Source organism: Babylonia areolata, chromosome 33 (genome assembly GCF_041734735.1).
Source record: "Babylonia areolata isolate BAREFJ2019XMU chromosome 33, ASM4173473v1, whole genome shotgun sequence".
In the NCBI taxonomy this organism is placed as follows: domain Eukaryota; kingdom Metazoa; phylum Mollusca; class Gastropoda; order Neogastropoda; family Buccinidae; genus Babylonia; species Babylonia areolata.
The window spans coordinates 12,537,818-12,609,906 of NC_134908.1; the positions used below are offsets into that span (position 1 = coordinate 12,537,818).

The 72,089-nt window shown below is 41.6% G+C and overlaps 2 protein-coding genes, 1 long non-coding RNA gene and 1 other non-coding gene across 4 annotated transcripts in view; all 4 read right to left on the minus strand.

Moving 5' to 3' along the window:
- The window catches only part of LOC143276946 (opine dehydrogenase-like), a 39,670-nt gene extending 33,704 nt beyond the window's left edge, over window positions 1–5,966 (minus strand). Inside the window, exon 1 of the mRNA XM_076581624.1 lies at window positions 5,811–5,966. The gene's annotated coding sequence lies outside the window, so the exon portion shown is untranslated. The remainder of the gene's footprint in view (window positions 1–5,810) is intronic.
- A 12,138-nt stretch (window positions 5,967–18,104) lies between these two features.
- Window positions 18,105–35,569, minus strand: LOC143276802 (large ribosomal subunit protein eL19-like). Its single transcript, XM_076581451.1, has 5 exons — window positions 35,448–35,569; window positions 31,989–32,095; window positions 27,436–27,679; window positions 26,769–26,879; window positions 18,105–18,284 (listed from the first exon to the last, which is right to left on the minus strand). The coding sequence occupies exons 1-5, from the start codon at window positions 35,450–35,452 to the stop codon at window positions 18,158–18,160; spliced, it is 594 nt and encodes a 197-aa protein (XP_076437566.1). The 5' UTR covers window positions 35,453–35,569; the 3' UTR covers window positions 18,105–18,157.
- Window positions 19,756–21,424, minus strand: LOC143276803 (uncharacterized). The gene is made up of 2 exons (XR_013053638.1): window positions 20,501–21,424; window positions 19,756–19,988 (listed from the first exon to the last, which is right to left on the minus strand). It is a non-coding gene; the product is annotated as an uncharacterized LOC143276803 (long non-coding RNA).
- Window positions 26,584–26,650, minus strand: LOC143277276 (small nucleolar RNA U54). The gene has a single exon (XR_013053720.1). It is a non-coding gene; the product is annotated as a small nucleolar RNA U54 (small nucleolar RNA).
- Window positions 35,570–72,089: the final 36,520 nt, after the last annotated feature.

A 72,089-nucleotide genomic window follows, 5' to 3' on the forward strand; every position in this document is an offset into this window, starting at 1 on the left:
TATATATATATATATATATATATATAAACCAACATTTTCATTTTTTTCTAAATTTATTTTTACATCAAGAAATGGGAGAGAGAATTAGATAAATACAAAGCAGAAGAGAGAGTGAGTACACGCTTGTTGCACACAGAGAGAGAGAGAGAGAGAGAGAGAGAGTTTGCTCACTATGAAGCACTACTCCAAACGATATCAACATCAACAGAAATATTTACCTGCAAAACAGTTTGGAAAGAGACGGGGGACTGGGGAGTGAGGACGGAGGGCCTATAGGCGTATTTTTCTTTTCACGTTTGTTGGCAACAGCTTACAGGTTTTTACTTACCTCCCAGGATTGCCGAGTGACAAGCTAGGATGTTTCCGCTTTCTTTCTCTTAATCTACACACACTGGCACACGCAACTTGAACTGGATGTGTGTACATATTACATCTGTGCGAGCTATTTTCAGTGCTCAGTTTATCTGTTGCCAAATGCAAACACGCCTTGGCATCGCAGTCTTTTTCGCATAAAACAGAGAAGTAATCTTTCCATAATTTTGTGTAATTTCGGTAGCTCACAGTTAAAAAAAAGTTGTCCATATCTGCCGTGTCAGAAATGGACTGGAGAACTTAATAGCGTATGGATTCCTGTTGTATGGTTTCACCAACTTTGTCGATAGTTTCAAAACAAAACACCCCATCCCTCCCAAAAGGTATATAAACTGGTTGACTGCCATTACAAATTTAGGAAGTAGAGAGGAAATTATTTAAACCTCTACCGCCCCCACCCTCACTCTCTCTTGCTTCGTTGTGTTGTGGCATTCAATATTCCGGTGCCAACTCGTTTCTAAGGTGCCGAGATAAGTGTGCACGTATACATCACATGATTATCTATGCAACATGCTGTCAGTCGGCTTTATTGGTTGCCATCAACACGCATATTTATTAATTAATCTGCTCATATCTGGGATCGCCATAATAGCAGACATAATCCCAAGTTAGGAGTGCCAGACAAGTGTGTAATGGTACAGGTCACTTACAATGGTTACTCAGTTTTTAAGTGCAGCTGCATAATCGCACCTAGGCACGTGTGCAGTCGAAAGCTGCTTATAAAGGTCACATTAACTGTGATAGGTGTATTTGAAATCGTGGCTCTGCAATGTAAGAGAGTGCGATTACAACACAGGTTTCATCCCCAGTAAACAAATCTTCTTGTAAAACACATGCGTGTTTCACAACAAACTGGCCTTTTTGATTTCCAGAGAGAGACAAGACAAGACAAGACAAATTCTTTATTATCGAGGATAATAGATAAGCACTGGTGCGCTTTTTTTCATCCAGTCCCCGCCCTGAAACAGGGTCTACACTACACAAAACTACATTATATATGTCATTGCATGCACTACACAATGCTGCGTAAGGTCATAGAATGCGAATACTATATTACGTAATGGCATAAGCATGGTAAAAATAACACACACACACACACACACACACGCGCGCGCGCGCGCACACACACACACACACAGGTACAAGCATGGTATCAATAATCGACATAAAAAAATAAAATAAAACAAACAAAAAACACAGAACACCCACACACACACACACTCTCTCTCTCTCTCTCTCGCACATGTACACTTACACACACACACGCTACAAAGACTGCCTCAAAGCGAGCGAGAGAGAGAGAATGAATTAAATTAATTGAGTTTATTCAGTTTAAAGCCAAAGCCACACTGATCTGAAGGGGTGTGAACAGATTAACAAATCAGCCGCTGATAAATAAAAACGATTATGTCATCAAACAAAACCTGAATGAAAGCAACCTGAAATAGAAATGATGCTCGTCCTTCGGATTCGAAAATGACTATGGCTTCAAATATCAAATGGAAGATCGGTGACTGTGGGTCCGGAGGTGACTGGTGAGGCCAGTACGGGCCCTGAAGGCTCGCCCACATGCGTGACACAAGTGAGTTGCTGTCGTGGCAGTGGATGCTGCTCGGGACTTGCGCACAGCACGCTTTCGTTGTGCCTCTGTGATACGCCTGCCTTCAGCTGCACGGGCTACTGTGTTGATCTTGCTGCGCCAAGCTGGATGGTCCAGAACAAGCCTCTCCCACGTGTTGATGTCGATGCCCAGGTCTTTGAAGAACGTTTTGAGGCAGCCTTTGTAGCGTTTCTTCTGCCCTCCAACTGAGCGCTTGCCCTGACACAGTCCTCGGAACAAAAGCTGCTTAGGCAGTCGCCTGTCTGGCATTCTGACCGCATGTCCAGCCCACCTGGCTTGGGCTTTCTGCAGGAGGGTGTAGACGCTGCTGAGGCCAGCTCGTTCTAGGACTTCCGTGTCGGGGACTTTGTCCTGCCACCTAATGTGGGGGAGTCTGCAACTACAGAGCAGAAACAAGCGCTCTCCTCCATACAGCAAAAACCCTTGCTGAATCAGCCAGACCACCACCCAAGATAAGTCTTCTTCACTGATTGAAAAACTGTGCTAGAAGCCCTGCAAAACAAAGTGACCAACAGGATTACTGGGAATGAAAAAGCTCTGTCAAAAGTGGGAAGCAAAATGGAGCAGTTCAGCCACCCAGTGACGTACAGAGAGGCAATAACCATCATCCAAAGCCAGCACCGAAGGAAGAGAAGGCCGAACGCTGACAAAGGGACATATGCGATCCACCAACTCCAGCGACACCAGCAAACTTCGTACAGGCCACTGCAGGCTTTTGAGTCATCTGAGCCGAATGAAAATATATCACAAAGATGAATGTACCAGTGGCACATGTACACAAACCCCAGAATATGTTTTCCAACACAGCCCCACTTATGAGGATCTACGACGCCAGTCCTAGCCCAAGGGAGTAGAGCTACAGGCACAGATTTGAGGTGACCGGACTGACCTGGAGAAAACCGTGGGCTTCGTCAGGACGATGAAGCTTCAAGTCTGACACATCCGAACAATATCGAACGCTGAAAAAGAAGAATGCAAAAAGTTGGGGGGTTTTATCAACGTTCTCAGTCACTTGTGATGACACATTTTCTTGCAGGTAAGGCTTCATCAAATCACACGGAAAGGATACAAAGTAGATTTTCATTGTCGATATGATAACAATCACCTCACACATTTGGCATTGCTTGCTGGCTTGGGCCAAGTTGAAATCTGTGTTTTAGACACCCATTATTTAACTAATTATCTCTTTCACTGGATCAGAAAACCACAAGTATAGTAATTTGAGGCAAGAGGCCCCCCTTATGCGAGAAGTCCGATTTCTCTTCTCGTTGAAGCCACAACACTTCGTAACCTAAACATGTGTATTAACTGGTGTTTTGCATGTCTGAACCCGTTAAAATTGAACATGGAGTCCCACAGGGATCTGTTTTAGGCCCAGTGCTCTTCACACTGTACACTGCTCCTCTCGCTGAAATTATGAACCACCATAATGTCAGTCATCATTCTTATGCTGATGACACTCAACTCCAGAAGAGTGATACCCCCGAAAAACTGTCGTCGCTCTTGCAAGAAACATCCAACTGGTTCCTGGACATTCAAAATTGGATGACTCTAAATAAGTTACAAGTGAACGCAGACAAAATTGAAGCAATGATCAGAGGAACGAAACAAAAACTCTTCCATCACAACTGACACAATCAAACTTGGCAGTACATCCATCCCTCTTTCCAGTTCAGTCAGGAACCTCGGCGTTGTCCTTGACAACACACTGTCCATGCAAAAATTTATCAGACATGTCAATCCTGCTACTGTCAACTGCGGTGCATCAGTTCCATCCGGAAATATCTGTCCACTGACGCAACATCTAGACTTGTCGTTTCTCTCATTCTCTCTCGCCTTGACTACTGTAACTCTCTATTGTCTGGTTTGCCTGCTTCATCCATTCAGTCCCTTCAGCGCATACAAAACTCTGCTGCCCGACTCGTCCTCAGAAAGAAAAGATTTGAGCACATCACTCCTCTTTTGCAACATCTCCACTGGCTCCCTGTCTCACACAGAATAAAGTACAAGATCAGCACTATGTTATAAATGTATTCACAAATCAGCCCCTTCCTATCTCTGTGGCTGCCTTCGCCTCTACACTCCATCTCACTCACTACGATCAGCTTCGGATCCACTCTATTTACGCATACCCAGATTCAAACTCTCGACTGTTGGCCGCCGTTCTTTCTCTGTTTCTGGACCTTGCAATTGGAATGAACTTCCTCTTTCACTTCACTGAGTCTCCACACTCAGCTCTTTCAAGTCTGGCCTTAAAACCCACCTCTTCCCAAAATAGCCCCCCTTCCCTGGCTCTTCCTTGTCTTCAGTTTCTCCAGTTTTAGAGTTATGCATGCATGTGAATAACTGGTACGAAAGCGCTTTGATTTGTCTATGCACAAGATTCAGCGCTATATAAATACCATTATTATTACTATTATATAGATACAATCGGGGAATAGGTTCAAGCGCATCTGCATGTGTTGACCTAGAAGATCTGGTAAAAAATCTCCATCGAAACCCACCAGGCGCTGGTGTCGTGATCGAACCCAAGACCATCAGATTAAAAGTGCATTTTACAGTTCGGCTGTTGCGCCCGTCGCGTAACACAGTAGCTTGGGCAACAGACGACAGCTATTACCCCTTATTTGGCAAGGTTTTGGAGAGAAAATCTGTGTGTGTGTGTGTGTGTTTGTACGCGTGTGTGTGTGTGTGTGTGTGTGTGTGTGTGCGTGTCTGTGTCGTCCTGCCTTGAAAGACCTCAGGCAAACTGAATTAATCCAACAAAAACATTAGAGACGTCCTCGAATTTCAGTTTGCTCATGTCATCAAGACCCCAGAATAAGGGGCCTTGGCCTATACATGCATAAATCATCTTGAATCTCTATCTCCCTCTCTTCAGCACGCGCGCACTGACACACACACACACACACACACACACACACACTATAAAAGCTGTTTCACTGCAGATCAGTCACTCGAGGACGAAGGTGGCAGGATTTGATGGTTAAGATGTATACTGTCTGCCAATACAGTGTCTACGAGGGTCTCCCGCTCTTCCCTTTCTCCAACGTTTGACTGGAAAATCAAACTGAGCCTTTCGTAATTCGGGTGAAACGATAAACCGTGGTCCCGTCTGCGGCACACATGTGGCGCACTGAAAAAGAACCCCGGGCATGACAACAATAGTCCTCTAGCAAAATTTTGTAGAATAAATCCAGTCTGACAGGTACGTGAATGCATCCACTCAAGGCCTGATTAGCGTGTTGGGTTATGCTGCTGTCAGGCATCTGTCTGGCAGATGGGATGTAGCGTATTTTTTATATGGATTTGTATTCATGAACGCATTGACGCCTCCTAGAGAAACTAAGCTCAGTCACACGAATCACACAGCCACGCCATTGACACAAGTTGGAGCCGGTCGACCTTCACCTTTCTGTTCCCTTCGTTTGCCCTTAGCGGACTGTGTGTGGCGTAGCCTTTGCCGTTTTCAAATCCGAGGGAAAGTTACATTGTGTGTGTCGGTGTCTGCAAAATGGAGAAAGGTGCTGCGATCTTTGAATATGGTGAGAGCTGGTCCCTGAGTGGACTGTCAAAGTAACAACACTGGAACGGTTTGAATAAGAACGGGGGGCTGGGGGGTGGGGGGTTCAGCTTCATAAGTAGCAGCAGTCGATGTTCTACGACGACACACTCTAACAGAACACGAACCCCACAAGACTGATGTACACTATCTCCCAACTCGTTTGTACACACCACAGCAACACTCTCCCTGGATATTTTCTACACGCTCTATTATTTACTCTCCCCCAGACAGGTAACTCGAAATCTCACTCACCGTTGAGCTAAGTTGCTTGCTTCTCGCACGAAGTTCCACCAGTCTAGCTGCAAACTCAAGCTTTGCTGCCAAAGTGGCAACCAAATAAGACCGGTAAACCTCGTTGAGCGGAGATCCTGACGAGAGAGTGCGTGCGTGCAACAACCAACCACACCGAACACAGCACATGGGGGGGGGGGGGGGGGGGGGGGCGCGGGGGGGGGGGGGGGGGGGGCATTGTGCTGAATAAGCGACAGCAGAGGAGGAGCCAACTTGAAAGAGTACTTTACTTTTCAGCCCAGTGCTTCGGTTTACGAACTGTGATCAGAGTGCAAGGCTCTCTTATTGATATCTTAAAAAAATAAAATAAAATCAGTCATCTTGATTGTTTAAAATAACACACTGTCGGTCCAACTCGTGTGGATGACTGAACTTTGCACTGAACTCTCTCTCTCACTCTCCATGTGTGCGTGCTGGGTTTCAGATAACTGTGTGCACGAGCACAATAGTTTTCCATAAACCTGTTTGTAAAAGTTTATCTCAGTGGTACACTGGGCTGCGCGCGTGTGTGTGTGTGTGTGAACCAGATGGGTCAAGAGCTACTGATTCTATTTTTAGATCAGTACAGTGGTCAAGAGCGGGGAAGGGGAAAATATGGGAAGATTTCATTTTGAGGAGGGGTGACAGGTCAGAAATGCGGCAAGAGCAATCTGCGGCAACACAAATCACAAGGCTTTGTACGGCTGACGTCTTGGCAAGGTCCGAACAATCTGTTTGTCCTTGGGTCCAAACATATGCCACAGTATCTGTTTCAGTTTCAGAATCAAGGATGTGTCGATATGTGCGGAATGATCCACATATAAACATATATACGCTGGTATATATATGAAAGCATACCCTAGGTTTTAGTAAAACATTATTATAAAGGATTAAACAAAAACAAGCAAATATATTAAAAATATTAAAGGGAAACATACTTCGAAGGCAAATCATTGAAATAAAGCAAGATAAAAAATTTAAAAAAAGGGGTGGGCCATGATCACACACACACACACACGTGTTTGACAGGGTATTAACTGGGATCTTTACTGTGGAACCATATAATGGGTAGATAACACTGATTTTTTTGGGTGTTCTTGATTCTGTGGTAGATGTATATTTATATTTACACAAAACACACACACACACATATATGTATGTATGTATGTATGTATATATATATATATATATATATATATATATAATTTTTCATTATGATTTCCCAAAAGTTTGATCAATTTGCCATCCAAATATACCTGTCTGCCAAAAATGAATTCCGATATGAATATACCATGGTATGGTTTAAAAAGGCACCGTTTTTGTCAGTATTGTCGCGAAAGAGTGTGTCAGCAACAAAAAATGGTATGTTGTTATTAGTGAAGTGTCCTATTTGTCTAAGATTAGGTTTGTAGAGCTTCATATTATGTCACTCAGCCTTCTACTCAGTATCAAGAATGACCTGCTAAAATGTACACGAGCGTAACTCAGAGGTCAGTGTTCTACTGATCACTGACCCAAACTCAACATTTTCAACTGAGTATCGCGTCGCCGCAATTTGCAACAACGTTTTACTTAGCCGGTAAACAGAACATCATCATTAATGGTTTTTGCGTCCATACACCCCGCTTACATCATCAGGGGGATTTTTCACAATATCCGCTTTATAGTTTCGTCAGTCAGTTTTTCTGTCCACAATTACCTCTGTCACATAACGTCAGTTGCGGTTTGAGAATCCAGACAATCATCAGTGTTCAAAAAAGAAAGAAAAGAAAAAAGGGACCCCATCAACCCCCTTCTCTGGTAGTTGCGAAAGGCGTGGCGACACAAATAGCAGACAGTTTAGAGTTCACTGCAAAAGAAACCCCAATCATTTCTTTCCGCGGATCACATAAACTATTACTGAGTTGTTCATGTGCACTTCCAAACTGTGTCGTCTTTCATTTCTTGCCACAAGAACCTCTTTCTTGTACTTTTCATATATCAATAGTATACTTTTGTAGTTGTTTTTTTTCTTCTCCATTTTCGGGGGCTGATTTCCATTCGCGTCCCCGAAGAGTTCCTTTGCACGTCACGCAGTGGTGAGCCTTTGAGAAACTGTCCCAGATGAAGTATCCCCAGAGCTTCCAACATTGAGGTGTTCTCTGAAGGTATGGTCGTTGTTTCCCGGCCATAAAGGCTTCAGTGGAACCCCTGGTGTAGATGCCCAACTGAACGATGATGTCTCTAAAGCCTGTTCCTCTCATGTTTTCCCAGAGAACCAAGAGAACAAGTGAAGAGAAACGCACCAAGACATACTGCATTCTTCTGGGGCTGTTCATTTTACCAAATGGCCATCAGTGCTTTCTCTGTAACTGCAGAGACAAACGTGACAGAGGCATATTCCTGACCCAGTTGCCTTGTTGCATTCAGTGACACCTGCAGAACGTGCTGCACGGTTTGACTGTCTGTGACGGGATGAAGAACAGGTTGGGCACAGCACGGTCAGCTTACGACTGCTGCTGTACATTGGCCAGATTAATAATAATAATAATACATAGTTTTTCTATGGCGCGATATCCAGCACCAATGCTGCTCAAAGCGCCTTACATCAAAGTTGACTATAAACATGCCTTAAAAAAAACCATATCAACCGCTATCTGACAATGGAAAACATCCAGTGTGTTCATATGAAAGCAAAAGCACACTAAAGATCATAAAATCTATGAAGTAAATAAGGCTTAGATTAAAACAAAATGCTTTTTATTGAACACACATCGGCCACACCCCCCTCCCTCACACACACATATATATAAATGTCCCTCCCTTACAGACACACACACACTGACATTAAATATCAACTGAACTAAAAACAAAATTGCATAAGCATTAAATGTTTCTTATTTTCTAACATAGAATTCTGTTCGGACACACTAACATGCCTACACACTTACACACGCGTACCAGAGCACTGGTCCTCTGCAGACGATCGCCTCCAGGGCTGACAAGGAACTGGAAAAGATAATGAATCTCTTGTTTCGAACAGAGAACCATTTTTACCGCCAGAACCAGTGCGGTCAGTTCTGCAGTGTACACTGAGCTGTCAGATAGAATGTGTTCCGTTGAGGGCTGGTCAGGAAAGGTGGGACAGAACGCAGATGCAGCGACCCCGTCCTCCGACTTGGAACCGTCAGTGAAGATTTTTTGGAAAATGGGAAATTTGTGGTTACGAAAAGTAAGTTTTGTAGGCCAGAGAACTGGTGGAGTCTTTACGGTACGAGGCCACATCAAATCGGACCTCAGGCGTTTTAAAGGTCCACGGTGAGCTGTCGGGGAACTTGGAGAAATCTGAGATGCCGCCAACATCCAGATCGGCATTTTCTATGTGTAGCTGAATGTGGAGTCCAAGGGGAGGGATGCAGTTTGGGTTGTCTTCAAATTTCTTGTTGTTGAAGACACTATCGTAAGAAGGGTTTTTGGGTTCAGAAAACAGTTTCAAGTAGTAGTTCAGGGTCAGCGTCAATCTGCGGTTGGAGAGAGGCGGTTCCCCCGCCTATGCGTACAAGCTGTGCATAGGGGTGGTGCGGAACGCACCTATTCTGAGACAAAGCCCTTGGTGGCGTATCGGGTCCAGCAGTTTCAGGTAAGGCGGTCTGACCGAGCCGTACACTACACACCCGTAATCCAGTTTGGACCGGACCAGGGCTCTGTAGAGGTGCAAGAGAGTTCTCTTATCAGCGCCCCAGTCCGTGTGTGCCACGACTCGGATGATATTCAGAGCTTTTTAGCAGGATATTTCCAGCTGTTTCATGTGGCTAAGGAAGTTCAGCTTCTGATCGAAAACGACCCCCAGAAATTTGGCTTCCTTGACCGCCGGGATGGTGGATTTTCCCAGACGGATTTCATGGTCCAGATAGAATTGACGAGTTTCAGTTTCAGTTTCAGTAGCTCAAGGAAGCGTCACTGCGTTCGGATAAATCCATATACGCTACACCACATCTGCCAAGCAGATGCCTGACCAGCAGCGTAACCTGACGCGCTTAGTCAGGCCTTGAGAAAAAAACACGAAAAAACACACCAAAACACTAAATAAAATAAAATAAAAAGCAATAAGTAGATAAATAAATAAATAATAGATAAATACATAAAAAAATAACTACTACCAATATTTATAAGGTGCAAAAACTTAATGAAGTCAACTATAAGCGTACAAAACCAAAAATAAATAGATAAATAAATAAATAAAATGAAACAGAATAAAATAAATAAATAAAATAGAAAAGACAACAATGATGATAAATAAGCAAATAAATGTAAAACATGCAGACACACATTCACACATATACACACGTATGCATAACAGTTGCATAACAGATATCCACTAAACATGCAGTTTAACAGATATGAAAGCACAATCAAATACACATAAACGTACATGAGCCCCAACACACACACAATTACCCTGCACCCGCTCTACCCCCCCCCCCCCCCCCCCCGCCCCCCCTTCACACACTCATTTCTATGCTACATAACGCACACACACACACACACACACACACACACACACAGACACACTTACTTGTACAAGCACACACACATACGCCCAACACACACACACACACACATATATATATATATATATATATATATATACACGAGGGTCATTCAATAAATAAGGTGAATTTTTTGGTATAAGGACTTATAATACAGATAGAAGCTTACTTCTTCTTTTTTTCAACGTAGTCTCCCAGCACTGTCACACACTTTTCCCATCTGTGCACAAGCTTCCGTATTCCCTCAGCGTAAAAATCTTTGGACTGATGTCTCAGCCAGTCGCTCACAACACTTTTGACTTCATCGTCACTTTCAAACTTCGTGCCTCTCGTGAACGCTTTCAAGGGACCAAACAGGTGAAAGTCTGAAGGGGCAAGGTCTGGACTGTAAGGGGAATGAGGGAGCAGTTCCCAGCCCAGCTCGTTGATGGTCTGCACCGTTCGGGCTGCTGTGTGAGGCCTTGCATCTTTGGCACCCACCGGCAGCTGACCTTCAAGTAGCCAAGGTCATCATGGACAATTTTGTGTGCTGTCCCAACAGATAAGCTCAAAGTCCTTGCAATGTCATCCACTGTCACCCTTCTGTCAGACTGAATGAGGTCATTGACTGATTCGATCACCTCAGGAGACCTCACTTCTGTAGGCCTTCCAGGCCTGTCTTCATCCTCAACACTGCTCCGTCCTTCTTTAAACAATTTAGCCCACTTGTAGACATTTTTTCGTGGCACCATACACAGTTGACATTCTCCTATGAATTTCAACTGGTTTGCACCCTTCAGCAACCAAAAACTTGATAACTGACCGCTGTTCAATCCTGGAGCATGCTTCTTGGTCGGCCATCTTTGTTAATCGCCAAAACTCTGAAAGTTTTTTTTAATCTGCAAAACAAATTAAATCCATGTGAAAAAGAAGTGAAACAAAAAAAGAAAAAAAGAAGAAAAGAAACTGTAAGCTTCTATCTGTATTAGAAGTCCTTATACCGAAAAATTCACCTTATTTATTGAATGACCCTCATATATATATATATATATATATATATATATATATATATATATATATATATATATATATATATATGCACATCCGCACGTTCCAATATTCCGTTGCTCTCACAGTGTAGGCATGCATACACACATACCTCATCCTCTACCCCCCGCCCCTCCTCTCCACCCCCCCCCCCCCCTACACACACACACACACACACGTGCACAGAACTCTCCAGACGCTTGTGTACACTTACACCCTCGCGCACGCACACACGCACACAGACCCACATGCACAGAGGCTGCCTCTGATTGGCCGCAAGAGGGGTGGGAAAAGATCTCTGATGCCAAGAACGTGGCGTCTAGTGTGTTGCTCAGTCTACTGTATTTGGAAAAGCCCACAGAGACTCCGTTCCGTTTTCAAGAAATCTGCGACAAAAAAAGAAAAAAGAAGAAGAATTGACGAAAGTTGTGAAAATGAATACACTGAGTTTTAGAGGACGAAAAGGTGAACCGTTCTCCTCTGCCCAACACTGAATTTTGTCAACGCAAGCTGAAGCCGTCGCTGGATGCTGGCGTACGTGCTGCCAGTTGCGTACAGGGCGAAATCGTCCACAAACAGCGAGCTGTCCGATCCCTTCTGAACCGACTGGACGATGTCGTTTATCTTGATGCTGAAGAGAGCCGGCACCAGAATGCTCCCTCAGTTGCGGAACACCCAGCTCCTGCTCGTGAAAGTCGGACAAGGTGGTGCTGACCCTCACCTGGCATTGTCTGTCTTGCAAGAAATTGTGGATGAACTGGGGCAGGTGTCCTCGGAAGCCAAGCTTGTGCAGGTCTGAGAGGATTCCAAATGTCCACGTGGTATCGTAGGCTTCCTCTGAATCAAAAGATTTGGCCACCACATGCTGTTTATTTACAAAAACGTTCCAGACGAACCAGATGGTCAACGGTAGACTGATGCTTGTGGAAACCGTTCAGTTCTACTGTGGAGGCTAGCAAAGTAGCAACTGCTTTCTTCTCTGTGATCAGAGCATCTAAGAGCTTGAGATGGTGAAAATTTGGGCAGAATGTTTTTGCCTTTCATTTTTTTTTTTAAACCCTCCATACTTTCTTCTTGGGTGTGCTGGAGGTTAAGGAAGAGCAAAAATCTCGCCATGATTTTCGCTGGCTCTTTTTAAAAATATATCTGGCTTTCGCCCTCAGCTGTTGATGGGTTCGAACGCTATCGGTCTTCAGTCTTTGAAAGACGCGCCGTTGCACTGTCTTCCAAGACTTTGGGGCATCCCGACAACCAGGGCGTTCTTGGCACCTGAGGCTTGGAGGTAGACGATGGGACTGCTGCTTTGGCGCATTCTAAAATGATCCATGTCAGAGTGTCAGCAGGATCTTTGCTTTGCAAGACTGTTTCTTCCTGCAGCTCCAATCTTATCTTCGTAGTAAAAATTCCCCAGTTGGCTTTGTCGTAGTTCAGGCGGTCAGGCAGAGAGTCACATTCTACATCTGTGAAACGGAGAACGACAGGAAAGTGGTCACTCCCGTGCAGATCGTCGTGCACTTTCCACTCGTAGTCCAGGACCAACGATGGATCGCAGACCGACAATTGTCTCTAAACACGAGAGCTTCCCAGAAGACAGATGAAGATAAGAGGATAACTTGTTAAGACAACATAGGTCCATATCGGAAAGAAAGTTTTCCAAAATAAGTCCTAAGGCTGATGTCACCTCACTACCCCAGAGCGGGAGTGGCTTTTGAAGTCGCCCAACAGTAAGAACGGTCGTGGGAGCTGGTCGACAAGGTTCATGAGGTCCTGCCTCAGAACATGGACAGGAGGAAGATACAGAGGACAGACAGTGATGGTTTTCTTTAGTGTGACTCTGACTGCCACAGCCTGTAAAGGTGTGTTTAAAGAAACTGTACTAAAAAGGGGACTTATGTACAAACAGAGCGACACCTCCCGTCAATCCCTCTTACTTAGGTTGAGCGGGTTTAAAAATGGAGTTAAAACCGGAGAGTGATAAAATCTTGCCATCTCTTTGCAGAGTTTCTTGCAGCACCAGCACTGAAGGTTTCAAAGAACTTGTTCTTTTTTTTGTCGTTCCAGAAACTGGAGTTCCTGAAGGTTGGCATAAAAACCACGGATGTTCCAATGAACGATCGCCATTAAAAATGTTGAAAATGTAGCAGCAACCTAATCCATTGCTACCTCCTGCTCCTCTGCTTGTGGTGGTTCAAGTTCGGACAAGACTGCAGATCTGTTTTTCGTGTTAACTAAAGTCCTGTCCGATTCCGGCCGAGCCGGAATATCAACCATCTCGGTTTTCCCTGACCCCGCTGAGATCGTAACCTTCCCCTCCTTGGGTTTTGGAGGTGGAAGAGGGAGTGGGGGTTGTGTTCAATTCTGGGCACTCCCACCAGCCCGAGGGGCAGGCAGACGAGAGGCGGGACGATGGGGGGTCGGGGTGGGAGGGGGCGACGGGAGGCGAACACCATGCCTCCGCCCGAGGCTCCCCCCCCCACCCCCCCCGTCCAGCAGCTCCTGAGGACCGCCGTACAGGATGGGAAGGAGTGAACACAGCGCCTCCATCCGAAGCCAACGGTTTCACCAAAGTCGGTAAGTCGTCTGTCTGCGTCCCTGTGGACACCGTCTTGATCACGACGTCCACCATCCTGGGTCTGACGACAGAAGCGTATGACAGTCCTGCCTTCGGCAAGCGGGGGAACACCAGCTTGACCCCTTCCAGGTTTCGGGAGGGGCATACGACCAACAGTATAGCTCTAACCCATTCACCCCCGACCATGCCCAGCTCCCGGGGACAGAGAACTGAGCACTGCGGGGGTTATCTCAGTTAGCCTCTAAACTGCCAGTCTTGACCCAGCCCCACGTATGGGTAGCCGATTGACACACACGGGCCAATGTGTGCTGCCTGTCTTAGGAGAGGTCCGAGCCAAAGGGACGTGTTGAGAGCAGCGTGCTCTTTCAGTCCCCAGGATCTCATTCCCCTCCATCACAGGTCGCGCCTCACGACAAACACGGCGAGCCTGAAGAAGGCCGCAGAGAAAAAAGAATGTGGAAAAGAAGACTTGATGGTGATCTGGAGACAGAAAAGAGGCGGTAAAAAGAAGAAGAGTGAATAGCGAAAGGGACAGTGGGTCACTTTTAGTTTGGGCCTCACTCACGACCTGTTCGGCATTGGAAGCCCTATCAGGGGCATCAGTACAAACACCACCACGTATTCAGCCTGAACAGCTGCAATGGCTATGTAGGCTGTCAATTAAGACCTGGAACTAGAACAGTAAACTCTGATAGAAACACTGATACCCGCGCCGACATAGCTGGCTCGATCAATGGCCACTAAGCCTCCCGACCACGACAAGGTAGTGACCCCCCAGGAGGAAACCATGTAAATTAGACCGATTGAATGCAATACTACATGGCATAACACGAATTTATTCCAATATAGTGCCCAATTATGCCAGCAGTTACCTCACGCTGATAAAGAAAATCTTTTATCCAGTAATCAGGTTGCTGGGTTTTTTTTTAGCACTTTCAGTACACTGGAAGTATTTGATCACGAGACAAGCTATTACGGCACAAATCCAATTTTAATGTCATTCATGGAATAGCTCATTCTGATTTCTTTCTGTAGACATAAAGAAATTAACTGTGTGATAAAATATGTGGATATAGTGCCGTTTCAAGCACATATACCATAGCGTTATCTATCGGGCCCAAAGGAGGAAATAATTTATGGCCTATATTTACCCTCCTCCAGCATTTACACCGTAATTCAAACTTGGCAGACAGGTAAATTATGATTTCTGACATAAAAACGCACGAGAAAACCACTATGAAAAATCCCCCCTCCCCCGCCGGGGTAAGGGTTACCATTTGCCACCCACAGACTATGACGTATGTGAACTGCAGTCAGCCTGACTGCCACACAGTGTGTTCAGGTGGAAAGTCATGCGTGCGAGTGCGAGTTGATGTTCGTTTGTTCACAGTTGTATTGTTGATAGCAATTGTAGCATTAGTTCTGGTTAAAATGTTGAAAATTAACTTTCAAAATAAATAACAAGGATTTTTATCCACTCTACCTCTGAATGGAAGGTTTTGTTTTTGTTGGTTGCCTAGTCTTAAAGCTTTTGTTTTTTCAACATTCAGTCTCAGTCCAGAGAACTATTCAAACGTATCCAACATTTCTACTGACCTGATCATGTCTCTGCAATCTTTCAGGAACAGTTTTGTGTCATCTGCCAAATGCTTTATTTTCAAATAAACTGCCTCCTTGTCAGTTAGATGCAGTGCTTCTATTCCTACAATTGAGCTGTTTCTGAGTTTGACTGTAAGGAGCTCTACAGCTAATGCGAACGCTAGCGGAGAAAAAGGACAGCCCTGACTGATGCCACATACCTCAAATGGTTCTGAAATCCACTTTTACCTAACTTCTTCTTCGTTTGTGGGCTGCAACTCCAATGTTCACTCGTATGTACACAAGTGGGCTTCTGTGTGTATGACCGTTTTTCCTACCCCACCATGTAGGCAGTCATACTCTGTTTTCGGGGAGGGGCATGTTGGGTGTGTTCTTGTTTCCATAACCCACCGAACGCTGACATGGATTACAGGATCTTTAACGTGCGTATATGATCTTCTACTTGTGTATACACATTGAGGGGGTTCAGGCACAAGCAGGTCTGCACACATGTTGACCCGGGAGATCGGAAAAATCTCCACCCTTTACCCACCATGCACCATCACCGGGATTCGAACCCGGGACCCTAAGATTTTAAAGTCCAATGCCCTGTCTGATGCCACATAATACCTCAAATGGTTCTGAAATCCACTCAGCTACTGCGCCCATCACTTTACCTGATGTATTGGTCAGTGTAATCTCCTGATAATTATTTGGATCCACTGAGCCCAACACTCAGCTTATAAAATTATCACAGACACAAGTTGACAGTTGGGCCAACAGCAAAGTGAGAACTGTATTATCAATGATTTCCCCATTGCAATGGGAGATCATTTACAGCTTCGTCTTTTGTGAAGAACTATGACTTTCAAACCAGGAGGCGAAACTGCACAGGCTCTTTGTGCTGCAGCTTTGGGGGCCAGTTGGCCTTTGGGAACCATCCCAACACCAACTGTCCCAAAACCCTCTTGGCAGGACACTCTCCACTCGGGCAAGACACTCTCCACTCCCCCATACAGTAACCTCCTCTGCTGTTCTGATGGTCAAAGTCGAAAACGACTGTCATACATTTGGATCCACTGGGTTGCCGTTTTGTACAAAGGGATACTGATATCAGTTTTCCAATTGTCTGGATACACACATGTATATATTACATTATATAACTTTTGCATGACAGGTAACAAAACCGGAAGACTGCTTTTTATCATTTCATTTGTAATTGCGTCCCTTCTAGCGATTTTTTGGTGTTTTTGACTAAGACATGTCTTTCATATTTCTTCTTCAGTAATTTCCTTATTGATGCTTACTATATTATCATCATCAAACATTTCAGTTTTTTAAAGTTCATCTCGAACTTTTATCTTCTGCTTGTCATTTTCTTCCGTGTCTTTTCGATAAAATTTTCTAAACAAGAAATCCAGTTTGAAACATTTAATTGATGTATACATTCGTTCCGTCCCTCGATTAATGTTGCTCAGGGAAAGGTGCACACATATGGGCGTGCGGTCACCTATCGGCCGATCTTCCTCTCTACATAGAGGGAGGGCATCCCTACCCGAATCAGTCGCCACTGGACACAAGAGGGCCAGGGCATGCTGAGTGAGTGATACGTTGTCATGGACAGAAAACATATAGGAGTGGATCAAGTGTGCAGTGGAGGATGCAAGTCTGTGCTGGTTCCCCAGAGAGGACATACACTCGGTCACTGAAATTGTGGACACAGGGAAAGAAACAGAGGAGGGCGACTCATGCACTGCAGACTGGCATGGCTGAGAAAATGCGGAGCATGGTGAGGCCGGATGCAAATTGATCGAGTCAAAGGAAATGGCACTACTGACCTGAGTGAGGGGAAAGAAACCCAGAGATGCCACCAGAGGTGGTGTAGGAGGTGGAGGTGGTCTGGAGTCAACCAGAGGGAGCAGAGGGGGTGGAGGAGGTGGAGGGTTAGCATTGCTGAGAGAGCCCGAGGTAGATAGCCCTGGAGTGACCACCGATCGATTGCAATTTTAGCTTGATCACCAAAACGAGCCAAGTAAGTTTGTGACATGTTAGAATTCATCATCAAACACAAGGCAAGAGTGTCAAAGAACCAACAGAGATGCAGAAAATGCAAAATAGCTGTATGAAGAGAACAGGAGCAGGAGTTAAGATGGCTGCCGGAAAAAAGAGGGTGCTTGCCTGGGATACATAGGGGAGGTAACCTACTCCTGGGAGGTTATCAACCATAGCCACTTCTGTTTTCTCTGCATGGGCAGATAGTAGTTTGCACAGGGCAGGAATCAGACCACCTGCTGGAGTCGCTAGTGGGTCTTGGTAAATTATGTGTAGTTAAACTTGCTATTTAGCAAAGTGAACAGCTAAGTGAGGAAATACAACGAAGAGGGGGATGACAGTAAATGATGAAAATCTTTCTCAACATATTCAATACCCAAGTCCCATATTTCTACTCCTATTTGTTTTTGCAATGTTTTGTACTTTCTGAGTGTAAAGCATAGTCCCAATAAAACATCCACTCTCTCAGACGTGCTTTCAATCACTCACTCATTTTTAATCACACACACACACTAGAAGTACATCATATATAAACCGACAGTTTATTACACCAACAGAATAGCTGACACAGCTTATTTCTTTGAAGACTCTTCCTCCTTGGCAAATGACTTGAGCATTTCCTGCTTCTTCTGTGCAATCCTCTCCTCTCGCCTCCTGCGAGCCTCCTTGACCTTGGTACGACGAGCCTCTGCCTGATCACTGTAACACCCAGTTAGTATACTTAGTATTTTCTTATATCTGGTTTGTGTAATGAAGTCGAGACTAATGCAACTGATTCTGTGTCATTAACCCTTTCCATTCTCAGCCTGAGCACTACAAAGAAAGGGACTCTTGATAAACTTCCAGGTGAGTTACTGACAAATACTTAACATTTTCAAGCACTTTTTAGCAAGTTTTATTGTGTATATAGCAATAAAGTTATTTTTTTCTAAAAGGACCCTTGATAAACTTCAAAGTGATTTACTGACAAAACTTATTATTTTCAAGCACTTTTAAACAAGTTTTTTTTAATTATGATTTTATCTACAAAAACCACCTCATACCACTTAGTTTCAGTCTCAGTCTCTCAAGGAGGCGTCACTGCGTTCGCACAAATCCATATACACTACACCACATCTGCTTGGCAGATACCTGACCAGCAGCATAACTCAGTAACTTAGTAAGGCCTTGGGTGCATGCATAAATGTTTGTGTACCTATCTGAGTGGATTTCTTCTACATAATTTTGCCAGAGGACAATACTCTGGTTGCCATGGATTCTTTTTCAGTGCGCCAAGTGCATGCTATACACAGGACTTCGGTTTATCATCATATCCAAACAACTAGATGCTCAATTCGATTTTCCAGTCAAACCTGGGAGAAAGGGGAAGAGCAGGATTCAAACCCAGACCCTCACTGACTCTGTATCGGCAGAGTCTTAACCATTCTACCACCTTCCTCTTCATATCACTCACAAGTATTAAGGGGGGACTTGGCGTGCATTTTTCTAGTATTTTTGTATCTCGACTTCTACTAAAGCTATTGCCATGAAATTTTGCACATAGACAGCAAAGTGGATTTGGAGCTAGAATACAAAGTTTCAAATGTTCATGTTACATAGAAATAATTTTATGATTTTTTTTCATGTTTTTGTGCTGTCGAAAACACGTACGTCTGCTCCTCCTCTACAGTTTGCAAAGTTAGGTAGTATTGAAGCTAAAATCATAATCAATACAAAGGACATGAATAGAAGAGTGCAATAGACATAAATTAGTATGTATAAATGTACATAAATGTAAATACCATCGCCAAGACTTTGGAGAAAACTGACAAATGTAAATAATTATTTTTAACCTAATATAACACTAAAACTGTCCAAGATCCATACTTTCTAATGGTTTCATTGCACTCAGAAGCCATTTTTCCATCTATATGCAAAATTTCAAGGCAATAGCTGTTGTAGAACTTGTACAGTAAAGGAGGACAGTACATACGTATGGAATAAAAAGTCGTTTTGAGAAATTTGACTCCAAAGATAGAATTTAATGTGGACAAATGAAAGGAACAATTTTCAATAGTATTACTATCATTTTCCAATAATTGTCAAGTATGATAGCTTGTCAAGACATTCTGTACAGTTTTTTCTATGTGGCACTGGAAATCAAACACTCAGAACTGCCCAGGCCCATACATCTCCCCTTCTCTTTCTTGTCTTTCCTGGCGTTCCATGCGTCGCACCATCTCTATTTTCTTTCTCTTCTCTTTCTCCTTTTCTGATGATTTTCTGCTGGATTTCACCACCCTGGCAGTGTCCTCTTTCAAAACAAAGTCACCCAGAGTGCTTCCTCCCACAAGTTCCAGTTCCAGCATCACATCCAGCAGGGCCGAGGACCCTTTGTTGACCTCCCTCAGTCACCCTCAGGCTCTGAAACACATGATAAATTACACTTTTTTTTGCACAGCTTCATACATTTGTAACATATACACACATCTGTACAAGCAGTCTTACACACACACACACACACACTAAACAAACACATAACCTGAAACACACACATGGAATATACACATCTCATACACATACACAATGAACAAACCCATAACCTGAAACATATTCAAACACACAGAATAATCACACACACAAACACACTATGAATAAACACATAACCTGAAACACACACTAATACACTGAACACACTCACAGCCACACACACACACACACACACACTGAATAAACACAACCTGGAACACACACACATTGATTGAATAAACACATAACCTCTCACACACACCCCATGACACACACACAGCCCCACACCCACCCCCTCACACCACATCTAATTCAATCTCTCTCCTCTCACACTTCACAAGGACCAGGAAGAAGTATGAATGATAAAGAAAACGAAAAATAAACAAAGAAATCAACGATCGACTTACCGGTTCTTTACATTCTGGACACAATGCACCACTGGAAGCGATGAGAGACTGAAGGCAGCTCAGGTTCATGATGATGTTGAGATCGTCACTTCTCACTTCTTCTACAGCTTTCTCTTCCAGTCTTTGTTTTTTGCTGGGTCCAGACTCATCTTCTTCTTCACTAGAATCAGACACTGCCTTCTTTTTTGAGAAAAGGTCCTTTTTTTTTCTTTGAAGTAGAGGACGGGTATTCCATAGCAGACGACGTTGATGGAGTCGGCTCACAGGTTGTCGATTCGACCTCAGTTTGCTGTGATTGGCGGCTGGCTTTTCCACATTTCCCTTTTCTCTTCTTTGTACCAAACTTATGGAGTACTCTAAACTTCGTTCCAAACTTTCTTGGCATTGTAAAAAAGCAAAACTGTGCCTAAAACTGACAAAATGAATGTCCTAGTTCGCTCACTTCGAAACCGACGCTATGAACCAAGATGGCCGATGACTGGAGTTTCGGCCAATCAGAATCATGGATTTACCCTCGTGACAGCTTAGGCCCAATCAACGGGTTATACACTGTTGTTGGGTGAGCCATTTCGTGCTTCGCGGAGCTCTCGCACTGAGGTTGTTTGCATATGAAATTAGGTTGACCGGAAAGAGCGTATGTTTAGCTTTCAAACGAGCGGTCACACACCTCAATTGGTAAAATGAAAGTGGTGGTTGCTAGGGTCTGAAGATAGCGATTTTTGTGATTCGACTTCGATTTCCGATAAATATTTGAGGCCACCTACATTAAAAAAAGTACAATTACACACACTTTTATGCAAAATTATAGCAAAAGACACCCAAAAAGTGTTTGTAGATATATTATTCTTTCAAAATTTACAATAACCCCAAAACACATTTTCTAGTGATTTTTCATCAAAAATGCACGCCAAGTCCCCCCTTAAACAAAATGTTCTTGAATTCAAAGCCCATCACTTTCATTTACTCTGTTTAAGTGGGGTTATTTGTTGATTTTTTTTATTTTTGTTTTTTTGGTGTGTGTTTTTTTTTCTTTTTTTTTCAACCATACAATTAAGTGTTCTGTTTGCAAAGGCTCTGGATAGCGTACATCATATGATGGAGTCGCCCGTCGGTCCGTCAGATGAGTAGGCAGGAACACTTATCTGTCGGTGTGTGTCCTCATATGGGAGAAGAGGCTGATTCTGGATGCACAGCACTTCCCACAGGTGTTGCAAGGGAAAACGTCTCCAGAAGTTGAGCCCTGCTTCCTTCGCTCACGCTTCTCTGCGTTCTTTTGTTTTCAAACGTCTTATGCCACTAGAGCACAGCATCCTCCAGCGAGAGCAGTCAAGGGCATCAGTTTCCCAGGAAGCGATGTCTATGTCACAGGCTTTGAAGTTTGTCTTCAAGGTGTCCTTGAAGTGCTTGCAGGGTCTTCCAAGTTCACGGTGGCCTTCCTTCAGCTGACCATACGAAAGCATCTTTGGGATCCTGCTGTCTGTCATGTGGAAGTGTCCTGTCCAGCGTAGCTGGCACTGGATCAGCAAGCTTTCGATGTTGGGCAGGCCGCTCCTCTCTAGGACCTGAAGTTTGGAGACCCTGTCTTGCCACTTTATGCCGAGGATCTTTCGTAGGCATCTCTGGTGAAACTGCTCAAGTTGCTGAATGTGACGGTGATACATCGTCCATGTTTCACAGCAGTACAAGGTGGTCAGCACAACAGCTCTGTAGGTTTTCATCTTGGTGTTGAGCCTGATGCCTTTGTTGTTCTACAGCCTGTTGTTGAGTCTGCCAAAGGCGGAGCTGGCCTTGGCGATGCGCAGCGTCACTTCTATCAAGGGCTCCGTTGCTGCATAGGGTGTTGCCCAGGTAGCAAAACTTGTCCACTGACTTGATCTCTATGTCATCGATCTCTGTGTCATCGATCTTGATTGCAGGTGGGGGGAGGGAGGCACTGGCGTTCTGTGAGCTAGCTGGTTGGTACATGGACTCAGTCTTGCTGAGGCTGATGGTGAGTCCAAAGTGCCTGCAGGAGGTTGAGAACCTGTCCATAATGAACTGCATGTCCTCATGGGTGTGTGCAGCAAGCGCGCAGTCATCAGTGAAGAGGAACTCTCTCAACAGTGCCTCAAACACCCTGGACCTGGCATGGAGTCACCATAAGTTGAAAAGTTTGCCATCTGTGTGAAACTAAACGTAGATGCCCCAGTCACAGTCTTGGAAGGCATCAATCAGCATGGCAGAGAAGAGAATGGAGAACAGTGTGGGTGCCAGGACGCAGCCCTGCTTCACTCCATTTACCACAGGGAACGGATCTGACATGTCAGTATTTTCCTGTACTCTTGCCTGCATGCCATCGTGGAATGATGCAATCAGCTGGATTAGGCTCTCTGGGCAGCCAAACTTTAGGAGGATCTTCCACAGACCACGGTGGTTCACTGTGTCGAAGGCCTTAGTCAGGTCTACAAGGACCAAGTGGAGCTCCTTGTTCTGCTCACGGCACTTCTCTTGCATCTGGCGTACGGCAAACACCATGTCACATGTTCCCCTGCCTGAGTGGAAGCCACACTGTGCTTCAGGGATGACTGTGTTGGAGACGTGATCTACCAGTCTGTTCAGTATGATGCGGGCGAGGATCTTGCCGGCGATGCAGAGGAGAGAGATTCCATGGTGGTTATCGCAGGATGTTTTGTCTCTCTTTGTAAATGTGGACAACTGAAGCATCCTTGAAATCCTGGGGGACCTCCCCTCTCTTGCAGATAGACTTGAACAGGGCTGTCAGCTTGTCTGTCAGCACCTCACCTCCATACTTGTAGATGTCAGCCTGGATTCCATCTGCTCTTGGTGCTTTTCCTGACGTCAGCTTCAGGGCCTTCTGGGTCTTGGCCTTGGTGGGAGGGGCAGCTAGCGATTCACTGACTGGTAGCTGTGGGAGGGTTGCAATTACCTCGTCGGATATGGACGAGTCCCTGTTGAGGAGGGTGTTGACGTGCTCTGCCCAGCAGGCAAGGATGTCTTTCTTGTCTGTCAGGAGGGTGGTCTGGTCCAAGGACGGACAGGGGTTGATCCTGTGACTCTCATCCCATACACAGCTCGGAGGCCATCATGGAGGGTCTTCTCATGTCATGAGCATCAGCAGCAGACTGAAGCTCTTCAGACTTTCTCTCCCACCACGCAGCCTCTTCTGTATGATCTGCTTGGTTTGCAAGAACTGGTTCTCCTTCCTCTGGCAGTCTTTATCGGAAATGTGATCCTGATGCCATATATGCAGTGTTCAGGAGCTTGGAGATTCCGGAGTCATTCTCATCAAACCAGTCTTTGTGGCTCCTCTGTACAAAGCCGAGAGTGTCAGCTGCTGCTGTATACACAGCGTCTCTAAAGGTGCTCCATACCTCTTCAACATCAGTCGATGCAGGAATTTCTTGGAGAGCTACTTGGATTTGCTGCTGCAGCACATCCTTGATGATAGGGAGGCGGTGGATGTTCAGCTTCCTAGAGGGGGTTTCTGCCTGGCTGGTTGGAGCTTGCATGCAAGCCTATGTTCATCTTGCTGTGTACCAGGCAATGGTCCGACCAACAGACTGCTCCTCTCATGCAGTGTGTAATGGAAACATCACCTCTGTCCCTCTGCTGGACAATCACATAGTCCAGCATGTGCCATTGCTTGGAGCGGGGGTGCATCCATGAGTTCTTGTACTTGTCCGCTTGTTGGAAGAGGGTGTTGGTGATGGTCAGTCCATGCTGCGCACAGATTGAGAGCAAAAGCAGTCCGTTGGGAGTTGCACTTGCCAGTGCCATGCTGTCCTAGGACTTTTGGCCATGAGAAGTTCACGCCAAAGCGGGCACTGAAATCCCCAAGGATGACAAGCCTGTCCTTTCTGTCTACTGCTGAAAAGGTGCAGCTGAGCTCCTCGTAGAAAGCTTCTTTGATGTCATCAGGGTTGGTCATCGTCGGGGTATAGCAGCTGATGACTGTAGAGAAGCGGGGCATAGCAGCTGATGACTGTGGAGAAGCGATCCTTGGACAGCTTCAGATGCAGGGTCATCAGCCTATCGTTTATCCCACATGGAAGGCTGTCAAGCTGTTGTGCAAATTTGGTTCGTATGGCAAAGCCCACGCCTGAGGTTCTTGGGGTGCCATCTGGTTTCCTAATGCAGTAGGTGTAGCCCCCTCCAACTTCCTCCATCTGGGTTTCACCGGCAAACCTGGTTTCGCTCAGGGCTGCTATGTCCACCTGCTAGCGATCAAGCATTCTAGCAATGAGCGCTCTGGTCTGTCATTTCTGTCCAGAAGGATGCGAACATTCCAGGCACCCAGAGTCAGGGCATGACTCCTGGTTCTTTTCTTCTGTTGTTTTCGACCGCTAGTTTTGGATGTCCAAGTAGGTGTGGTTTCCTGCTAGGTACAAGGCGAGGCAGGCTTTGTTTTGGGATCCTTTTATCTCCCCTTCCCAATGTGGGGAGAGCAGTGCTGTCCTAAAAAGGGCTGCTCTGACACTGTGGGAGGATACGGGCGCCGCATCTGCCCCAGTCTATGGTGGACAACCATCACCCCACAGCCGCCTGCATGCAGAGTCATGACTAGGAACTGCCAGCGGCATCCTCTGCCTGTCCCCATTACCACTTCTCCATTGCCACAGGTCGGCTAGCTCGTCGTTCCGACATTAGCCTGGTTGCCTGACCAGCACAGGTGACTTTTTTTTTTAGTGAGGAGTTGTGCAGTCCCTTCCCCACTCTCTCACCTACCGACGCTCACAGTTCCACAGGTGCAGATACTGCCATGTGTAGGATGGCCTCGGCAGGTGCAGGTTTTTTCTTCAGAGCTCCATCTCCTAGGAGGACTTCCAGTCAAGGATAAGAGCTCCCCCTGCCCTTTGGTCATCCTCTCCCGCCTTCACAGCCATTGGGAAAGGAAGTGGGTGTGACCAAATGGGGGTCAGAGAATTCTTGTCACCGATTACTGCCTTGGTTTGGACAACCCACAGTTTTCATGAAACTCAGGGTTGAAGGTGCATATGACAGGAAAAATTTGTTTTATTTTTTTCAGTTTTGTTACTGACCAGATGACAAACTTGATCACACAGAAAGCAAATTGGCACGTACAGCAGATTATTTTTGTCTCCCGAAGTACAGCATAGATTGAGTAAGTGCCACCAAAGAGCTTCTCCCTCAGTAGAGGAAACTTCTTTGGTGTTACAAAGCTTGACTGCGCAGTTTCTGAGGATATGATTGACCCTTTATGTTGGCAGAACCCACATTGGTCATTGCTGCGTCAGTTATTCACTTACATAGCCCAACACTCGGCTTATATCACAGATTGACAAAAATTTACATCTGGGCCAACAGCAAAGTGAGAGCTGTATTATCAATGGTTTCTCCAGTCAAAGGGAAATCAGTTACAGCTTAGACTTTTGTGAAGGATTATGACTCTCAAACTAGGAGGCAAAATTGCACTGGCTCCTAGTGCTGCAGCCTTGTGGGCTGGTTGACCTTTGGGAACCATCCCAATGCCGACTGTCCTAAAACCCTCATGGCCGAGAGAGTGGAGATGTAACTTGGGCAAGAAACTCTTCACTATAATCAAATTCTAGCCCAGATAGTCGGAACAGCAGTTGCCTCTTCTGCTGTTCTGATGGTCATAGTCGGACACGACTGACTATCATCAAAAATGTGTGATCTGTTGTTGTTGTTTTTTTAAAACTGACAACAAGCATGCCATTCCAAGCTGTATTCTGTTGGTTTTCATTTTAGATGTCATTCTATGACGGTGGAAATAGACCTTTCTCCGTTTCTGTTGCACAAAACATCATTATCTTCACTTTGAAATGCCTATCTACAAACAAAAAAAACAAAAACAAAAGAAAGGAAACAGCAAAGATTCAGATTCCTCATTCATTTTCCTTTACGAAATACATTCACTTTCAAATGGCTCCATTAACAACTTATTTCAGTTACTTGAAGTTAAATAATCATGTGTATATACATTTTAAAATGAAGCATTGCCATCAAAGATTCATGGTTAAAACTAAAACTGCTCTGGTTTAATTATTAAAAGTGCTTTTGTTTTGATGTTTGTATTTTCTACCATAAAGGTTTTAAAGTTACACAGACTCTGAATAGCGTATAACAAACAAACATGGTGTTTCTTGAGCAATTTTGTCTTCATTGCCTTGTGCAACTTTTACATACTATTGTAATGTGCATTCTAGAAGACCCCCTTATCTATAAATTATTTCCAAAATACAGAAAAAGGGAAATTTTACCCTGTGGCAAGCTGAATGAGACATACCTGAGCAGCTTGGTCCTAGCCTTCTCTGCCTTCCTCTTGTGGATGAATTCCATCAAGATACGCTTGTTCTTGAAGCCGTTACCCTTGCTCTTCAGGTATAGCTCATGGTACCTGACATACAACATGCAATCACAATACGTAAGTAAATTACACAACAAGAAAGTATTACTAACACAAAAAATATAACATGACAAGAAAGTATAACCGAAACAAATACTCCAAACAAAATTTGAATTAAAAAAGCTTTTCTTTAATAACAAGAAATAATAAGAAACTGGTGATACTTAATGCATTCATTTTCAAACTGTATCAAAAATGGGGAGTTTGTATTGTGCTCCCAGTTTGTCAACTGATAAAAAATAAGCCTACTGGTTTGTTCTGTTTGGCCAAGATTTTTCCTGTGAGTAAAAGGTTTCATCTTGGAACAAAACAAAAAGTTAGGAAAACAGGAAGCAATCACATAAAATTCTGCCAATCCAGACAAACACTACTTATGTAAAAAGACCTCTCAATAAACAAAAAACAAAATTAGGTGAGAGGTCTGTAAATACATTACATACAGCTGAATCACCATTTTACCAAACACCACTTCTTTTACCCCTGAACAGATCCCAGCTCTTCCCTTAACATCAGAGAGAAAATGAAAAAAAAAGAGAGACAAACTTACAGGTGCTTGTCAATCTTTTTGGCTTCCCTGTACTTGCGCAACAGATTCCTCAGCACACGCATACGGCGGATCCACAGGATTTTCACGGGCATACGGGCATTGGCTGTACCCTTGCGTTTGCCATGGCCCATGTGACGTCCCTTGCGGCGAGCCTCAGCGTTCTTCCGTACACGTGCACGGGAGTGCACCTTGACAGGCTTTCGGATAATGAGACCATCCTTGATAAGTTTACGGATGTTCTGACCTGAAAATCCCCAAGATTTCTTTCTTAAAGTGCCCATCCCCCATTTGCGGACACATTATACAATTTTCTTAAAATTTACATTAAATACTAACAACAATGAATTTTACACCAATCACCTGCTGGAGAAAATCATGTCTCTCCAAGAATGCACCCATGAAATCCTTAAACACTTAAAACTCGCTATTACCATAGAACTTCGAAGGGTACTTCAAACTCGGGTCAACCTTCAGGACTTTTTATTAAAGCAATTAAGGTCTGGACCATACGACAAGGCCTGTCTGTACTCTGCTTATTCTGTTACGTAACACCCCAGTATCTACCATGCCAAAAATCTAAAGACATGCAGATTTATCAACTGAAATGTTGCTAACATTCATAATCTTTATGACTCAAACTCCACATCAGTGACATATAATCAACAAATCTACATGTATACTATACACGTTATGTATTTTACTGAAAAAATGGTTCCTCATGACGAAACTGATTCCTGAAGGGTCTCCAAATTAAAATATTCAGTTATGATCTAGCACTGCTTGTAGGGATTGTTGGTCTCTTTTTTCTTCTGCCTGATCCCCACTTAATGGTGGGGTGAGAAAAGAGGTGTGCACAGGCAGAAGACCTTGAAGGGCTGAAAGGGTTAATTACAATAAATAACTGATCTCTGCCTTTGGTGACTTTAACGCGAGAGAGTTGGTTGTGACAGCACCTCCTGGGAAGGTGTGATTGGGAAGCTTGGGGTTGGTAACTGTAACAGCAATGGTCTACTACTTCTCCAGACATGTGCCGAGCACGACCTTCTTATCACAAACACCGTCTTCTGCCTCCCTACCTGTAACAGGACATCATGGATGCATCCTCGCTCTGGGCATTGGCATCTCATCAACTTTGTCATCGTCAGGAAGAGGGACAGGCAGGACGTACGAGTCACGAGGGCCATGTGCAGCGCCGAGTGCCGGACAGACCACCGCCTTATCGTCTCCAAACTCAATCTCCGCATCCAGCCCAAGAGACGGCCTCAGGGCATGAAAGCACCCAAATGCCTGAATGTCAACAAGCTGGAGCTAGGCAACATCAAGCAGAGCTTTGCTGACACACTGGAGGAACGCCTTGAGTCCACCTTGCTGGACAACCAGAATGTGGAGGCAGCATGGGGCACACTGCATGAGAGTGTACAACACTGCCATGGAGTGCCTGGGGCCTTCTGCCAGGAAGCACAAAGACTGGTTTGATTAGAACTGCAATGAGATCAAGCAGCTGCTAGAAGACAAATGCCAAGCCTACAGATCCCACATTGAAGATCCCAAGTCACAGTCAAAGAAAGACATACTGAAGAGCGCACATAGCACCATCCAGCTGAAGCTGCAGCAGATGCAGGATTCCTGGTTGAGCAACAAAGCTGATGAGATCCAGGGCTTTGCAGACAGAAACGACATGAATTTCTGTAACGGCCTGAAAGAAGTCTACGGTCCCACCACCTCCAGATCTGCTCCATTCCTCAGTGCTGATGATTCTACCCTAATCACTGACAAGGACGGGATCCTTGAGAGATGGGCTGAACACTTTGACAGCGTACTGAACCACACTTCCACCATCAATGATGAAGCCATCGACCAACTTCCCCAGGTGCCAGTCTGAGTCGTTGGATGCCATTCCAACTTTGGAGGAGACCCAGAGAGCTATCCGTCTGCTATCCAATGGCAAAGCCCCTGGCTCAGACTCCATTCCAGCTGAGGTCTACAAAGAAGGTGGTATGGCGCTTACTGAGAAGCTTCATCAGCTGTTCCAGCTCATCTGGCAGCATGAGGCAGTTCCACAGGTCGAGACTATCGACATGGTGTTTGCTGCCAGGCAGCTCCAGGAGAAGTGTCAGGAACAGAACGCCGACCTTTACTCCACCTATGTCGATCTGACCAAGGCCTTCGATACTGTTAGCAGAGATGGCCTTTGGAGAATCATGGCGAAGTACGATGTCCCAGAAAATTCATCACCATCATACAGCAACTACACGATGGGATGCTGGCCCGAGTCCAAGACAACGGAGAGACTTCAGAACCATTCCCTGTCTCCAACGGAGTCAAGCAAGGGTGTGTTCTTGCCCCCACTCTGTTCAGTCTCATGTTTTCAGCCATGCTGACAGATGCCTTCAGAGACGCTGATGTAGACAGTGGCATCAGGTACTGCACAGATGGCTCACTCTTCAACCTCAGGAGGCTTCAAGCAAAAACCAAGGTGAGGACAGACACCGTCAACGACTTCCTGTTTGCTGATGACTGCGCTCTCAACGCTGCCTCTGAAGCTGACACGCAACACAGCGTCGACAAGTTCTCTGCTGCCTGTGACAACTTTGGCCTCACAATCAGCACAAAGAAGACTGAGGTGATGCACCAGCCAGCTCCAGGAAAGCCTTTCGTTGAACCAAACATCTTCATCAACAGGCAACAATTGAACGCGGTGGACAAATTCACATACCTGGGCAGTACACTCTCTCGCACAGTTGTCATCGACGACGAGATGAATGCCAGATTTGCCAAAGCCAGTGATGCCTTCGGCAGACTCCATAAGAACGTTTGGAACAGGAGAGGCATCACCCTGGAGACGAAGCTCAAAGTATACAAGGCAATAGTACTCACCACACTGCTCTATGGATGTGAATCACGGACGGTCTACAAACGCCACGCCAAAAAGCTGAACCACTTCCACACCACCAGCCTCAGAAAACTTCTCGGCATAAAGTGGCAAGAGAAGATCCCTGACGCACAGGTGCTCACTCGTGCAAACTTGCCCAGCATCTACATCATCTTGATGCAGGCCCAGCTGTGCTGGGCAGGCCATGTAGTTCGCATGCCAGACCACCGGCTCCCCAAGAAACTGCTGTACGGCAAACTCCAACATGGCAAGCGCTCCCATGGAGGCCAAAAGAAGCGCTTCAAAAACACTCTGAAAGCTTCTCTGAAGGCCTTCAACATCAGCCACGACACATGGGAGCTGAATGCAATGGACAGACCAAAGTGGCGTTCAGCTGTCCACAAAGGCGCCAAATCCTGTGAGGCCAACAGAATCGCTGCAGCAGAGCAACGCAGACAGGCCAGGAAAAGCAGTGCCAGCAAGTCCCCGACAGCCGCCACCATCCCCTGTCCACACTGCGTCAGAACCTGCCCAGCACGGATTGGCCTGACCAGTCATCTGCGCACCCACAGAGCCCAACCCACCCACCCCCAGGATGACTAGATGATGGTCCTCGTCGATCCCGACTGACGAACCACACTTGAATGTAAATGCTGTATGCTTTGTTTCACTTTTAAATCTTATTTCATTTGATTTTATTAATTTATCATTGATTTTATCATTCACTGATCTTTGTTAGTTTATCAACTTGTGTTACTGCTGGCCGTTTCATTTAGGTAGGGTTCCCCACCCCACCCCCCATGATCATTTTCCTCCTTTCTGATGTGATTTTTCTTTCCTTTGTCTTTTTATTCTATTATTTCTTTTCTTTTCCAATTTCTCATTATCTGTCAATGGCTTTCTCTAGCTTTTTCAAAGCCATACAACATAGAAACATAAACATAATGGTATCACACATACTACAGTGTCTGAAAGAGAAAAACTGGGTCAAGTCTCTTTCTCTCTGTCTATCTGTGGCAGCACTATAATCATGCAAGTACAATGTGTATGTGGATACTTGGTCTTAACACCTGGTTTCTATCTTTTTTCTGACAATTTTTTTTTCTAAGATGTAGATCTGTTTCAAAAATAAGTTCAAGATTTTTACATCTAGCGATTTAAGTTTGGAGATAGTAAGCCAAGCAACCAATAACATGATGTTTAGATTGTATACTTACGAATTTGATAATACGTCTGATCTAGCTGCTATCTTCTCATTCACTCTAATCCAGAAAGCGGTGAGTTTGAGACACGTTTAGAAGGTATGTTCAAAGTAGTCAATTTCTTGGCACTAAATGACTAATGACATTTGTTAGTGTCATGTTTTTCATTTCATTTTCAATCATAATTGAATACTTTGTGGATGGGAGGATTGAGGTTGTACTATCACTGATATTTATCAATACAGCATATAATTGGGATCAATACTGATGCTTTGCACAATGTTTTATTTATTTAGAGAATTCAGCAGTGAAGAATGGAGTAAACTGTTTTAAGCATATATGCAGAAGGGCTTGTTCAGGTTGACAGTAATGCTGTTTATGTTACTGTCTGAGGAAATACCTTTGTAATCAATGCACACATTACCATTTTGATTGAGTCCCTCCACACATCCCACCATGTCAATCCACTTTATACTTACGTGAGTTGGCATTGGCGATCTCATTTGTCTCATTAGGGTCCAGCCAGACTTTATTTTTTCCACATTTCAACACGGCTGCTGATAGTCGCTTCTGCAGACGCAGAGTACTGAAAATACAAAAAGGGCAGATATTGAGACATATCTAACTGACCACACATCCAACACCCCCCCCCCCACCCCACCAATAAAAAACCAAAAAAAATCTAAATTTAAAATGAGTACATGAGTGTTAGTGTGTGATAAACAATTGTTAATCCAGCAATGCTGAGCTGAAGCAGCTGATGATTGGCTATTGTTCTGACTGTGTGAGCAGTAAAATAAAATTCCATATTGCATAAAAACTAACAATAAGGAAAAAGCACGGAAGCAAGGCAGAACAGATAATACTAGTGAAAGACAGTACAATGTGAGATTGGTAATACTTTGTTTTGGGCAAGCATGAATAATGTCAGATCATTTTAGTGATGAAGAGGGCAAATGTCTCATTCCTTTTTCATTGGTAAAGTAAGTGTCCAATACACTTCTTTGTCAACTAGGAAATCATGTGTGACATACTTCAGTGACAGGTCTATCCTCCCCATATCATGTATATGCGACCTTATCGTGGCAATTTCAGCGAATGTCTTTGCTTTTAACAAACCAGGATGTGGTCTTTTGCCCACCCACCCCCACATATATATATATATATATATTACATATATCATGGGTGCAATTGCCAGAAAAAAAACAACTGAAAGGTAGGGGTCCAGGGGTCACCCAGGCCCCAGTGCTTTTTTTTTTTTTTGTTGTTGTTGTTGTTTCCCTTTCCCACAGCGCACTCGTTGTGATGATAAATCTATCTTTCGGTCTGTTCAAAACGATGCATTTCACTCTCATATCTAAATTATAAAGTCATGATAGCACTATTAGCAGTGGTCTGTGACATCACACACAACTGAGTCTCACACCAACTGCCCGATCCCTATCACGCGTCATTTTCTTCCCGTATTTGCACAGGTATGAAGTGGTTTTTCAACAGGCATTGCTGTGCCTTGTGACTGCAAGGACAGCAAAACATTTTTGGTTTTTTTCCCCCCAGTGGAAAACTTTTTTTCCAGCAGAAAATGGAGTTCCAACCACGGAATATCGCGGATCAGTGGAAAATTCCCCAGCCTGTTAGAGCTTGGTCTCTGTCTGAGGATAAGCACTATGTGTAAGTATCCATAGTTTTCATTCATTCATTCATCATCATCATATCATCATGGAAATATTCTTTCATACAAGTGGGTGTAGCGTGAATTTAACAGTCACTCTCATCAGGATCTACACAAAGCACTGAGCTTTGTGTTGATACAGGATCAATGCCACGTATGTACTAATGCAGTGGAGTTTTCATGCATACTGACTGTTGACAAATGATCAATTCGTAACAGTAAATTGTTTGGAGAATTGTTGGAGAATAGGCAATCATAACGCACTTCCCAACTATCGGCAGAATAGGTGTTCAGGTTGTAGGCTCAGCAGACTGTCAGTAGCACTAATCATCCAAAAATCCAATGTAACAGAATTCACTGCCTACTAACAGCGACACATCCAATGGTTGTGTCAATGACCAACTCAGCAACTGCATACCTAACCTGCAAGAGGATATTGATTTTACTGTGACAATGATGTAATGTACTGCTTCAATGCGCAAACATAATCAATGAACATACATATGTTATGATTTTGACTTTGAGGATTTGGAATTAACAGACTGTCATAGCCGAAAGTGTCCACAGTACATGTGTGTATCTCACAACCTTCCAGCCTAAACAATACCAATCAGTGATTACTTTCTTCAATAGAAATCACTCGTACCAATGGACGATTGTAAAGGAGCACAAACCCTCACAATAAGTTAGAAGCTGGGGCCCAGATGCTGCGGGTTACGTCGCATGGGGAAATACAGTCACTGTGTCAAAAACTGCCACTGTCACCACAGTGTCGGGATCCCCATTTCGGGCTCAATTGGGCCTGATGCACCTGAAGGCGTTGTTGTCTCGAAGTTATTACGACACAAGGGGTTTAAACTTTACTGGGATTTAATTACAAACACATACACACGCAAATAGAGACAATGTCAATGTACTTTAAATGATACTATAAAATAATATATATCAACAGCCATGTTTCAACTTCAAGCCATTGTGCAACCACGACCAAAACATAGCCTTTGGTTTGTCTACTTATTACTTGGATTTGAATTAGCGGGTTAGTAAGTTTGGGGAGTGGAGGGGGTATTAAGGGAAATAGTTAGGCCCCACTGCTGTTTTGGTTGTCAGTATATCCGTGTGAGTGAGTGAATAAAGTGTGGTATTATGTACAAATTCTTGGTGTTGGCTGCATTTAATTGAGCGTGCGAGGATCCGGAGACCCATTTTTCTTAAATTTTCTTTTATTAGATTGCGCGGGGCCTGTCGGGTTGTAGGTGGGTCCTCAACCTCGACCGGTCACGTGACAATTGTCTACTTATTACTTGGATTTGAATTAGCGGGTTAGTAAGTTTGGGGAGTGGAGAAGATTTATTTTTTGAAATTAGGTATTTATTGCACTCCCTATTTGTGAAGGGTACAAATGTTGATTTTTGTTGGATACCATCCCACACTGGATTCCGTTATAACGACCAAGCAGATAGGGCAGCAAAAAGGGGAGCAAAAAATCATATAGATAGTATAAAAGTATATTGCCCATTGTCATACAAGGAAATAAGCGATATACTAGAAAGAGACTTTTATAGGTGCTTGAATTCAAGTCTAAAACCTCGTCAGTTGACTCTCTCAGACTTTGGTCCGATTCGCAGACCAATTCTGAGCTTAACTCTCAGACTATTATCAAATTCATTACGGACCAAGTATTGTTCTAATGTCAAGTGTATATGCTTTAATAACCTGACAATTGAGCATATAATTTTTCACTGTAGCTTGATGAAGCCTTTTGTACACGAAAGTGTGTCTTCACAAGTGACTGAGAACGTTGATGTTTTTGACTTTTTGCATTCATTATCAGTTGTTTCGCTTGTCAGTTTAACGACTTCTCTTTTACGAAGTCCTTTAAGTAATTTCCTGTAACTGTATTTAGAGGGTTTTTGTTTGTTTGTTTGTTTGTTTTGTTTTTCTTTCAAATTTCACCCACATTTTTACCCTCATTTGCCCAGTTTCCCCAAACCCTCCATTCATCCACATCTCCCACCCCTTCTAACTGATAATACTCAGATGTATTCATAAATACTTTTACAAAATGTCTTCAATCACCGATATGTGTGACGGGACATTAAACAAAAATTCCTTCCTTCCTTATTACTTGGATTTTAAAAAATGTGAATGCACACGTAATAAATGTACAGCAGACCCCAAAACTCCATAGTCACTTCAACATTTTATAAAGCCACACACAAAAACAGAAATATAACAAACAATAATAATGAAGAAGGGTAATAACCTCATGGTCACTTCTTGTCAAGTCCAATCGTAGAAAGGAAGTTCACTTTGCTTTCGTCCATTGTGGCATGCTGGGTAAATTTAAAATGATTTGAGTTGTTTTCATACATGCTAAATTCTGATGAAGTATTTACTGTTTGAAGTTTCGAAAAACTAGTACTAGAGTATCAGATAATAAAATAATAAAAAGAAAAAAAGAAAAGAAAACGAAACCTCTCAAATAATAAATCATCTTCTTACCAAAGACATTCCAAATGTTGCTGGGGTTTATGTGTGTGTGTGTGTGTGTGTGTGTGTGTGCTTCAGTTTGAGTTTCAAGGTGTCAAAACGTGCGGACTGGTCCACATACGCTACACAACATATGCTTAAAAAGAAAAGGAGTAAATGTGTGTTACATACATGAACCTGTATGAAACTAATTAGCTGGTAAGACCTTGACAGCCTACCAACGCGGGTCAGTGAGTGAGTGAGTGAGTGTGTGTGTGTGTGTGTGTGTGTGTGTGTGTGTGTGTGTGTGTGTGTGTGTGTGTGAACGTGTGTGTGATGGAGAGAGAGAGAGAAGACAGGACAAGTCAAGCCACAAGCCGAGAAGACAAGGCACCACTGGTGGTGGTGTGGGTTTTTTTGTTGTTGTTTGTTTGTTTGTTTTTTTGGTTTTTGTGTGTGTGTGTGTGTGTGTGTGTGTGTGTTTGTTTGTTTGTTTTGTTTTTGGTGGGCTTTTGTGTGTGTTTGTTTAACATAAAGTCAGTTTGATCTGTGTTAAAGAGGGAGTGAAGTATACATGCAGAACCAATTTTATAAACAACATTTAAAAGTGTAATAGGCCTCCAGTTTTTAATGTACTCCATAGGCTTATCTCCTTAATTTAGGAATGCAAATAATTAAACCTACCAGCTAGTTACTAAATAGTAGACTATTTACTAACTAGCTGGTAAGACCTTGACAGCCTACCAACGCGGGTCAGTCTGTGTGTGTGTGTGTGATGGAGAGAGAGAGAGAGAGAGAAGACAGGACAAGTCAAGCCATAAGCCGAAAAGACAAGCCAAAATTCTTTGGCTCTGAGAATAATTGATAAGCACTGGTTGTGGTGGTGTGATTGTTTTTTGACTCACTTGTGTAAACAAAGTGAGTCTATGTTTTAAGCCGGTGTTCGGTTGTCTGTGTGTGTGTGTGTGTGTGTGTGTGTGTCCGTGGTAAACTTTAACATTGACATTTTCTCTGCAAATACTTTTTCAGTTGACACCAAATTAGGCATAAAAATAGGAAAAATTCAGTTCTTTCCAGTCATCTTGTTTAAAACAATATTGCACCTCTGGGATGGGCACAAAAAAACAAATAATGAAGCCTAATTATATGCAAACTGCATTTACTGTTATATTTATATTTTTTGTATTCTCTAAACTTGGCACTTTGATCTGATATTCTGACCCAACAACAAGAGCAGTCATTATTATCATTTTTTGTTCAAACGGGAACTTCTTTTTCTAAGCATGGAAGTTTTATTTATTTTGCAAACGTTTTGGTGCAGATAGTAAAAAAGGGAAATTACTCTGTAATTATGCTAGGGGACTTAATTTGCTTTAAACTGATCTTTCTCACCTTAAACATTATATTTTGAAATTATACTCAATACATAAAAAGCTTGTGTGTTTTACTCTCAGTCACAAGTGAGTCTTGAAGGCCTCAGTGCCTCTCTTGTTTGTTTTGTTTTGGTTTTTTGTTGTTTTTGGTGGGTTTTTGTGTGCGTTTGTTTAACATAAAATCAGTTTGATCTGTGTTAAAGAGGGAGTGAAGTATACATGCAGAACCAATTTTATAAACAACATTTAAAAGTGTAATAGGCCTCCAGTTTTTAATGTACTTCATAGGCTTATCTCCTTAATTTAGGAATGCAAATAATTACACCTACTATTTGCGTTGAAAATAACTCTCCCATTTCATAACCTTTAAACGAGCGCAATAGCCGAGTGGTTAAAGCGATGGACTTTCACTCTGAGGGTTTCGAATCTCGGTGATGACGTGTAGTGGGTAAACTGAGGATGGAGATATTTCCAACCTCCCAGGTTAATATATGTGCAAACCTGCCAGTACCTGATCCCCCTTCGTGTGTATACGCAAGCAGAAGATCAAATACGCACGTTAAAGATCCTGTAATCCATGTTAGCGTTCGGTGGGTCAGTCATGGAAACAAGTACATACCCAGCATGCACAACCCCCAAAAGCCGGCGGAGGATGGTTGCATACATGGCGGGATAAAAACGGTCATACTCGTAAAAGCCCACTCCGGTGTACATACGAGTGAATGTGGGAGTTGCAGCCCACGTACGCCGAAGAACTGAGAAAAATAACCACTATTTTCGGACCTAATGACTGCATAAGGACCTAACTGAGTCACACACACACAAACTGACAAAAACTTTAAAAATTCAGCTGAAAAACCATTAGTGCCAGGGCTTTTAATTGTTGTTGCTCATATTCTCAAGAGCATAGGTTGCTGCTTCTAAAGTAACGCTACCTCCCAATTTAGTTATTTCTTAGGGCAATAGTTTGGGGATCTCAAGTACAATATCTTCAATTTCACAATTTTCTACTTCTCTTTTTCTATATAGATTTATATAAAAAGTTTTAACTTCATTAATAATGTCACTTTGATCAAATAATTCATTTCCTTCATCTGGAATAAGTTTTCTCATAACTTTACTGACATGTTTTTTTTCTAAGTTGCCAAAATATTTTGTTCTTTTTTCTCCTTGTGATACCCATGTAGCTCGTGAGCTCCGGCCAATTTTCCATTCTTCTAATTGTTTCAGTGCTTCTGTGTCCGTTTTATCAGGTTTCCTTTCTAACCTCTGAATTTCCGACCTACCAGAACCAAAAAATTCATTACTCGTCGCAACCTGAAATCCATTAACATTAACACTTTTTCTTCTCAAGCTGCCGAACGCCTTTCCAAAATTTCTTCCCGTACCGACGTCTCAACACATTACAACACTGTCCTCTCTCAACTGAACTGCTGCCCGGGGGGCCGGGATGAACATGCACCCCCAGCTACCCGCATACTCCCTGATAGACCTTCTGCCCCACGGTACACACAAGACATTCGACTTGCAAAACGCAAACGTCGCCAATTGGAACGGCGATGGCGATCAATAAAACTGAGAGTCCACAATCAAATTAATATTCCGAAAACAAATAAATAAATTCAAACATATGACCTCATCAGCGAAGACAAACTTCTTTACTTCTCAAAGTTCTCGATGCCACATCCACCAAATCTCTTTACTAGCATCGTGTCAAATCATCTCGATACTGACAATGAAATCCTGTGAGCTCAATCCAAAACCAGCCTCTGTCTTTTCCCAGTGTGTCTCACAGCTTCTCCCCACAATCACCAATACTGTCAACTCATCCCTTCTCACTGGAACGTTTCCATCCACTTTCAGAACTGAAATCGTCCAGTCTCTTCTGAAGAAACCCAGCCTTGACGCACTGAACATTAATTTTAGAAAAAACTATCGACCAGTTTCTAATCTTCCATACCTGTCCAAACTCCTTGAAAAAGCTCAGTGTCCTGAAGCAGCTCAACAACCACCATTGTTTCAACAATCTCATCCACCCATTTCAGTCTGCCTATCGCGAATCCTGAATAATCTACTGCTAGCGTCCGACTCAGGACAAAATTCCCTTCTCACTCTTCTTCGGACTTGTCAACCGCCTTTGACACGATAGACCATTCAATCCTTCTTCCCCGTCTTCATTTTACATTTGTATGAACGGCACTGATCAAAACTGGTTCAAATCTTATCTCACTGATCGATCCCAGTCTGTCATTGTTGATAATTTCCAGTCTGAACCTGTTAAAATCGAACATGGAGTCCCACAGGGATCTGTTTTAGGCCCAGACTCTTCACACTGTACACTGCTCCTCTCGCTAAAATCATCAACCGCCATAATGTCAGTCATCATTCTTATGCTGATGACACTCATCTCCAGAAGAGTGATACCCCTAAAAAATTGTGGTCGCTCTTGCAAGAAATATCCAACTGCTTCCTGGACATACAAAAGGCTGGATGACTCTAAATAAGTTACAATTGAACACGGACAAAATTGAAGCAATGATCAGAGGAACGAAACAAAAACTCTTGCATCACAACTGACACAATCGAACTTGGCAGTACATCCATCCCTCTTTCCAGTCCAGTCAGGAACCTCGGCGTTGTCCTTGACAACACACTGTCCATGCAAAAAATTATCAGTCAGACGTGTCAATCCTGCTACTGTCAATTGCGGCGCATCAGTTTCATTCGGAAATATCTGTCCACTGACGCAACATCTAGACTAGTCGTTTCTCTCATTCTCTCTCGCCTTGACTACTGTAACTCTCTACTGAGTTGTCTGGTTTGCCTGCTTCAACCATTCAGTCCCATCCAGTCAGCGGCGCATACAAAACTCTGCTGCCCGACTCGTCCTCAGAAAGAACAGATCTGAGCATATCACTTCTCTTTTACAACATCTCCACTGACTCCCTGTCTTCACCTCTACACTCCATCTCGCTCTCTACGATCGGCTTCGGATCCACTCTGTTTACGCCATTCAAACACTCCACTGTTGGCCGCCGTTCTTCAATTCTCGGTCTCTGGACCTTGCATTTGGAATGAACCGACTTCCGCTTTGGCTTCGTCAGGTCTCCGCACTCAGCTCTTTCAAGTCTGGCCTTAAAACCCACCTCTTCCCCAAAATAGCCTCCCTTCCCTGCCTCTTCCTTGTCTTCAGTTTCTCCAGTTTTAGAGTCATGCATGCGTGTGATTGACTGGACTGGTGCGAAAGCGCTTTGATTTGTCTCTGCACAAGATTCAGCGCTTTAATATAAATATTATTATTATTATAATTATTCTGTTTCAAATGCACCATATTGGGGCAAAGAAAAACACTGATCTATATCAGTCCAACATTGACGTATGGGTCCCGGCCTCAGAATATGATTTCGTATATTTTAGTATAAAGTGGGTATCTGTATAATTTTAGCCCGCTGTAAAAGGACAACAGCACATCAAGAGAATGGAAAGAAAAGATATCGCGCGCGCGCGCGCGTGTATGTGTGTGTGTGCTCTTGGCGGAACAAACGAAAAGAGTTTTAATGGCCCCTGTGTACGTGTATTTGATCGCACGGGAGCCACACAAAAGAAAGCACGCAAAAGGACCAGAAACCGAATCACCATTGTGACATAGCACGGACATTTCACAGCACACAGCCGGCGGGGAAAGTAATGTCAACGCCTCTGTGTGTGTGTGTGTGTGTGTGTGTGTGTGTGTGTGTGTGTGTGTGTGTGTCAGTGCGTGCGTGTGTCAATGTGTGTGTGTGTGTGTGTGTGTGTGTGCACGCGCCTTTGGCGGAGCAAACTGAAACATTTCCCAAAGATCCTTTTCAGTATACATCACAGTTCATCCATTTACGAATTGCAGTTTCAAGTTGTTTTTCATGCAAGCTAACATACCTAGCAGTGCATAGCAAAATTATTTCCCAAGGTTTGAGAAATACACATACAGTAGAACAATATACAGAACTATTTCAGTTTCAAACACAACCATCCACACTAAATCAGTAACAAAACGCACAGTGTGTGCGTACGGAGTGCGCGCGCATGTGTGTGTGTGTGTGTGTGTGTGTGTGTGTGTGTGTGTGTGTGTGTGTCAGTGCGTGCATGGCCGCAGAAACAACCAACTTGAACCTCTCGGTATAACTCACAACTGCATTCACCAAATTCCTCTGCATCATAGTTCATTCAGCACGCATTCAACATAACATGCAAAGCAGTTCACAGTATGATCAAATCTCAAGGCCTGTGAATTACATACATACACAGTGAAGCGTTTTATGAATATCGCATTTTTGACACCCACCCACACCATACTTTGAAAAAAATAAAATGATAATTGCAACGCGTCGTCTACACACGTGTATATGTATCCGTGGGTGGGTGGATGGGTGGGTGCATGGGTGGATGGATGTGTGTTCGCAGATGCACACGTGTGTGCAGTGCCATGAGGCTCACTGACGTGCTTACTCAAGGAAGTATTTCCAAATGACCCGGCCTTCCGAGCTGTCATTTGTTCACCTTTTTTCTTCCCGTGTCTTCTGACAGTAACATAAATGTGCAGTATCACATAAAACTGTGACAGCACACAGGAACGCATATCCCACCACAAATGCACACAATCTTTGCCACATCATCACCTCACTTCAACAATTTTAAAACTTGTTCCACATCCATCCCTGTGGAAGAAATGGACACAAACCAATTCAAGCACAATAATCAACAGATGTCACCATTCTCTTCTTTCACCTTCCAATGCCCACGTGTCCCTCTCTCTCCGCAGGTCTTAACACACACCAATGGAAAACAACGACCGCCACACACACACACACACACACACACACACACACAGAGCTTTTTCGAGTGATTTTTAGTGCAATCCGTGATAACAGAAAATATGTTGGCGAGAACACACGATCTGCAGGCTTTTTTTTTAAAGTGATGTGGCGTCCGGGTAGTCGGGTGTTTTTTCTTTTCTTTTTTTATTTCTTTCAACCCCGTCCTTTCTCTCTTTCTTTCTCTGCCTCTTTTTTATTTTTATTTTTTATTTTTTACTCCTTTTTTCATAGATTTTTAGACGCCACTAATTTGAGTTTGACAGTAATCAACGAGAAAAAAAGGATAACATTCAGTTTATTTATCCGTGTGCATGTTTTCGCGAGCATATGTTTGAGTGAGCGTCAGTGTGTATGTAGCGTATGCATTAACGCGCGCATGTGTGTGTGTGTGTGTGTGTGTGTGTGTGTGTGTGTGTAGCACCTACAACATATGATTATAGCACAAATTAAACGAAACTGCTCCTACAGAAAACAGGGTTCTAATTGTGAACATAATACGTGAATCAGTGTTGACAATCATGCGTGCATGAGTGTGCGCGCGCGCGTGTGTGTGTGTGCGCGCGCGTGTGTGTGTACGTGTGTGTTCTAAGTATTTAATGGCGTGTTTAAAGAGAAAAAGCCAATATCACACAAAAGGTAATATGGAGGTCAGCTTCTCTCTCTCTCTCTCTCTCTCTCATTTTCTTCTTTGTTTCTTTATTATTTCGTCATTTATAGTGCGTATGTAAGCGCTTTGAGCTCTATTTGAGAAATACGTCAAGCATTCTTTATATATATAACAACACACATGCAAAATATTCATTACACCAGGCGCAATCCTTAACCGACAAAGATACTTACTTACCCATCCTCCACACACACACACACACACACACACACTTTTGAATTATCGATTTTCTTTTGATTTTGGACTATATTCCCTAAAGTCCACATTACTTCATTGTAGATTTAGACTGACATTTTGTGCATGTGTGTGATATGTGATTATTTGTATTTAAATCAAACTTTATGCTATTTACGTGTTACTTGATTATCTGCAGAGAGTTGTTTGACATTGTTTGCGAACATATTATAGGTTTGTATTTATATAATCTGTCAACTCGGTCAACTATGATAATAGTTGTTTGTGCTTTTTTCCTTATTGTTTATGATTTTAAATTGAGTTAAAATTGCTCTGTAATCTTTATATTCCCAAGTAACTTAACCATGTCGTATGCTCCTGACTTGTGGCCAACCAAGCAAGGACTCCGCTTAGGTTATTTAAACATAAATAATGCAACAAACAAGAAGGACGCTTTCGCAACCATTCGCAACACTGGAAATCCTTTTCATTTATTCTGTTTTGCTGAACCTTGACTTTCTTCTAACATAACAGATGCTGATATGAACATGCCAGGGTACCAAATTATCCACTCGGATCCCACTGAGCCCAAAACTACTGGTTTACTTATGCATTCTGCTTCCACATTAAGATGTAAGAGATTAAACAGTCTTGAGATTATGATGTAGAATCAGTTTGGGTAGAAATTAACATTAATGGTAATAATACTCTTATAGTGGGGTTTGTATATAGAAATCCATCAGAAAATGTAGAATGGGAGGATATATTTAGTTATGTAATGGATGACGTGATAATGTTAAATTATGAAACTATTATTCTTGGTGATTTCAATATAGATTTGTTTAAACCAAAACCAAAGTGGCATCATAACTACTCTATGCATTGCTTAGAACAATTAATTGACAGACCAACACACATTACTGAAAACGCAAATACCTTAATAGATCATATTTACATAACCACAAAACAACACATTGTAGAGGTATGTGTTCCACCTTGTGGTAGTAGTGATCATTTCCCAGTCTGTCTCACCTGGTTTAAAAATCGTGTTAAAATTCCAAAGGTAGGACATAAAACTATATTATACAGGAGTTTTAAGAACTTTAAAGATGATGATTTTCTCTCTGATTTAGCAAACTCATCTTAGGTTATGTATATCAGTTAAGGGATCCTGATGAAGCTGTCGAATTTTGGATAAATACATTCTCTTCTGTATAAAACAAACATGCACCATTTATTAGGGAAAGAGTTAGACAAGAAACAAAACCACCATGGATAACAAAAGAAATTGACATTGAAATACATTATAGAGATTATTTGAAGATGTATGGATCAAATGAACAATATAAGAAAAAAAGAAATAAAGTAAACGCCATGAAACGTAAATCGAAATATAATTATTTTCAGAAAATGTTAATTAATACAAAAGATTCTCGTCTAATTTGGAAAGCCATTAACAAGTTGAATGATAATAAATTGTGGAAAAAAGACAACAAAGCATCACTGATGTAACAGAAGATCAGTTAAATAATTATTTTGCAACCATTGCTGAAAAAAAATTATACCAAGCGATAGGACCAGTGAAAATTACCTCTGTATTCTAAAACAGTATATTGACTCAAAGAAAATTCATGTTGCATTTAGTCTTCAACCAGTGACTGTCTTGGATGTATGTCTTCTTCCCCTGTTATTGTAGATACTCTGACATATTTATCTTTATAATTAAATTGTGTATCGATAAGAAATGTTTTCCTTCAAAATTTAAGCAGGCTAGAGTCACTCTACTGTACAAATCAGGCGGTTCTTCTGATCCATTAAAATTCCGGACCAATTTCTGTCTTGTCTGCTCTGTGTAAACCCATTGAAAAACACTTGCAAAAATGTTTATATTCTTATCTCTTTGACAACGACCTATTCCATGAAGACCAGTCTGGATTACATGAAAACCATTCTTGTCATACAGCCCTCATACAACTCACTGACAGTCATCTACATAACATTATGAAATAAATGAAAATAGATTCACAGGTCTCCTCTTTATATATTTTGAAAAGGCTTTTGATGTAATCAATCACTCCTGGTTACTACGTAAATTAGAAGCTTATAAATTACCACCACAGCATACTCACATTATACAATCTTTTCTTTCTGACAGGAAACAGTTAATAACAGTGAATAATCAAACCTCAAATTCTGCATCTATTAAACATGGAGTACCACAGGGATTCATCCTAGGGCGACAAAAAAGACAACAACAAAAAAACAACAACAAAAAACAAAAACGAAACTTAACGTTAATAAAATTGAAGAGGTAGATTCACATAAAATTCCGGGTGTCATTATTGATAAAGATATATCTTGAACTGACCATATGAAGTACTTAAGTACACGTCTCTCAAATAGAAAACTTCAGATAGCAAAAGTCAAAAAGATCCTCAATGTCCATTTACAAAAACTCTTCCTCTGTGCACATATTCTGCCAGTAATCGATTATGCGTCAACTGTAAGGGACTGCTGTAGCCTCTCAAACATGAAGTTCATTCACCGTATGTATAAAAGAGCACTGAAAATAGTATTGTTAAAATCGAACTCCCTGACCCGAATGGACTATAGATAACTTAACATATTATCTTTTCACAACAGGCTGTATTTCAACAAAGCCGTTTGCATGCATAATGTTATGTATAGAAATGCTTTAAAAAAAAGAAAAAAAAGATTGCAGACACTTTTTAAACTAATGAATACAGACACAACTACATGCTCTGCATACCCAGACCAAAAAATAACAATTACAAATCCAGTTTTCTGTGTTTTGGTGGAAATTTATAGAACACTCTTCCACTCACCCAAAAAAGGTATCGTGAATAAAAACGTGTTTAAGAAAAAATCTGAAGAATGACTTCATTGAAAATATTTAACAGTAATACAAGTGTTGATCTATTAGTCTAATACTCCTTTTGTTAATTGTAAAATGTTTTGTATATGCTTGTATTGGCAAGGATTTTGTATGATATGAGGGACTCTGAATATGTGCATGTTGATGGGATGGGCATGATGTAATTGTGTCCGAGCACTTGTGTTCAATTGTGTGTGTGTGTGTGTGTGTGTGTGTGTGTGTGTGTGTGTGTGTGAGTAAAATAGAAATGCAATTTTGTATTTCTTTATAACAATATTCTTGGATATATATGTGCACTTTGTTGTTGTTGCTGCTTTTCATCTGCTTGTTTCTTCTTCTTCTTCTCTCTCTCTCTTTGTGTGTTAGTGTGCGTGTGCGAGAGAGAGAAAGAGAGGGGAGAGAGAGAGAGAGAGAGAGAGAGAGAGAGAGAGAGAGAGATTCAAGATGGTTTATTCAGTCAAGGCCATAGCCCCATATGAACAGGGGGCAACAACAAAATTTTGTTTTGTATGTGTCACTGTAATTGTTAATGCAAACAGTGCAGCATATTCCATAACAAGCTCCAATAAAACTAGGATATAAGTGTCTCTCTTAAATGGAATGCTTTAGAGAGAAACAAAGCGAAACTACGTATAGTGTTTTCATCCACCGATGACATCAGTAAACACAGTCGAAACGTACATGGATATACATAATATTTTTTAGGAATGAGCTGGATTCGTAGGTCATTAAGGACAGAACATTTCAAAACAAAATGGACTTCATCCTCTCTGGATTCCCCGCACAAAGGACACATTAAACCAGAATGACAAATGGATTTATAACGATATCTATGTATGTTTAATTCAGAGATACCAAATCTGAATCTAGTTAGAATAAGTCGTAGGTGTCTGTTCAAATCAATCAAAAGGTATCGCTTCACTATGTGATCTGAAACATAAACTCGATACATGTCAAATCTGTCGCTTGATTGGATATGGCTTTCCCACTCCTGCCACCTACAGTCTATAAATCGTTGTCGAACAATTTGTACAGATCTAGTTTCATCACCAACCCCTTGAAATTCCCAAGCATACCCAACCCCAATTTCACATAAACACACTCGAATTTTTGATACCCATTTTCTTTTCCCTCTTGAATCTAAATCATTTAGCATAATATAAGATTTCCTAGGCAGTCGATTATTACTCATTTTTAATAATGTCAACCAATAACGAATGCATCTAATGGCAGAGTTAATATAAATTGGGTACCTATCAGTCTCTCCATACACTAAGTCATTAGGTGTTCTCATTTCAACCCCTAGAAACTTTTAAAGACCAAATAAATGAACAGATTCACAATGCATACCAGCTTTTCTATCTGATCCCCATATTTCTGAACCATATAATACAGTAGGTTGTATCTGGATATCAAATATTTTCAAAAAGAGGTCAAGAGAGTTATTATTCAGCAAACATAGTTTCTTCATAATATGTAATAATGCATTCTTTGCTCTGCTAGCTAAATCCTTACATGCAGTTACAAAACTCAAACGCGTAGAGAAAAATATTCCGAGATATTTATACACATTAACCACTGGCATTACAATGCCATCATAAACCCACCTTTCCCTCGCTGCCAAATAACCCCCTTTTCTGAAAACAACAATATTACTCTTATCCATATTAACCCGTAACTGTAACTGATAAGCTGAAATTTTCTAATTATTCATTTGTATCTGGAGACCAACAACTGTCTCAGAGAGCAAAACTATATCATCGGCGAGTAGTAAAATAAACAATTCCATTGGATCAGTTGTGAATCTAGCACCATGCCTACCCTTATCTATTATCTCTACCGCTAATTCGTTTATAAATAATGAAAACAAAATAGGACTACATACATCTCCCTATTTGACACCTCTTGTACAATATATATAATTAGTAAGCTTGTTACCACATCTAATTCTTGTTTTAACGACACTATACATACTCTTAATGCAACTGAATAGTTTTCCACTAACTCCATTTTTAATAAGAATGGACCATAATAAATTTCGATTAATTGAGTCAAATGCCTTTTCAAAATCAATGAACGCAACATAAAGTTTACGATTACATGAAAATTGTTTCTGTATTAGGGCAAAAAGAGTAAACATATGGTCAGTTGTTGAGTAACCTCGTTTGAACCCAGCTTGATGTTCTCCAGTTATATTGTTATATTCTACATATTCCTGAAGCCTTTGCTTAATAATAGTGCTATATACTTTGCTACTAATATCAGAGAGTGAAATGCCTCTATAATTATTGGTGTTATTTACATTGCCTTTTTTTTTTTTTTTTAATAAAGTGGAAGTATAATAGATTCACACCACTGTTCAGGAAAAACACTTTTATCAAATAAAACATTCAAAAATTTCACAAAAAAATCTAGTCATTTCACATGGACTTTTTAATAGTTCTCTAATAATACCATCAGGGCCTGCTGCTTTTCTGCTTTTTATTTTTCTAGGGCAAACAAAACCTCTTCCCGAGAGATCGGACGGTTCATGGCTTCAGTTTCCATATCTAAAGAGACACAATCAGTGTTATCATGTGGTATATCTTTATGTAATAAAGTTTTAAAGTGTTCAAACCAGTCATCTACAGATAATGCATTTTTAGGTTGTTTCTTTTTAAATGATATTTTATGTACACATTCCCAAAACCGTTTTTGGTCATTAATAGAAGTAATCAACTTATCTAACATATTTTTATTAAACTGTTTTTTCTTCCTATCTAAAATATGTTTGTATTCTCTCCTAGCTTTCACGTACTCATTATTATCATCTTTATCTGACGTTCTACGGTATTTTCTCGATAATCTACGTATATTTTGTCTGGTTAATACCTACATTCCTCATCGAACCAACCTTCATAATGCTTACTGTTATCTACCTTAATACGTTTCTTCATGCATGCCACACACTCACGGATACAATCATTAAACAAGTCCAAGGCTTCATTAACATTAACATCAATCAGTTCAAGAGCTATATGCAATCTATCATGACATTCTACTTCACATAATTTTCTATAAAATTCTTGACTATATTCATCCTTCCATACCATTTTTTCTATAATCTGCACATCAATACTTTCTCTGCTTTTGAATTGATAATCAGTTGACAGTGTAATACGATATTCAATAGGAAAATGATCAGATTCATATCGATCGGCAACGTGGAGTTCACAGAGGTCACAAACAAGATCATAAAAATCATTACATAAAATAAAGTAATCATTGACGCTGCTTCCATTTTCACTTGAGAATGTATAGCAAACCTTCCTGGTCACCATTACATACCCCATTTAAAATAACCAAATTTAAAGCAGTGTACATGTTCAACAAGGATTTACCAAATGCATTAATATATGTATCTTGAGAGCAACGGTTAGAAATTACAGAGCAACTTTTGAATTGAGACTCAACGTTTTCGTTTACTGATTAGGATGGAGAAAGACTAGCAATTCGACTAATTAAATCACCACATATAATCATATAAACATCTTCCAATTCTAGTAACAAATCAGTCAGACATTCTTCAAGCATTGCAACCCCTTGGTCATAATCAAAATGCACATTGAAAGGAGAACCTTCTGGCGGTACATAAACACATACATATAAAATATTTCTAATCCAGCCAAATAATCGCTTATCAATAAGGAAAGCGCATATATTCTCAAACTTAACACTTAATTTACGTATATATGGATCAAATTCGTTCTTGAATAAACAGATTATCCCCCCTGATTTTCTTCCTTGCTTTATAAATTTAACAGCAGGTTTGTAGTGTGTCGTGTAGCCAGTAAACATATCATCTTCGCAGTTATCTTCAAAGGTTTCAGTGAGGCATATAAAATCAAAGGACGAAATATAAGTCAAAAAGTCATGAAACATAAACTTCGAACGCAAACCATTAACATTCCACGACAAAAAGGAAAAAGGTCTTAAATTATCAACAGGAAACGGTTTCACAACAAATTTAGAAATACTATTTACAGGTGTTCTGACATTCTTTTTAACAATATCAAAAGGAAGGTTTCCGCATGCTCCCCTTCCATCAATTGCCGAGGCACGAGAAATTACATCACGTTAAAGCCGGTTTAATTCACGATCATATGCATGCTCAACGGAACAGGCATATTTTTGCTCCAAATCTCCGCGTGCCTCACGTGAGATTACCGGCGAACAGGCTGAGCTAACACGGGAATGGTCCGGTGTAGAACTAGCATTTCTTCCCTTCTCAAACTCTACCTGGGCAATATCAAGAGAAACAAGGGGCGGGCCAGATACCTAACTTACTTCTCTGAGAGAACCATGAGGGTCGAGGACAAACTTTCGCCCATCAATAAAGAGATGGTCATAGACCATACGGGCCTGTTTGCCCTCATCCCTCGCTTTCTTTAGATGGGGACCCAGCTTCCGTCTGATCTCACGGATTCTGAACGTGAAGTCCTCCCCAACGAATATCTTAGTCTCCTTCAGCTTTTGTTTTGCTTTCAGAATGTCAATCTTTTGTTTATAGAAAGAACATCGTGCAATTATAGGGGAGCCTGGCTTGGGGTTTAATCGGTGCACTCTGTCAAACTCAAACATATCCGTCAAATCCAACGTATCCGTAAGAAAGTCCTTTATAACCCCCTCACAATCTTCTTTTCGGTATGCCATGAAAAATCAAATTGTTTCTTTTTGAACGACCTTCAAGGTCATCACATTTCTTTTCTAGTTCGTCTATTTTTGTATTCAAGTCATTGTTGTTTTTTTTCAAGTGCATCATTTTTACGATATAAGTCACTTACTTCGTCTTTAAGGCCACTCACTAGCTCATGCAAAGCACTGTACTCTTGACGTAGGTTGCACACTTCCTGCTTGACGTCGTCCAGTTTGCTGTTCATGGAACTGTTCATTTCTTTCATGGAACTGTTCATTTCATTCAATTTACTGTTTACAGTACTGTTCATTTCACTCACGGTTGCCATCAAGTCAGCCAGAGAAGGTTCCTTTGTCGAACGAGTGGAGGGTGAGCTGGAGAGCCGGGTCTGCCGTAAGCTGCTGGAGGACGTTGATGCACCTTGGTCAGGGTTCGGGTTAGGTCCAGGGTTCGCCTCGACATTACCACAACGAAGGAGAAATTCCCCAGTCCCACGACGGAGGTACAGATTGTCCCCCAGAACAAAAATACAAGGGCCAATCCAAGGATGACACCGCCTTGCCGCGAGCGAACTGTCAAGGCGGAGATTCGCATTGCCATTTTCAACACTGTCCTTCTCCACATAAAATGTACACATACTGGCAAAAAAAGACCACAAGATCCCCTGAAATCCAACTGTGCCGAAGGCATGATGTCTTATGAGCCATGTTACCAATTTCCACTTTTGTATTCACTATTAATCCAATGAAAATAGCCGTTCTTATCGGACGTTGTAACACACACGTCCTACTTTCTTGCACGCTCAAGATGCCCCCCCCCCCCTCCTGTCCCGGAGAGAGAGAGAGTGAGAGTGTGTGTGTGTGTTCTGTTGTTGATTTTTGTTGTTGTTGTTTGGGTTTTTTTATGTCGATTATCAATATCATGCTTGTGCCTAGGTGCGTGTGTGTGTGTGTGTGTGTGTTATTTTTACTATGCTTATGCCTTTATGTAGTATAGTATTCGCATTCTTTGACTTTAAGTAGCATTGTGAAGTGCATGTAATGACATATTTAATGTAGTTTTGTGTAGTGTAGACCCTGTTTTAGGGCGGGGACTGGATGAAAATAAAGCGCGCCAGTGCTTATCTATTATCCTCGATAATAAAGAATTTGTCTTGTCTTGTCTTGTCCCTCTCTCTCTCTCCCTCTCTCCTGCATTTTTTCTATTATTTTCATTGATGGCTTGATGTAAAAAATAAAAAAATAAAAAAAAATTTTAAAAAAAGAAAGAAAGAAAGAAAGAAAAAAAAGCAATTGTTGCTTATTCAATTTACCATCATGGAATAAAATCTTGACTTGACTTCACACACACACACACACACACACACCACCTTCCACGACGTGACATAATACACGCACGTGCGCATGCACTCACATACACTGATGCACACTGTTACAGTATCGCCACTGTGGTTACACTAAATTCCATCACTGAGTGACAGACCGCTGCATTGCTTCATTTCATCCCAGCAGAAGTAGGCATGCACAGAAGCACACGAAACGTTCACCCTCCCCACGTGTGACTGTGACCTCCATTGTTTTTTTCAATGAACTCAGCAGAAGCAGGCATGCACAGAAGCACACGAGACGTTCACCCTCACCCATTCTATGCCACGTGTGACTGAGGTTTCCATTTTTCATCGGACTCTTGAGAACCTATTCAATGATCATCTATGTGGGCAGCCCACCCCAAACAGCGATTACTTCATTCGATGACAAGATGACCTTTGGCGAAGAAGTGATGGACATCAGGATGAGCGTCTTCAACTGAAGCATCTGCTGAAGATACTGCGCCCATGCTGACTTTTTCTTCTTCTTCTTCGTTCGAGGGCTGCAACTCCTACGTTCACCCGTATGTACACGAGTGAGCTATTCGCTCTGTTTTTATCAACTCCCGCAAATTGCCAACTCAGTATAATTGTATGTTCAGGCACTGCAACCACAGTTGCACTTTCGCTTGAAAAAACATTCCTTTTTTTTCAGAGCCTGCTGACTGGATATGGTTGTGAACACACACACACACACACACACACACACATGTTCAACAACTGGGAACTATCAATCAGTCAAATACATACAGTAATTCAATAAGATTAAGGCAGATCCATACATTATCAAACAGGATAAAACTGAACGCTTTTATAACTAAGTTCAGCAAAGATGTTAGGTGCATATGTGGAGAACATATATCTAGCAACTATATAATATTCGAATGTCAGAATCTAAAATGTTGTTTTTTTTTTACCAGACTTCACCAAAAGTTCTTTTGAATGTGTTATTAACAATTCCAATATGTTATTTGCTGTTGCAGAAGGTTTGCTGCGTAGTCCAATAGGACATTTGTTATAGTTGTTTGATGTTGGCGTTTATAACGTTTCCATTTTCCCTAGCGTTGTCTCTCCCTATTCACCCTCCACACATACACACACTTTTACCCCCACGCCCCTCCCACAACCCCTACCCCCACGGTTTTTGTTTGTTTGTTTTTTTTCGTCTAATATCACTTCAAGTGGAAAGACGTTAAACTGAAGACGAACGAACACACACACACACACACACACACACACACACGCATGCACACGCACACGCACACGCACACGCACACGCGCAAGTTTCAAGTTTTGATTATCCTTACACTCCTATTGGAGTATGGAGGATTACTACAAAATAATGATTTCATGCCCTGAACAAATATTTCCAAAATACACAACCATTCCATTCCATTCATTCTCCTGCCCGGGATGGGCGTAGAGGAGACATGAGGGACGATTCCGTAGTCAGACGACGCCATCCGGTTCTATCTTCTGCCTGTCGTACACAACAATGGCATATAAAAGTTGAGTAAACACAACAGTCTTTAACCCCAGAAAGTGTATCTAAGCAACATTTGCAAAGTTAGTCAACTTACTTATAGCTAAAATGACTTTTTTGTGCCTACTTTAAGCACATCACAAAAATAAAACCCTATTTTGGAGACATTATTTTTTTTATGTATCAGTATCAGTAGCTCAAGGAGGCGTCACTCGTTCGAACAAATCCATATACGCTACACCACATCTGTCAAACAGATGCCTGACCAGCAGCGTAACCCAACGTGCTTAGTCAGGCCTTGAGAAAAAACAAAAACAAAAACAAAACAAAAAAAACAAAAACAATAACAACAACAAAAACACACATAATAAACTGAAATAATAATTATGATAATCAAATATTTTTTTAAACTAATAAATAAAATAATAATAATAATAATAATGATGATGATAATAATAATAATAATAATTTTTTAAAGTAATAAAAAAGAAAAAAAGAAAAAAAAGAATTATAATGATAACAATAAATGAAAAAAAGAAGAAGACAATAATGATGATAAATAAGCAAATAAATATAAAACATGCAGGCAGACAGACAGACAGACACACACACACACACACACACACACACACACACACATACACGGCATAACAGATATGCAACAAACATGCAGTTTCACAGATAAGAAAGCACAATCAAATACACATCGTTTATTTATTTATAGTCTGTTCATCTGAGATGATGATATTAGACTGAAAATAAAGGATATTATTATTATTTGGATTATCATCATTTCTATCATAATGATGATGATGGTCATTATTCAATAGAAATCGACATTTCTGTATATGGGGGGTGGTTGAGGTGGAGGGGAGGGGGTGAGACGGGGGGGGGGGGGGGAACTAAGAAAGGAAGAGAGAGAGAGAGAGAGAGAGAGAGAGAACAGAATGTAAAATGGAGAGGGTTAGTGTAAGTGATTGGAGAAAGAAAAAACATAATAATGGAAGGGTGTGTGTGAGAGGGGGGACTGGGGAAGCGGGATTAGGACAAAAAATTAATCAATAATCAAATATTGTATGCACTACTTCTGTAGATTATTATTTGAAAAGAGGTTCATGTGGGGACCTACAATAAAGAACCAACTGGACTATTTAACACATAACTAGCTAACTTTGATAAAGAACAGTTTGAAATATATAACATTTTCCAAAAAATATTAACATTTAAAACTGGTAACACGTGTTCAGTAATTTCTGGAGGCAAAAAAGGTTTCATTTCTAAACAACGTGCTCTACCGTTAAACGTCCCTTGCAAATGCATTCAATATTTTCACAATACTTTCTTTCAACAGTATCACACATTTCAGATGATGATAAACGATGAGGAAGTTCAATTGCAATTAAAGTGTAAGCACAGTTTCCTCTAAGTCCAAAGTCTTTCAATGTGGACCAGAGGAGACTGCATTTTTTTAATATATCAATTATATCTACACACGATTTTAAGTTATTTTAGACCACTGGACCTTGTGAGTGAGTGAGTGTGTGTGTGTGTGTGTGTGTGTGTGTGTGTGTGTGTGTGTGAGAGTTAGGCTACTGCAGCTTGCAGGTAAAAAAACCCAAACGTGACACTTTGGTCAAGTTGACAATTGATTTTGTTTTGTTTAGTTTTTTGGTGTTTTCCCCCGATTGTTTTAGCCTATTATGTAGGCTATACACAGTTGGTTTGTTTTGCTTATATTCTTCTCACTGACTACTGTTGCCATAATGTTATTAATTTGTTGCTAAAATTGTGTGTGTGTGTGTGGGGGGGGGGGGGGGGGGCGGGGGGATATGTGTGTGTGAGTTAGGTTACTGCAGCTTCTAGATAAAAAAAACACACAAAAAAACCCACTTTGGTCAAGTTGACAATTGATTTTGTTTTGTTTAACCTATTGTTTTAGCCTATTAGGTATACACAGTTGGTTTGTTTTGCTTATATTCTTCTCACTGACTACTGTTGCCATAATGTTATTAATTTGTTGCTAAAATTGTGTGTGTGTGTGTGTGTGTGAGTGTGTGTGTTGGTGTGTGTGTGTGTGTGTGTGTGTGTGTGTGTGGAGGGGGGGGGGGTATGTGTGTGTGAGTTAGGCTACTGCAGTTTCTAGATAAAAAACAACAACAAACACTTTGGTCAAGTTGACAATTGATTTTGTTTTGTTTAACCTATTGTTTTAGCCTATTAGGTATACACAGTTGGTTTGTTTTGCTTATATTCTTCTCACTGACTACAGTTGCCATAATTTTATTAACTTGTTGCTAAAATTGTGTGTGTGTGTGTGTGTGTGTGTGTGTGTGTGTGTGTGTGTGTGTGTGTGTGTGTGTGAGTTAGGCTACTGCAGCTTAAAAAAAAAAAAAAAAAAAAAAAAAAAAACACTTTGGTCAAGTTTGCTTATATTCATCTTACTGACTACTGTCACCATAATTTAAATAAATTGTTGCTAAAATTAAGTGTGTGTGTGTGTGTGTGTGAGAGAGAGAGAGAGAGAGAGAGTTCACGCGCACAAACGCATGTGCAGAAATGCTAATATGCCTGTGAACATGTTTAATTTTGGCATATTTCTTTAAAAGTATTTAGGCCATCCCGTTTTAAAACTGGAGAATGCATTTTCAGATGGTTTCTTTTGCACATATTCTCATTTCATGCATAGTAAGACCTGGTCCATATTAGAAGCCATGCTGATCCATATTTGGTACCAAGTCCCCAAATATGGACCACTTGCGTTTTTTCTTATTTTCTATGTTTTTGTTAAAGTTTGAAGAGTTATTGTTTAGATTGCTGTGGTTTGGTTGTCAGTACTCATATCAATAATCAGGAACTATCTGGACTGAAATCTATGCTTTTGTCTTTGAGATATTGCACTATTTTAAAAAGTGGTCCAAATTAGGAGACTCTCCCCTACACGCACGTGCACAGAGCTCTCCTGACACATGTATACACTTACACACTCGCGCACGCACACAAACATACAGACATACACATACGCGCAGAGGCTGCCACTGATTGGCCGCTACAGGGGTGGGAAAAGATCTCTGATGCCAGGAACGTGGCGTCTAGCGTGTTGCTCAGTCTATTGGAAAAGCCCAGAGAGACTCTGTTCCGTTTCGAAGAAATTTACTCAATGTTGGTTTGGAAATGATGCCGATATTCGTTTGATTTGCAAGGCATCGTGATCTACCTTTCATAGTGCTAGACTCATGGCCGCTCCCTCTCTCTACTTGTATTTCTTTGAGGCGATCGATAGTGTGGTGGCCTTGTACCTGTTCTTTTTGGTATTCTTGGACTTTTCTGAGGATTTCCGATTTTCCTAGATGTACGCCGCTCGTCGTTGTTGCGTTACCAGCAAGTCTGTCAGCTCGCTCATTTCACTTAACACTTGCATGTCCCGGGCAGTATGACCATGCACATTTTTTAATCTGAAAGTTGCGCATTGCCTCATGCCACTCTGGGCTTCCCATTCCACTTTCAATTTTCTGTATGAGGTTCATTGAGTCCGTTAGAATCATGGCATGTTGGTTTCCAGGCATATGAATAGATGATAGCCACTGGAGAGCATGTGTCACAGTTTCAACTTCCATCGTTAGGCTGGAGGCTGTGACTTTGCAGGCAGCATTCTCTTCTGTTATGAACATTTCTATTTCGCAGCTGATCATTATTGGGACATTCCATTGTAAATGGAACTCATCCCTAATCACATACATGTTACAAACCTTACATAGCCGTAAGTCTCGTGGTATGCCTTTGTATCCTCCTGTTTCTATTTCCTGTTTATAATTACTACTTCGAAAACTGAAGAAGCTAATAACGTAATTATCAGGCATCTGACATACATTTTTCTCTACCCAGTTCACTTTTGAAATTTCGATAGAACAAACTTTTATTACTCGCTCCTAGAACATGTCTCCACAGATTTTGAAAATTATCTCTCGATGTAATGTTGACATTCTCTCCAAGGATTGAGCATCCTAAACACAGTCATACCCTGTTTCTATCAAGATTTGTCTGATATTACTAATCCATTTTGAAGAATAAATACCACTGCGATATAAATCAATGGAATCATTGTTGACTTCAGTTCAAACTCAGTATGCACGCTTGGGTAGTCAGTCTGATACACACAGTCAATTGTGAATGTCACAACTCATGACAATCACGTGCAGAGCTCTGTTTCATACGTGCCCTTCCCCACTTACTCTCCCCAGCTTGCCTGTCATTTTTGCGTGTGTATTTCCCTGTTTTACGTTTATTTCGTGCAGTTGTGGAGTCTTGTTTGTACGTTCGTGCCACTGCTGAGCAGATGTTAAAGTCTCTCATGTCAATGGCAAATTTCGAGGCTTTATGCCCTCGGCCTTCTTTGGGGAAAGTTGTGCCGTATTTTGAGTTGGGGCTTTTTGCCCAGTTGGCACCCTCAAGTGAGGATTGTTTTCTTCCGGGTGGCCATGTATCTTTGTTCTGTGTGCTCCAGCTCAGAGGGAGTGAGTGCCCTGCTGGCCATGTGTCGTCTGTTTGTTTTGTTTCCAACGTCAGGGTAGTGGTACCCAGTTCGCAGGTGAGTTTCGCTGTTGCAATGGTAAACTTATCTGTTGTAGTTTGTACTTGTCAGTTACGAGTGCTGTCTCTTTGTTCATTTGTCTTGTTCTGTAACGTTGCGAGGTGGTGGCGTTTGATTTTTGACTCACTTGTATAAACAGTCTGTTTTAACCCGGTGTTCGGTTGTGTGTGTGTCTGTGGTAAACTGTAACATTGCCATTTTCTCCGCTGCAAATACTTTTGTCAGTTGACACCAAATTTGGCATGAAAACAGGAAAAATTCAGTTCATTCCAGTCACCTTGTTTGAAACAATATTGCACCTCTGGGATGGGCACAAAAAAATCTAAAAAAAGCCAAATCATATGCAAACTGAATTTACTGGGGTTTTTTGTTTGCTTTTTTATTCTCTAAACTTGGCACTCTGATATATTCTGACACAACAACAAGAGCAGTCATTTTCATCATTTTTTGTTCAAACGGAACTTCTTTTACTAAGCATGGAAGTTATATTTATTTTGCATGTCCTTGGTGCAGATAGTAAAAAGGGAAATTAATCTGTAATGCTAGGGGGCTTAATTTGCTTTGATCTTTCTCATCTTAAACATTACATCAGTTTTGAAAGTATACTCAATGCATAAAAAGCTTGTGTGTTTTACTGTGTGTACAGGGTTTTCGCTATGTTCATTCGCCCAAGTGGTCTTTTTCGGAAAATATTAAAATCAATATGACGAGTGGACTTTATAGGTCTATTGGGTAAACCCTGAAGGTCATGGGCAAAAATCAGTTGCATACACATATTTATACATACTCAAAGCGCATGCTCATATTCTTCGCGAACGCGAACGACGCCATTTTGTTTCAAGTTGTTGACCTGCCCTTCAATCCTATATTCAGTCGACAATACACGATGACATGTGATGGAAAGTTGGAGACCGTTAAATATTTATTCAAAGAGATTTGTGAACGCCTCATCACTTACTGGATTATGCCCCAAACTGCCATAAAAATATCCACAGAATCAGTCGGAATTCAGTTAAAAATAATAAACCAAGAGAGTTAATACCCTTGAATTGATGAAACGTAAAAATTTCCAGTCTTGACTTTTCTCAAAATAAAGTCCTTTTCACTTCATACGAAGACGTTCAGAAGTACTTGTACTTGGCTCTACAAGTTATTAGTTTAACAAAATACTCAATTTTCATATCAACTTTAAAACTATAAAACTAGAATGAACATAAAAGAAATTGAATCGACCGTGTCAACTTGACCAGGTGTAACTAAACTTGTACATCTATCTAGATGGTGTAACTAAACTTGTACATCTATCTAGATCTAGAGAAAACGGCTAAATGTTGCAGCGTGATTGCGGCGATAGCCACGTCTCCTTTACCGCGGACTTTAAAAGAATTTTTAATTGTCCTTAAAGATTTTTTGAATGCCCAAGATACACCAGAATAATAATTTAAACAGCGTTCTCACTGCAATCGATTTATCGCCCTTTAAAAAAGCATGTTTAAATATTACATTTTTGAACGTCATTTAAGGAGCCACGATAATGTAATGGGTAAGACAGTTTCTTCTCGCCCGAACACAAGGGGTTCGAATCTGCCGTTAGGGCTTGTTTTTTTCTTTTTCTTTTAACCCAAAGCTTTATAATAACAAATACAGAACACATTTTAACGATTAGATTTTTGTTTTAAAGTGTATCACAAGTGAGTCTTGGAGGCCTTGCCTCGCTTGTTGTTCATTGGAATGTGAAGGCAAATGCTTTTTCCTTTTGTGATAGTATTTTAAACATAACTTTAAAAGGTATTTTAACGCTGTGATTCGTTTGGTATATTTATAGAATTTTTGCAACTGAGAGATGAATTAACGTTTTCCTTGTGAACCCCTTCACTATATTGTAAGAATGTTTCAATTTTCGTTATGTTCACAAAGTCAAGTTATCATAAATGTTATGTACAATATCTTTCAGAAAATGTGTTCACTGGTGAACTTTGTATTGTGTGTTCATTGAGGGGGCAGTGGTAATCCTACCAGAAGTTAATGAAATTTATGCAGTTTTCAGCATCCCACTTCCTGTGCCATTTGTCCTTCTGCCTGTGTTGGCCAGGTAGCGTTGGTGCTGCAGTTGTCTGTTGACTGCAGTTTTCCCCGCTGCCCTCTTCTCGTCACTGTCATCCGGTGCACCTGCTTTCATCGTCCTCAGTCGTTTTCTTCAGTCTTCGTCGTCCACGTCATCGTTTTTGTTTTTTTCCATCTGGCGTTGTGCGGAGTGTTTCAGTTTTTTTTTTATCAACTGTCCTGTGAGTGCACAACATTCTTCAGGCTGGTTTTCGCTGGACGGTCGTGTTTTCAAGTTTTGTGGGGCCACGGTGTTTTTTTTTTTTTTTTTTTTTTTTTTTTTTTTTTTTAATCTAATAGTTCACTGAGTGTAACTGTACTGTGGCTGGGATTATGGTTATCAGTTGTTTTATTAATCAAGTTGTGTGATTGAATAAAATGTATGTGAATTATTTTAGTCTGTGTCTGTGGTGTCTGGGTGTTAGTGCTGGGTTGGGTGGGGGTTTCTAGTCCGTTCTATAGAGCGTGACAGTGAACTTCAACGGATTAACTCTATCCGTCAGTACCTTTCTGTTGAAACCACAAACACCCTTTTTCTGCTTTTGAGCTGTCACGAATTGACAACTGTAATTCTCTTCTCACAGGCAGTCCACATAATCTTCAGAATTATTAAAAAAAAAAACCCTTCAAAACAATGCTGCCCGTCTGACTCAGTCCCATGTACTGATCACATTTCTCACCTCCGTATTCTACACTGGCTCCCCATTGAAGCGAGAATTAAATACTACAAAATTGCGTCTCTGCTGTCTCTTTCTACTCCGCATGACCGACCTATCTTTCTGACCTCATCAATGCTTACACTCCTTCAGCTGAGAACTCTCCGCTCTTCCTCTGTTACCTTCTGAAACTTCCTCGTGTCAATACAAGAACCAATGGTGAACGTTCTTTCCTCTTTGCTGCTCCTCATATACGGAAAACCCTTCATCATACCTGTGCGTATCATTCTATATCTACCTTAAGCTCTTCACTAAAACAAATCTTTAAAAAAAAAAACCTTTCTATAAGCACTCTCAGCTTCCTTGTTCGACAACACCGTTGGCCATCCATGTCAGCTCACTTTGGATGCATGACGAATGAGAGATGGAGAGAGCAGGGGCTGAAGGGGGCGGGGGAGGGAGGGGTTTTGAGAAAGTGGTCATTAGTGATTCATATAATTTTGTAATTTTTTACTTTCATGCATAGCGCCCTGAGCTCCGAGCTCTTAGAGAGAAAAGGCGCTGCATAAATGTACATTATCATTATCATTAATATCAAGTATATTTTTCCAGAATATTTTTGTTTCATAACACTAAGCAGGTTCAAAATCTAACCACAGACACACACACACAGCATCACCTACCACCACCACCATCACCACTACAAACACGCAAATGTACCCCCACACTGATTGATACACGACACATGCTTTTGATATATCAAAAACTGAATATCCCTCCACGCCACACATCTCACCGTGTCCTATTTCTCCCGCTAATGCCCATCGCACACGGAGCGTCGAAGCAGCAAGTTTCACGCGACAAGCAGCAAAAACGTGCAGCGCCCCGTGTGCGAGGTCTTCAGGCAGCAAGAGTCGCGCTGCCAAGCAGCAAGATCGCCGTTGCCGCGCGTCAAAATCCTGGATAGAACTTGTCCTATTTCCCCGACAAAAGAGACGGACGTGTGTGGAACAACCAATCACGAGATCCGTTTGGACTCGATTCATTCGTTTGACGTTGCTCAATCATGAAAACAAGTGTTTTGGAAGTAAATGATTAGACTGGATGAAAAGATTGTCATTACGTCTGAACGCATGTCTGTTTAAGAGTGATTTCTGTGAGTGCCCCAAAAATGTTGACTTTCTACTTTGAACAGCAACTCACAGGGTAACGTTTGTAATTCCTGCCTGAGAATATTCTGAGAACGAAAGTATCTTTGACTGAAATTGTAAGGATAACTGGATTTCCAAATATCTTTTAGAGCTGTCCACACTTCTTTATTTCTACACACATATCATGTGCAAGTAAACACACACACACACACACACACACACACACACACACACACAACCACCACCACCACGACTGAACATTCACACAAACCCAACTGAACACACACACACACACACACACCACACCACATACAAACACTACTAAACACACACATACACACACCACATCACACACTCTCACAAACAGTACTGAACACACACACACACACACAAACTGTACCACACCACACACAAAAACATGACTGAACTCTCAAACAGTACTGAACACACACACACACACACACACACACACACCACTGAGCACTCGCACAAACACTACTGAGCACTCACACACACTACTGAGCACTCACACAAATACTAAACACACACACACACAGAATCATTCCTTCATTTACTCCTTCACATGCTCACTGTATAGACACTGAGAGCACATAAATAACAATAGACATAATAATACATGAATATGTAAAATCAAATATTTGAGTTCTGCAATTTTGACAGTTCACTGATCCTGAAGTAATGTGCTGGGATAACCAACAAATCAACTGAAACAAATATTGATTGCAACCATAACTAATAAGTTTTAAAAAAAATTTTTTTTTACTGGAGTGCTATTTTACCAATATTGATTACAAATGTTGGTTGCAACTTAAATTGAATGTTTGTAAACAGTCAGAATACAAATATCATGCTGACAGCAGCTAAGTGTGACTATTTCCCCATGAAATGACAAATATTAGCATGAAATTATGATCAAATATTGAACTACTGATTTTAGACAGCATGTTAACTTTCTTATCAATCATAATTATGATTTATTTTGATATTATTCTAACATACCTTTTTATATCTATATTAGTTAATGTGCAAGGCTGACCAGGTATTACATTATTACAATATATCCCCTACAGCAATCAGTTGTTTGTAAGCAGGCATACAGCATATGTTAAGATGAGTAAAACAAAGTGTGAGATATATACATGTGGTAAACTGACTGCAAGTTAGTGTGATTTTCAATTTATTTTTCCCCAAGTGAAACAAATACTGAATGCAGCATTATTTATTATGTGGAGCTATTTTCTCAATACTATTTACAAATGTTGGTAGCAACCAAACTAAAATGTTTGTAAGCGGACAGAATACAAATATTATGGGATTTATGCTGACTGTAGCTAAGTGTGACTATTTTCTCATACAAATAACAAATATTAACAGTATGATTAGTGTTTGGTAAACAACTGATTTCAGATAGCATTTTAACTTCACTTCCTGTCATAGTTCTAATTTGATTGTCTTTTGACATAGCTTATCATCCATAATAGGTCTTGTAATGTTTGCGTGGTGTTGGCAGAACACAGCAATAAACAATAAATACCGAAAACACAGGAGGACGGTTGGCAGGTCTTTTACTTCACTTCGCTCTCGCTCTTCCAGTGACGTTTATCTAGCTATGATGTCATGATAGAAGAATATTGCGTCATAACAAAGGGAGATTGTCAACTATTTACTTTCGCTTCTTAACATTAAGCTACGATTCAGTCATGGACACAACATTCCTCTCTACCTTCAATTAATTTTTTTTTTTTTTTTAAAGTAAATAGGATGAAATATTCTTAAGTCAGTTAATCTCTTTATCTTAAACTTATAATCACTCTTATGATTATAAGTAATTGATATGGTGCTTTTATAAATATTGTCTTTTAAAATTTTACGCCACAGCTCTGCAATCAATGTACTGTCATACTGATTAGCAAATGTCAAGTCACTTTCCTGGTGAATATCAGAGTTCTTGATATATCAGAATTCAGAAACATTTTTTTTTTTTTAAATTAATTCTAAAGTATCTATTTATCTTAATTAGGTAAATTCTTGCGGAATAATCAGTTCATAAGATTATATCACTATAACCGTCAGAATAAACTTTCAAAACAGATAAAGTAAAACTTTCCTTTGAAGTTCTGTGTGAGTATGCATGTGTTTGACTGTGAGTGAGTATTCATGACTTATGCGAAACGCAACGCAAATAAAATAAAACCAAAACACTTTTGCCTGGAGCAGCAACATTCAAATCACATGGTCAGAGTCTTGGGTCACTGAAGCACAAAGTCCTTCAGTCGTTCAGGCAGTCGACGTTTGCGAGTTGGTCTGACCATTTGCTGGGCTGGAGTTGGAGGACCAGATATAGCAGAATGAAGACCAGGTGAGACGGTGTGGTGACTGGTCGTAGGTGTTGGAAGGTCAGTGACAGGTGTTCGTGGACCGTTCATGGGAGTGTTGTGACCAGGCATTGAAGTGTCATCACCACCAGGAGCTGAAGTGCGATGATCAGGTGTTGGGTGATGAGCAGGCTGTGAGGTTGTTCGCTTAGGAGTTGATGGATATTCCTGTGTTGGGGGCACCTCACATTCCTCTTCCTCCTCTTCGCTGTCTGTACTGTCTTTGTGGGAGTCTGGGAGAATGCGTTTGAAGAACGACGAGTTCCTGGTAACTTGCCATGAACCACGCTGGGCTGTGAGCATGGTTCCCTTCTTCTTGATGATGGTGTATGGCTTTGGGTTGAAAGGAGGGGTAAGCTTGTTGATCTTGGGTTGTTTGATTAGCACGTGATCTCCAACTTGAAGGTCAGAAGGTGTGACGCGTCGCTTGGCGTCAGCGTATGATGCCATCTTCTGCTTGCTCTTTGCATCATGGAGAGCAATGTAGGGGTGTGTGGGGGAAGGGGTGTTGATGACGTCAACTACAGGAAAGCCAGTGTTCATTTTTCTGCAGTTCAGAGCCTCAAAAGGGGATATATTCGTGGAGGCATGAGGAGTCGCACGATACTGCATCAGGAAAACTTGTAACTGTGCTTTCCAGTTCACGTTCCCTGCAGTGGCAGCTTTGATGTTTTTGTTCAGAGTTCTCATAAAACGCTCTGCTTCACCGTTTGCTTCAGGCCATAAAGGAGTGATTTTCTTGTGCTGGATTTCCCGTTCTTCAAGGAAAACACGGAATTCTGCACCATTAAACGGTGGGCCGTTGTCTGTCTTGATCACTTCAGGAAGTCCTTGGCGTGCGAAAATGGTTTCTAGTTTGGAAATCACAGTCTTGTAGGAGGTTGAGCCAATAACTTCCACTTCTGGATAGCGACTGTATTCATCAATGAGGACTAGGAGATAGTCACCTGAAGGGAATGGTCCGGCAAAATCCATTGCCAAACGGGACCATGGTTTGGAGGGTAGTGGGGTGGGAAGTATGGGTTCTCTGTTGGTGGTACCTGGATATGAAGACTGGCAAGGGATGCAAGCCTTCACTGTCTCTTCAACAAGTGCGTCGATGCCAGGAAACCAGACTTTTTCCCGAATAAGTTGTTTTGTCCTGACAATCCCTTGATGAGATTGATGAGCGATGCCAATGACTTTCTGCTGCAGTGACTGTGGGATGACCAGTCGATGGCCACGCAGCAAAAGTCCATCGTGTACAGAGAGTTCGTCTTTGAACAGGACAAATTGCTTTGAATCAGGAGAGTACCACTTCCCTGTTTGTACTGCTGAGATCACTTTCTGTAGGATTTCGTCTTGCTGGACTGCTTCCCTAACTTCTGTTTGAGTCATTGCCTTGGGAACACAATTCTGGGTGATGTATCTGATATATGACTCTGATGCGTTCTCTCTTCTGGGTTCAGACGTGGGATGTCTGCTGATGAAGTCTGTTGGATTTTGTTCGTTTCTGCCAGGACGGTATTGTAGATCCATCTCGTAGGGCAGGAGTCGAAGTCGTAGACGTTCAATTCGAGCAGTTGCAGGCTTCTGGTTCTTCAGTATTCCAATGAGAGGCTTGTGATCTGTGTGCAGCACAAATGGAGATCCAAAGATGTACAGGTGAAAATGTTCAACACCGAAGACTATCGCCAGCATTTCTCGTTCTGTTTGTGAATACCTTTTTTCCGTATCTGTCAATGCACGACTGGCATAGCAGATTGGTCGGCCATTTTGGGTCATGATGGCTGCAAGGCCAACTGGACTGGCGTCTACCAAGATGTCCGTTTGCTTGTGGGGGCTGAAGTAAGCCATGACGTGTGCACTAGTCAGTGCACGCTTCAGTTCATCAAAAGCCTTTTGTTGAGGGGTATCCCATGACCAAGCAACGTCCTTCTTTGTAAGCTGTCTAAGGGGCTCTGTGATGGTAGCATAGCCTGGGATAAACCGAGCGACATACTGTGTCATTCCAAGAAATGACCTCACATCAGCTGCGGACTGGGGGGGCTGGGCGTTTTCGATGGTCTGAATCTTCTCAGGGTCTGCTGATATACCGTTCTGGCCAAACACATGGCCAAAGAAAATGAGTTCGTTCACTGAAAAGACACACTTGTCTCGATTCAGCTTGGCTCCAACTTCATTCAGTCTGTTCAGGGTTCTCCGAAGACTTTCATCATGGTCAGCTTGCATGACACCATGTACAATGATGTCATCACTCAGGTTTTTGGCCCCTGGAATGTCTTGCAAGATCTCAGCAATGGCGTTTTGAAAAATTTCAGCTGCTGCATTTACGCCAAATAAAAGTCTCTTGTAACGCCTCAAACCGACGTGAGTGGAGAACGTCGTGATGTATTTGCTGTCAGGGTGCAGCTGTAGTTGGTGATAAGCGCCTGATAGATCTAGTTTGCTGAAAACAGTGGATCCGTTCAAGTCAGCAATCAGTTCATCTATTGTCGGCATAGGATGCTTCTCTCTCTGAATAGCCTTATTTGCCTCCCTCATGTCGATGCACAGACGGACGCCACCATTTTTCTTGGGGACTACCACAGTTGGGGAAACCCACGGAGTTGGACCTGTCACTTTCTCGATGATATCGTCTTTTTCTAGGCGTGCAATCTCTCGTTCCACGTCTTTGCGTATGTGGAAGGGGACACGTCTGTGGCGTTGATGTACCGGCTGAACAGATTCATCAATGTGCAGCTTGACTTCAATACCTTTGATCCTCCCCGGTTCTCCGTCGAAGAGCGATGGGAAATCGTCAATGACGTTGGTTGGTATCTTGGAGGCCAGGGCAAATTGGATTATGTTGAGTGCTTGAGCTGTATCTGCACTGAGGAGGTTATCAGTGTTGCCTGTGTCAACCACATAGAACTTGGCAAGTGTCTGTTTGTCTTTGTAGGCAATGTTTGTCTGCATGTAGCCTTTGACTGGAAGGGGAATTTTCGAACCATAGGCATAGATTTTGGGACAAGGTCCATGTAATGTCTCTTTACTTGCGAGCCTCTTGAAGGTATCGACCGTGACAATGTTCACTGTTGCCCCGGTGTCGATGATGAAGCTGGTCAAAGTGTCACCCAGGTACACATTAACTGAAGGTGCCTTTGATGCTCGCTTGCCAATGCTAAATATTTCTTCACTGGAACTGTCATTGGGCACATCATTATGAAGTGTGTGTGTATACTGATTGTCAATGTGCCTAACCCTCTGTTTCTGGCCAGACTCACAAACACGGGCGAAATGATTCAGTTTCCCACAGTGACGACATTCTTTTCCCTTCGCAGGGCAGAGTGTATGCGTTGTTGATCCACCACAGTAACGACAGAGCAGCACCATCACTGTCAAGATGTGAAGCATGGCGACCTCTTCCATGTCTGGACCTGGAGCCGCGACCATGGGTAGTGCGACTGTGAGCAGTATGATCACGACTGGAGTTGTGACCTGTATCAGCTGAAAGTTGATGGCCAGGACCCTTGAAGCGTTGGCCACGTCCCGGACGACGATTGCCTCTAACTGAGTAAGCAACACCATGGGCCTCTTTGTCTGGGAGTGCACTAGCACTGGAGATGGCGTTGGCACTGGCATTGACAGTTACTGAGTTTTCAATAGCAGAAGCTCTAACTTCAGCAAGTTCCAGACTGCGAGCTTCATTGAGTATTTGTTGTAGATTGAGGTCGTCCTTCAGAGCTTTGCGTCTCACCCGAGAAGATGTGCATCCTTGAATAATTTGGGATAAAATCTCATTGTCCATACTGTGGAACTCACAGTTCGCTGCTAGACTACGAAGTCTTGTGTGAAAAGAGTCAATTGTCTCACCTTGTCTCTGTGTGGCTTGTCTGAACTTAAAAGTTTCAAATGAAATGTTCTTTTTGTGTGTGAAATGAGTCTTCAGTGATTTTTTTAACGTTTCATATTCATTGGCCTGCCCTTGATCATTTACTGCACCCACACCTTTTTGTTCATCAGTCATTGTGTCGTAAATTTCATAAATGTCCTCACCACCATAGTGGAGGAGCATTGCCTTCTTTCTGATATCTGTGTTGATGTCCATTGCAGTCAGAAGATTATCTAATCTATCTGCCCATTTTTGCCACCGGGTCCCTGCTGTGTTCTCCTCACCATGCACAACAATTTTTTCAAATGGGGGTAAACCTCCAGCCATAGTCACTGAGTCACCGAGTGTTTAAAAAAAATATTTTGGGTTCGCCCACTTCGTGACTGGACCGTTCAGCACACCTATTTAACGATAGGGAGCTCACGATGCGAATTCAAGCTATCTCGTAGCTTCCTTGTCGCAATATGGGTTCAAAGCTATCTCGTAGCATCCTCGTCGCCAGATGTAATGTTTGCGTGGTGTTGGCAGAACACAGCAATAAACAATAAATACCGAAAACACAGGAGGACGGTTGGCAGGTCTTTTACCTCATTTCGCTCTCGCTCTTCAAGTGACGTTTTATCTAGCTATGATGTCATGATAGAAGAATATTGCGTCATAACAAAGGGAGATTGTCAACTATTTACTTTCGCTTCTTAACATTAAGCTACGATTCAGTCATGGACACAACAGGTCTGAGTGCAATCAAAGACTTACCTACCTGATTTCACCTTCAGCCCCCTACCTTCACCTGAAATAAACATTAGCCAGCAGTTTGTTCTTACAGTGTTTGCCAAATGACTTATCATTATGTATATCAGAGTTTTTTATTTTTTATTTTTTATAACACTGTTTGATAACTTACACACTGTTGATTAGTATCAGTGTGTTTTGATGTTTTCAGTTTAGTTGTAACTTGTGTTACTTCATATTGGAGAACTGTTAGTTCAACACAAATATATGCTTACATAATTGATTTCTCCTTCATGGTCTGAATGCAGTTGTAATTTCTTTTCTTCCTTTTCAAATCATAGTTTGGAACTGAAAAATGTTGGAATCTGATTGCATCTGCAGTAATATCAGGCACAGTTTATTGGTATGAAGCTGTGCCACTGATGTGGAGAAGAAAAGAACTGTCACAATTGCATGTACAGGATTCTCACACATCAACACTAATGTAAATGAAAGATGCAACAACCTGAAATTGTAAGGATGATTGGATTTCCAAATATCTTTTAGAGCAATACACACTTCTACTTTATTTTCACCCACACATTATGTGCAAGCATGCGCGCGCGCGCACACACACACACCACACCACACACAAAAATACTACTGAACACTCGCACAAACACTACTGAACGCACACACACACACACACTACTGAACACACACACACACACACACAACACCACACCACACCACACCCAAAAATACTACTGAACACTCACAGTCACACAAACACTACTGAACACACACACACACACACACACACACACACACATACACACAAACCACACTACCCACTCACACAAACACTACTACACACACACACACACACACACACACACACACACACACACACACACACACACAAATTTAAAAAAAAATAAACCACATCACACACAAAAGCACTACTGAACATTCACACAAACACTACTGAACACACACACACACACACACACACACACACACACACACACAGTCATTCCATCATGTTCTCCTTCACCCACATGCTCACTGTATACAAATATAATGGGATTAATGCAGACATCCGCTAAGTGTGACAATTTTCTCATCCAAATCACAAATATTAACAGTATGATTGGTGTTTGGAAAGTAACTGATTTCAGATAGCATTTTAACTTCCCTACCTATCATACTTATCTGTCTTATTTCAGCTGAAGCTGAAATAAACATTTCCCAGCAGTTTGTTCTTTCAGAGTTTGCCAAATGACTTGTAATTATGTACATCAGTGTTTTAATAACACTGTTTGCTAACTTACACACCATTGTATAATATCAGTGTGTTTTGATGTTTTCAGTTGTAACTTGTGGTACTTCCTATTGGAGAACTGTTGGTTCAACACAAATACATGCTTACATAATTGATTTATCCTTCATGGTCTGATTGCAATTGTAATTTCTTATCTTTCTTTTCAAACCATTTTGTTTGGAACTGTAAAATGTTGGAATCTGATTGTATCTGCAGTTATAACAGGCACAGTTTATTTTATGAAGCTGTGCAACTGATATGGAGAAGAAAAGAATTGTCACAATTGCATGTACAGGATTCTCACACATAAACACTAATGTAAATGAAAGATGCAACAACCAGGTTTGGTTCCAATGTAAAATTCTTCTTAAATAAATTATTACATTTTCTTATATGTAGTATATATACACTTTTTGTATCTGATTGTAAACATCAACACATAGAGGACACACACACACACACACACACACACACACACACACACACACACACACACACACACACATATATATATATATATATATATACTCACATATTCTCTCTCACACTCTCCAGTCAAAAGATCAGTCCACCAACTCTGTGTCTCTCTGTCTCTGTCTCTCTCTCTCTCTCTCTCTGTGTGTGTGTGTGTGTGTGTGTGTGTGTGTGTGTGTGTGTGTGTGTGTGTGTGTGTGTGTTTAAAACTAGATTTGTTTATTTGTGATTCTGCACACTATGGCTGTGTCTGGTCACCAAGACAGAAAAATACTGTAGCCAAGTGTCTTTTGCATACCATGTAATGTTTTTGTTATTTCTAGTGTGATAGGAAAAGAATCTTAAAATAAATAAACGAGTTTAAAAAAGAAAGATGAAATAAATGAACAACCAGTCAAGAGTATAAATTGTTTTGTTCATCTTGTCATGTCAAATATTTGGAATGAATGATTAAGTACAAGTAAATTAAGAAGTAAACGCATAAATCATTAAACAAATTAGTAAGGACAGACAGACAGTTGGACAGATAGACCTGTATAATGAATAGTACAATATTAGATAAACAAATACAATGCAGAATATATTCACTGAAGGAAAGGGTCAGTGAAAACTGGATGGCAAAGAAGCAAAATAGTGATAAAGTTAAAACAGGTCAACAATTTAGTAGTAAACGAATAAAATGAAATAATGAATATATGCAGTTTCATGTTTATAAATAAAATGTTGATGACTTATACATGAAGTGAATAAAATGAACTCATCGAATACATATAAATGAATATATAAGTATGAATTATGATAAATTTATCCAGTTTATCTAATTGCATGAATGAATAGACAAGCAAAATGGCATGCTAAACAACACAGATTTTATTTCATTACATTGTTTGAGACAGTTAACAGATGAGAGATCATTTGATTGATGTAACAATTAATATAGTGACTGGTGAGTGACTGAATGATTGATCAAATAATTGATTTTGCAATGAATATCAATATCATGCATGGAAAAGTGACTGAATAATAACTAATAAACAGATATACTGGACAGGGTGTGTGATGAATAAATTCAAGGAAACGTGGTGATGTGTTTGAAAAAACGTCAAAAGAAAATAAAGAAACAAACAGTATAAAACAACAAAAACATGTTATATCTAAATGTTGCCCCATTTCAAATGTAACGAAGTTTTTTGTTTTCTTGCTCGGAAAAAGTGGGGGGTATTTTCATGGCAACAGTCAACCATAATTTCCTCTTCAGTATCAACAATAAATCAAGTTATCGTCAGGGCGACACTGACAGCACGTGACTTTCCAAATATGGAGCGTGATGCGTGATGCCTGGGGAGGTTTGTCGCGCGTGTGCGAGCGACACGCCTCGCTACAAGTTTCAGGCGTTGGCGCGACAATGTAGCGAGGCATCAAAAAATGATGCGCGGCTGTCGCTGACGCTCCGTGGGCGACGGGCCTAAAGTACCCCCCAAATCACTGCTCTTTATCTGACACTAACCCGGAAAGGGCCAGTTCATATCGTTAAACATAGCAACGTTAATAACCATAATGATAATAATAATGTCGATGATGATAATGAAATAAAACTTTGTTTTAACGCGATGAATATCGTATCCATGCACGATAACACACAGACACACACACGTAATGATGGTGATGATGATGAAACACCAAAAACTTTTTT

Excerpts from the sequence above, each read along its gene's own strand:
- LOC143276802 (XM_076581451.1), bottom strand. Across the intron at positions 27,680-31,988 it reads GATCGCCAATGCCAACTCAC|GTCAGAACATCCGTAAACTT; the intron begins GTAAGTATAAAG and ends GGGGATTTTCAG. Across the intron at positions 18,285-26,768 it reads GCTAGGACCAAGCTGCTCAG|TGATCAGGCAGAGGCTCGTC; the intron begins GTATGTCTCATT and ends TGGGTGTTACAG.